This window comes from Salmo salar, chromosome ssa27 (genome assembly GCF_905237065.1).
Source record: "Salmo salar chromosome ssa27, Ssal_v3.1, whole genome shotgun sequence".
Classification (NCBI taxonomy): Eukaryota; Metazoa; Chordata; class Actinopteri; order Salmoniformes; family Salmonidae; genus Salmo; species Salmo salar.
Window position 1 is genome coordinate 28,890,400 of NC_059468.1, and position 71,721 is coordinate 28,962,120.

The 71,721-nt window shown below is 43.7% G+C and overlaps 3 protein-coding genes across 8 annotated transcripts in view; 2 read left to right on the forward strand and 1 right to left on the reverse strand.

Moving 5' to 3' along the window:
• The first annotated feature begins 447 nt into the window (after positions 1-447).
• Positions 448-6,488, forward strand: tra2a (transformer 2 alpha homolog). The gene is made up of 9 exons (XM_014178374.2): positions 448-638; positions 2,264-2,391; positions 2,549-2,693; positions 3,181-3,240; positions 3,502-3,690; positions 4,948-5,063; positions 5,352-5,534; positions 5,700-5,770; positions 5,901-6,488. The coding sequence occupies exons 1-9, from the start codon at positions 603-605 to the stop codon at positions 5,909-5,911; spliced, it is 939 nt and encodes a 312-aa protein (XP_014033849.1). The 5' UTR covers positions 448-602; the 3' UTR covers positions 5,912-6,488.
• Positions 6,489-13,955: 7,467 nt separating this feature from the next.
• On the forward strand, positions 13,956-55,009 carry igf2bp3 (insulin-like growth factor 2 mRNA binding protein 3). 4 transcript variants are annotated; one of them, XM_045709240.1, is made up of 17 exons: positions 13,956-14,722; positions 15,674-15,734; positions 22,033-22,081; positions 24,528-24,602; positions 26,454-26,505; positions 26,709-26,772; positions 27,336-27,617; positions 28,381-28,515; positions 43,268-43,390; positions 46,077-46,212; positions 46,550-46,684; positions 48,531-48,656; positions 48,753-48,791; positions 49,024-49,098; positions 49,390-49,521; positions 49,794-49,907; positions 50,638-55,009. In XM_045709240.1, exons 1-17 carry the CDS (start codon positions 14,548-14,550, stop codon positions 50,746-50,748), a joined length of 1,884 nt encoding a protein of 627 aa, XP_045565196.1. In that variant the 5' UTR covers positions 13,956-14,547; the 3' UTR covers positions 50,749-55,009. The 4 variants fall into 4 exon arrangements, with proteins under 4 accessions (XP_045565196.1, XP_014033850.1, XP_045565197.1 ...); XM_014178375.2 differs by lacking the exon at positions 24,528-24,602 and having other exon boundaries at positions 13,957-14,722; XM_045709241.1 differs by lacking the exons at positions 13,956-14,722; positions 15,674-15,734 and adding an exon at positions 19,535-19,575.
• A 6,813-nt stretch (positions 55,010-61,822) lies between these two features.
• Positions 61,823-71,721, reverse strand: part of gpnmb (glycoprotein (transmembrane) nmb) — a 15,683-nt gene continuing 5,784 nt past the window's right edge. Inside the window, exons 6-12 of one of the 3 annotated variants that reach the window (XM_014178381.2) lie at positions 70,068-70,379; positions 69,766-69,831; positions 69,395-69,637; positions 69,111-69,210; positions 68,732-68,955; positions 62,549-62,639; positions 61,823-62,405 (exon numbers count right to left, since the gene is read on the reverse strand). In XM_014178381.2, coding sequence (XP_014033856.1) covers positions 62,252-62,405; positions 62,549-62,639; positions 68,732-68,955; positions 69,111-69,210; positions 69,395-69,637; positions 69,766-69,831; positions 70,068-70,379 — 1,190 coding nt within the window. In that variant the 3' untranslated portion in view covers positions 61,823-62,251. Of the gene's footprint in view, positions 62,406-62,548; positions 62,643-68,731; positions 68,956-69,110; positions 69,211-69,394; positions 69,638-69,765; positions 69,832-70,067; positions 70,380-71,721 lie in introns of all 3 variants that reach the window. The other 2 variants (XM_045709474.1, XM_014178380.2) reach the window with 2 other exon arrangements.

A 71,721-nucleotide genomic window follows, 5' to 3' on the forward strand; every position in this document is an offset into this window, starting at 1 on the left:
ATGGTGGAACAAGCTCCCTCACGACGCCAGGACAGCGGAGTCAATCACCACCTTCCAGAGACACCTGAAACCCCACCTCTTTAAGGAATACCTAGGATAGGATAAAGTAATCCTTCTAACCCCCCCCCCCCCAAAAAAAAAAAGATATAGATGTACTATTGTAAAGTGGTTGTTCCACTGGATATCATAAGGTGAATGCACCAATTTGTAAGTCGCTCTGGATAAGAGCGTCTGCTAAATGACTTAAATGTAAATGTACACATGTTTGGGTCATACAGAAATGGCCAGGAACACTATTGTAATACCATAGCAACATCTGGTCAAGAATCTTAGTTTGTTATTCAGACATAGGCCTACAAGATCTGCATTTGAATTGAATCAATAAATGGATGGACTATGGAACCGTAGTATAAAGCAGGCGTGGCAGGAATCAGGATGACGTCGGCACAAAATCTGCAGTTGATAAACAAACTCAAAACTGCCGTCCTCCTCCGCCATCTTCCACCACCACGAGAAAGAGCAGAGAAGCGCAAAGGAGGACACTGTATTTTGTCTGCAAACGTTAGCTAGCTCACTAGCTATATCGTTAATCTCTTTGCAAAATGAGTGACATTGAGGATGGAAACTTTGATGGACGAGTAAGTATTAGCGTTGCAACGGAAACCAAAACAATGTCCTATCTTTCCTCCCTTGCTGACATACAGTACAGTAGCTAGCTAGCTAACTAACAGGGTAAGTTAATAACTGTAGCTATCTTTGTTAGCAACGTTGTGGCAAGCTAGCTTAGCAGGCTAATTAGCGGTTTGAGCAGCTAACGTTAGTTAACGCAACCAAATTCGTAATTTTAAAAAGGTAGCAAGATAGAATCAAAACGATCTGCACACTATTGTACGCTTACGAGGATACGCTGGTTAGTTACTGTTAGCTAGTATAGTAGTAGCTACGTAACGTTACATTTCGCTAGTTACTTGCCGAACAATACAATAATAACTACGTCGCAAGCTAACTAGGCGACGTTCACTTTTATAGCTAGCTAACTGGCTAATGTTATCGTACATGATGCTACCCGTAGCATAAACGTACTTTATGCACATGACACAGAAACGAGTGAGTTCGCTATTCGATAGCTCTCAGGTAAGTTTGGTGCCTTTGTCGTACCAGTTGCAGTCAGGCAATCTGAGCTTCAAGCCACTCTTCCTTTCCTGTTTACAACAATCTTTCATTATAATCCTGTAGCTAAATAAATTCGCGTTCAAAGTAATGTAACATCCCACATCGTAGCTAATGGTGAGAGTGAAACCGTTCTCTAAAGTCCTCTCACAATGTTCACTTACATTGTTGCAGCATAACACTAAGTATTACAATGTTGCTCTATTGAAAAGTTGTACTCATCACTAAACCCTTCTGAGATGAAGGGTAATAACTAAACCATTTTTGTAAGTATAGTTTGTCCTGCTATACTAGAGATACTGTAGACATTCATTATTTCACGAAATATTTTTTTTAAATTTTCTCTAAATTCATGATCTTTAATTGTATTGAATGTTCTTTTTTCATTAAGGTTATTGATCGTGAAGGATTTGAAGAGTTTTATCCAAGAATGTGGAAGAAAATATCCAAGAATAAACGAAGGCTTTTTTGAAAAACAGTTACAGAGCAGAACATAGAAGTGGGAAGGGGAAAATGAATGAAACTGGAAGATTGGTGGTCAGATATAAAAGCGCTTGCAGTGTGTATGGCTAAAGGTGAAAATGGTTTCTATTTGGGGAAGAGAGAACCCGGAATCAGAAAATGAAAATGGAAAAAAGAAGAACGACGAAGAACAGTAGAATTCCTGACAGAAGGAAGTAGAGTATATAAAGAATCTGGAAGAAAGAATGAATGTATCCCTAGGTTAAGTAAATGTACAGTATATGTTCCAAGTGTCTTTACACTACTATGCTCCATTTCTATAGTTTAAAAATGCATGATGACTTTAGTTTGACCCAGGTAGAAGAAATGAGACATGGGATATGTTAACATTATGACAGGGTTCTAGCATATTATTAATCCAAGTGAAGGAGTTTTTTTTTTTTTTGTGTGTGTTAATTTTCTCTATCATATGTAATAGACATGGTGGAGCGCTAACCCTTTCCTCCACAGTGTATGAACTCTAGTGGTTTATGTCTGGCTTTGAAAAGTTGCTTGTGTGTGTTCCTTCTGAGTAATGTGTGTTTTAAGTATAAGAGGGGACCTCTTTAACACGTGGCTACTGTAACATTAGGACTCTCGCTCCCCATCCAAATCGGACCGTGGAAGTCCTGTCCGGGTCAAGTCGGAGAGCAGATCCGGCTCCCCGAGCCCATCCAGGGCCGCCAAACACTCAGAGTCTCGGTCCCGCTCTAAGTCCAGGTGAGTCTGTCCTGTTATTTCTCTTAGAATGGAAATCAATGAGTTATTTATGAAGAGTGATGTCTCAATGTGCTGTGGGTTAAGTTGCCAATTCTCTTGCTCTCCCCTTTCCCTCATTCCTTCCTATGGCCCTCTCTCTCCTCCAACCTCTCTCCAGGTCTCACTCGCGGAGGCACTCCAACCGCAGGTACAGCCGCTCTCGCTCCCCCTCCAACCGGAAGAAGTCCCGTTCCTACAGCCCGGAATACCGGAAGAAGAAGAGCCAGAGCGAGTCACCTAACCGCCGCCATACCAGCAGCAGAGTGAGTGTCACATTGCTGACAGGTCAAAGGTCAGGGTCTGACTGCTGATGGAGTAGAGAAGTACTTTCCAACCCTCTCCTTGGTAACCACCAGACGTTTCACATTTATTGTAATCCTAAATTGGCACATCTGGTTCAACTAGTCATAGGCTTGATTATTAGTTAACTAGTTAAAGCAGGTGTTCCAGTTTTTAGTATGTGAAACGTGATGGTTACCAAGAAGAGGGTTGGGAAACCCTATGGTGGAGGAACATCTCAGTATGGAATAGAAAATGCCTAATTGTCACATTTGTTAAGGGATTGCAGCTGCTTGATGTAATTGTGGAACTTTTTTAGGATGTGTGTACATAGTTAATTGTAGATGGTGTTAATTTACAGCTCATTATGGTATAGAAAATACCAAAGCTGTATTGTCTGTTACAGGGAACAGGATGCTTTGACTTATTTAATAACCCTTTAATTAACCCTCCCTCTCTTTATGTCAATAGAGCCATGACTTCAGAAAGGAGACATTCGGTCAGGGAGCAGGAGGTGATGAGGATGCTAGGGTATGTAGACATTCTTACCTTTTATCTTCTACATTAGAAGAGCACTGGAGTATTTTAATGTGAAGGGGGGCCTCAACATGCAAATCCTGTAACGCTCATGAATACTGTCACGTATGACTCTCAGATCGGGGGTTGTGTGTAAGTGAGCGAGAGGGACTGAGACGATGAGTGATTTACAGGTAACTTGCATGCTACTCCTAGTGGCTGTTAATCTACTTGTTCCTATCAGCTGCTGTGAAATCTGACCCCTTTGACCTCCAGGCGAACCCTGACCCCAACCAGTGCCTGGGGGTGTTTGGGCTGAGCCTGTACACCACGGAGAAGGACCTGAGGGAAGTGTTTGGCCGGTATGGCCCGCTGGCCGGGGTTAACGTGGTGTATGACCAGCGCACCGGGCGCTCCCGCGGCTTTGCCTTCGTCTACTTCGAGAGGATCGACGACTCCAAGGAGGTATGGAACAAACGTAGTCTGGGCCTCTTTCGCAATTTGTCTTTCCTCGATTATTGCATCCTCTCCTTGCTCCTCAACCTATTTTTAAAATGTTTTTAATTAACCTTTATTTAACTAGGCAAGTCAGTTAAGAACAAATTCTTATTTACAATGACGTCCTAGGAACTGCCTTGTTCAGGTGCAGAAAAACTGATTTTTACCTTGTCAGGTCGGCGATTCGATCTAGCAACCTTTCGCTTACTGGCCCAACACTCTAACCACTAGGCTACCTGCCGCCCCTATTGGAGTAGAGAGGTCTAAGTCCCTGCCCTCAAACCTTCTTGTCCAATGGGTTTTGATAAGGATGAGAGGAAAGGGGAATCTAGGAAAGATTCATTGAGAGAGAGTTTGGGGAAGAAGGTGATGTCTTATTCAGAACCAATTTTATCGTCATAAGAAGTGCTGTTGATCATTGGGTAATACAGTAATACCTAAGAATCGACGGTAACTTTGCTTGTGGTGTCAAATGCCTTATTCCTCAATCCTTGAATATCTAAAAGGTTCAACATCCTGTTCATTTGCTAATTCATCTTGAACAATTGATATTGTACACTGACTAGTCTATGCTTTAGCTTTCATATTGTATCTGTGTTAAGTGTGACTACTCATAAGCACCACCAGGTGTCAGGCTTGCCACTCAAAGTTCGCTGTGGTACCAGTCACACGGAACTCTTCACTGTATTGAAGGTTCTAAACCCAGAGGCCCAACATCGCAAGACTTTGAGGACTGCTTGCGAAGCAGACGGGGTTTGCGGTTTGAGAAGTCATTCTTCCTTCATTTTCTTGAAATCTAAAGGCACAGCTTGGATTTGCGCCAATGTCTTAAGTAACTGAACATGTTACTCCAACCTCGTGACAGTGACAACTTTATATCGAGGAATGCCTTTGATTTAAAGGGCTGCGCAGTTCGGTGTGATACGTTAGACCCGATGATGTGTTTCTACATATGAGCTTAGCTAGCCAACATCACCATGACATCGTCTACAAGCGTGATCTGGGATTTCTATCGGAGAAGCCGTTTCAACGGCTGTGTTGGGTCAATGGGACAGTGCAAGCTGTGCTCAGTATGCACACGCATTAAACCGTGTCTTTGCCGTTCACCCCAAAACTATCCCTGTGCAAGTAGAACCCAGAGTTGAGATGGAGAGAAGCTCATTTTCAGAGTAACTGATTTTAAACTCCTATCATTTGGTTCTTCGTCTCTTTTTTTCCCCCTAGGCGATGGAGCGTGCCAACGGTATGGAGCTGGACGGGAGACGTATCAGAGTGGACTTTTCCATCACCAAGAGGGCCCACACCCCTACGCCTGGCATCTACATGGGCCGACCCACACAGTAAGTATAGGATGGTTAATCTCTGCTCATTGTGTGATTTCTACAGATGTCTTGCTGCCAGTGTTCTGTCTACCGTGGGTATTGTCTGTTTTTTCTTTCTTGGATGTTGTTGTGTGAAGTAGTGATACTGGGGGATAGTATTACTTAGCTTATTGGTAGTTATGGGCTGTGTCTGAAATGGCACCCTGTCCCCTATATAGGGAACCTGGTGCCATATCGGATGCAGCCAGGGATTGTTTTAGGGAATCTTGTAACTCTCAGTAAACATGAACTTGTCCCTTTCCTCAGTAATGGTGGTGGTGGAGGAGAGCGAAATGGTGGCGGTGGAGGGAGGAGGGGTCGGGACTCGTATGACCGATACGACGATCGACGGGGCGGCGGCTACGACCGTGGATATGACCGTGGATACGATCGGGGATACGATCGGGGAGACCGGGGATATGACAGATATGACGAGTACGACAAGTACAGGTGAGTTATACTCAGGATGTTGACTTTATTCAATAGATTCACATTGGAGATAACCTCAAGTAGCTACGAATATATTTGGAATACTTTTTTCCCCAATGCTGGCTGATAGTGAGTTAATCCTTCTTACGCTAGTGTACATCTTTTTGTTCTCTTTCCCTCTTACAGTCGCAGGCGTTCTCCCTCTCCCTACTACAGTCGATACAGGTCACGCTCCAGGTCTCGCTCATACAGCCCACGTAAGAACACACACGTGCACTGTTCACACACAAACACCTCAACAGCTTTTGTAAAAATGTTAACCCATACTCTGGTGTTGGATGTCTGAGAGAGCCTTAGACACTAACATGCATCATTATCTCTTTGCAGGACGATACTAACAAACTTCCATCAAGATGAAGTTTTCCTTTTCTTCGTGACCCACATTGGAACGTAGCCGTTTGGGAGCGTTGTCAAGCTAACTAAAGTGTTTATCAACAGACAAAAGCTCCTCTGACTTAGCACGAAAGTCAGAGTTCGGAAGGAGAGTCAGTCGTTTGTTTACGTGCTCTAGATGTCTTAGTTTTTTAGACTTTTCGATGCATCCATGTAGCGTTTGCTAAAGACCCAGAGGGTGGTAATGAAACTCATTGAGCCTGTTTTGAGTATCTTTAAAACGTACCCTTCTCCATCACTGATCTGTAAGTGACTGTATAAGTGGAAGCATGGTATACATTTTATTGCTTTCACCAATCCAGCCTTGACAGATCAGTGATTACCTCAAGGGAAGAAAGGATGTATTTAATATTCAAAGTATTCAAACAGGCTCTTTGGTTTTAGTAGGAGGAAATGTATCAGTGGATTGAGAAGGGTCTTCGTTTTTGTGTTGGATGTTTATTGTCGGGATACCTCCGGAGATTTTTATTTTGATGTATGATTATTTTTTTTCTTTTTATGGAAATAAAAACCCAAATCTTGGATGTGTGATGGTGATTGAGCTTGATTCTGATATGAAAGTGAAGCCGTGGGGGTACCACTAAAAATGTCTCAGATATGCATTAGTCATTACAGATGTTTTGTTTATATTGATATTAAGAAATTTTAGACCACAGTGCACATCCTAATCAACATGCATACAAATTCAAATATCTTCTGTGGAGAAATACCAAAACCCACACAAGATTTGTGATAAAATGCAAAAGAAATGCTCATAAGAATGGTACACACACTTGTGCTGCTCATGATTAATAAATGTGGCCATTGCTTTTCAGACATTTATCAGACATTTACCTCTTTCCTGTTTTTCATTGTATTCAGCCCATCTCTGATCAAACAAGTGAAAATTCACGCTTCCTATTTGCACCTCTGTTTTACTATGTAATGATGCACTAGTCCAACTCCTTTTATAGGGTGTGTTCAGCACTGTGAAGCGTTCACAACACTGCAGATAGCAATACACTATAGAGATAGAGGACACAGCATTGTTTGTGCCCCATTATGGTGCCATTGAGGCCATCTCCATTTTGAAGTAGTCAAGTTTCTTCTATTCTGAGTTGGAAAACAAAGGGTGCATACTGCCACCTGGAGTGCGTTTGAATAGGTGAAGGTTGGCGATTTACTGCTACCTGCAGTTATGGAATGTTGCCTCATGAGTATAATTCATTGGCTGATACCTACTGATGACCTGGATGGAATTATGTGATCCTTCCTTAACCCATAGCAAGACTCCCCAGTTGATTACTTCAAATTTGTGAAAGTTCTCAATGGCGCTGCTCATTTTAAAACTGTTTTTTTGGGCACTAGAGTCTGCTCTATCTCTATGCAATACACTCCACAGAAATAACCTGTTGTCCACATAAAATGGAAATTACTGTTCTATTTTCAGTTTTCTATCTTCAATCCTCAAGAGGGCACAACTAAAGGAAGTTCAGATTGAAATGTGTGGTGTGAAACAGATCATTTCTCTGTCATGTAGAATAGACCACAGGGATTGTGTTTCAGCTCAGCTCTATGAATTGCATTTCTATCTGCCACGCTGAATAATCTAATCAGACAGAGAGTGACACACCTTGGCTGAGAAAATGCTCAACAGAATGGGTGTGATCCACACAGTCAATTGTGTGATCAGTTGGGGGGACCATCAATCCAATTAACACATATTGGTATGGAGAGGAGGTGGGGTAAAGAAGAAGTGCAAATGAAGAGCATTGTGATTCAGGCAGGCTAGTTGACTGATCAGAGGCAGTGATAGAGGGGTGGGGTGGAAACTACAACGTTTATCTGGAGTATCGGGAGACCTTGAAACTAATGATACCGGAGCCCACTGAAGTGGGTAATGGCTACCATCATACCACTGACGACACTGTGGTTACTATAGGGTCAGGAACATAAACATTAGAAAATAATGCTATAGTTTGTTTTAAGAGCAAATTATTTTTAATCCAAGATACAGTTACAAGGAAAATATAAATAAGTAGACCAGCCCTACTAGTTTATGTTGACCAATAGAGTTTCATCTTCCCCTTGCAAGGGGAATGGCTACGGGGAATGAGGTAATATTTTGATGCTATCTTCGAAAATAAATGGTTGAATTAGAGTAGAGTTGCACATGTTTGAAAGAGGGTAAACATGTCATAAGACCACTTTCACCTTTCTTTGACCGCCTTTATCAGCACCACCATCTGCTGGTGAATAGTAATGCAAACATGGTTGAAAATTCATTATAGGGGACAAATGCAGACAGAAGAGTAAGTTTTACCTGCAGGATGGTGAGGCTTTTCACTGGATGAGACGGAGGAAACATCATAGCCAATTAAATCATATCCAAACACTTGTGAATCAAACATACTGAGCTTAAACCAATAAAACAAAGTTGTTTAAGGAAATGTAAAAGTTACTTTAACATGAGCGGAAACCAAATGAGTGGCCCTTGAGGTTGAACCCCAACAACTGCACGGCTATCTGTGCTATATGTCTGCAAGGAGAAACAGTGGAGCAAGGATAACCTCTGCCAGAGACGGAAGATGAAAGTCAATGAAGTAGACCAGACCCAGCTGCTATTGCATTGGTGTCTATGGGAGACACCCAGTTAAGTAGACTGGAACTGACCATTTTTCCCCCAATGGCAAACGGCCTGAGTGAACTATCTATATTTATCCACCATATTTGCCTCTGCCTCCCAGTCAAGATGAGTTGATAGGCTAGTCCCTGACCTCATGGTCAGAGGCATAATGTGTGTCTCAAAGAGGAGCCATAATCACTATATAGTGCATTCCTAATGAGTAGTTCCGACCGTTTTCAGATTTGAAAGGACCAGATAGGTGTAAGCAACATGGTGAGAGCAATCTAATGTATTCTCTGCCATATTGCTTAAACCTATCTGTATCTTTCAGATCTGTAAACACCAAAGTAGGTACTTTTACTCAGTTATTATTCAGTATGATTATTTAGTACCTAAATTAATCATACAATATCCATTTTCCATTTACCAAAGGCCAATTCAAGATTTTCCTCTTGTAGGACAATAAACGTGATTCTGATTCTGAGTGCAAATTTCACACCATGTCAGTTGAAAACATGATGTACATTCTAGAATATAGAACAGACATGATTCACTATCATGCAATACGTAAGTTATTACACTCTATTCATCACACTTCTATCTGCAACATTCTGAAAGTTGCACTCTGCTAAATGTCCACTTATTGTTAATTTGAAAAATATACCAGCTTGCAGGCCAGGATTGGTTTTATTGGTGAGATGTTTGCTTTTCAAACTTAGCATGCAGAGGATTGGTCTGAACTTCAGAAAACTATCTCTCTGAAGTATTTTTTGTTATCTTCTTATAAATTAATGTGTGTGTTATATAGTACATTTTACAAGAGGCACTAGGTACAGTTGTTTAATTAATACAACACCAATAAATAACTGTTTCAAAATACACCAAAAATCAAGCATTGATCACGAATGAATTATATGTCAATTCCAAAATTAATTGGAAATGAGTGAATAAATTAACATAGCCTATTGTAATATATAAGTAATGTATGCTTGGAAGTGTTAAGTGACTTGAAGTGTAGTTTGAATCAGAGCTTAGGTCAGTTCCATGTCACCTTAAGTCCACTCAGGAACTAATTTGATATAATTTAATTAATAAACAATATTTAGATTAATTTTCAACTCGTGAGGTTACTTGAACAGAAATTAAATGAATATGCATAATATTCTCTAAGGGTTTCGTTCGTAAATGTGTTGTCTGTATTGAATTGGAGTAAAAAAAATCTACCATGAAATGACGATATACTGCAACTTGATACTAGAGATAATTTCTATCAAGAAAATTAGCTGACATATAAATAAAATCAGCTAATTTATTGTTTCATGTAATAATGTAGTGTCATAAATACTGTTTTCTGGACAGGTTTCTAACAACAAGTTAACTCCTGTTATCAAACAAATATTTAATTCTTATAACATTCCTAAAAGTCACATTTCCTAAGATATTTGTAAGTTTATGACAATAAACATTGGTGAACATGTTCACCAGCTATACTATGCTTCACTAATTGAAAAGATCACACTTACATTCACATAAAATAGGCCTAGATGCAGAGACTGGCAAAAAGGGTCTTGAACAACAATTTGAATGGATAGAATCCAAAGCAAAAATGTCTTCAACATAAAACGTTTGATAAAGAACTATATAAAGGATACAAACAGTGTTCTGAACTTAAATGTTCGTTTATTTCATTTTGTCATTCACTTAGAACCTTTCATTATCAATAATATATATTGTTTTTTGAATGATTATTGAAGTAGACCTAGGCAGAACACCGCCATTTTCTGTGCAGAGGATATTAGTGAAAGTCTATAGGGTGACCTCACAGGGGAAAAGACCAATCTATTTCGAAAAAACGTTAAAATGTAAGGCACATTTAATGCAATTTAAGAGTAATCTATGACTGCTGGTCGCAATAAGTTATTTATCCGTATTATATCGATTATATAAATCGTTGGAGAAAAGTTCTCACACACGTTTTTTCAATACTCACTACAACATGGCGTTCACGACAAGAATGCACCATACATTCTAGCTTAAGCAGTCAGGCAATGGAATGCATTGAGACTAACAAGAGATGATTCGAGATATTCGACTGAAGTATAAATAAATAGATAAGGGGATTTCACTCAAAACGGTTCCCCTGTTTCACTAAACGACGGGAACGAATGAGACATTGTTCCTCCATATCACGACACAGAAATACATAGTCTATTGATTAAACTTAAACATTGCGTCATTATGGAATGAAATATAATTGTATTTGGTCTTAAAATCTCACCGATGTTCCCCGTGTGCTTTCCATTCATAAAAATCTCAAATCATTCCATGCAAGACGCAGTCTTTGGTATATGAATCTTTCTTTATTTAAGCCTGTTTAGCCCTAAGGAATAAAGTTTTCCTCCAAAGAATGGGGGCGGGGACTTTTTCTGTACATTCTTCACCGATATATTCACCACTTTGCAATTACTGAGAGCATTGTACAAGCCTGGAATGGTAGCGAAGAGAAGGACTGCGTACATTGGTTGGATGTAAATAAAGCGTAGAATCTAAGTCACATTGATAGTCCAATATTTTATCTATATGAACACATAGTATATTTCACATTTCCAGAAAAGTGTCTTATATAAACGTTGTGTTATTCCCCAACAGACGGAATTAGAGTTGGGCTCATTGAATAAATCGACTCAATTGTGCGGGTTTATTGAACGAATAGGCTAGACTATTGAACTAAACGAATTAATTACACGATTGTTTGTTGAAAGGCAAGTAGACTTTTATGGTGAGGAAAATATGACACATCCTTATTTTCACCATTTAATACATTACAGGTGAATTTGCGAAGCAGACGAACACGTAGGCCTAATAGAGGTGTTTGAAACCATCTAATTTACCTCGTAATCAATTTTTTTGAATTTATAAGATAATTTCCATCTCCAACTTTCTCATTGACCAACACAAATAATGGGACTGTTCTTGTGGAGTAGCCTAACATGTATCTAGTCGCATTTGAATTATTTCGTTAGATTAGGAACGTGGATTACCTTTTTATATAAACAGTGAAAAAAAAAGGGGTTTTCGCGCGCTGATTCATATAGAACAGCCGTACAAAAGAGCCAATGAATGAACACGCTGAGCTCGAGCCAGCGAGAGTAGTGGGGAGCGAGAGTGAGCTCTCTAATTGGTCAGTCTTTCCAACCAATAGGAGCGCACTCTATGTTTGGCCAGCATAGAGTATGTCAATTTAAAGTGCTGCCAGTGCCAACGCAGAGGGCCTACCGTTGTAGGCTTTGGCAATTCCCAGTTTACTTCTTTTTGCCTAACATGAACATGTCCATGAAACTCAATTGTTCTTATGTTGTCTAGAAACGAGTAAGTAACTTTTCCTGCAGTTATACATTTGAAGAAGGTATTTTAGCAGTATGCCATGACGTGTTGCCAATGCCTACACACGATTTAAAAGTTGAATAAACTATATGCATGCACAAATGGTATAGATACTGACTAAATGATGGGCTATCCTGCTCTGGTATGTGTGTGTAAGACCCTATTCAACAGTGGCCATCCATGCGTTTCGAATTAAATTGAATGGATTACACTTTCATTCTATTATTATTCCAGCCAAATTTCTTCATACCTTTTTTATTTTCACCATAAAAGGAATGCTTTTGATGAATGTTCACACTAATTGAATCTAGAACACAATTGGAGAATAAACTTGTTTCAGAACGTTTTTAGGAATGAAGGAAGAGAAGTCTATCCATTGTAGCGCCATTCAGAGCAACGAGGCGCACAGGCAGTGGTCGCACATTGTAGGCTTGTGTGTAACATGGATCACTTCAATTCAATTCACTTTACTAAATAACTGTTGTATTGCTACTTTTGTTGGCGCCTTTGAACTCTCCGGGGACCAATGAAGTAACAAATTAGCAATGGAAGTATGGCTATCAGAATGGATAAGGGGCTGAGATCATCACTAGGCTATGCTAAATGTAGCATACTAATTTAATAAAACTCATTGGGAATGAGTCCATGTTTGAACTTGTGTTGTGAATTTCATCTACCCGAAACTACAATAATTTTACACAATACATATTGACAAGTTTAATTGTCTGAAGACGTGCTAAGCCCAGCCAGGCTGCATTTGAATGAAACTTGCTTGCTTGTTACATTTGTCGCCAGTTCGGTAGGATCTGTATGAAAAGACCCCTCCCTCTCTGTACGTAGCCTATATCAGAGAGGAAGAGGCGAAGCGAGAGGATTTACTCCTCCTAAAATCTGTCCACATGAGATAAGTCCCTTTTTTGTTTGGAGGTCTATGAGAGTGACAGTGTCGAATTACGTAAAGCTTATTTGATCAAATTGAAGTTTCGTAATGTTTAGTCTGTTAAAAATGTACTGATATAAGTGGACGCACGTGGCATTCTGTCAGCTTTAAGAAAAACAACTTAGTTGTGCCTTTTGTTCACACCTGTATATGCCCTCTTATTGGCTAGAATGGTCCCACCTGATCTCGCCTACTTTCAATTATTGAGCACATGTATTTCCATTGTTAGAGTTGTCACTCTACTATCTTGTCAACATATAATAGGTAATCGTTGCCTATATACCCACGCCATAAATGTAATATCAGGTTCACCATATGCAGTTATAGCAGAGACGGAAGCGAGACACCCACTCGCTGTTTTTTTCTGGTTCAATGAAAGTCAATTAACTAAGTAGACCAGACCCAGCTGCTATTGCATTGGTGTCCATGGGAGACACCCGGTCAAGTAGACTGGAACGGACCGTTTCTTTTCTATGGTAAAAAGCTTGAGTGAACTATCTTCATTTATTCACCATCTTGGTAGTAGCAAGCTCAATATATTTCTGGTTCTTCTATAGGTTTCTTCTCCAGATAAGTGTTTTAGAAAACAAGCAATCTTGCCCCAGACACTTTATTCCCCTCTCTGCCATTTCGTGTGGACATGGACAGATCTGGCATGTCACTGTATTGTAGAGCAGTGAACCACTTCAATCTACGTAGAGAAGATGGATGCCGTCATGTGGATGGTAGGAAACGTGTCATTCCCATGTTGACCGGGCCATGGGCCTAGTAGTGGTGGACGCATTCTAGACTTTCATTGATTCAATCCAATGTGTTTCACATGCATACATTGTAACAACATCGTACGATATAATTTATGAATGGCACCTCCCCCAAGATACTTGTTCCATAGAGTAGGCCTACACCCACCGCAGGCTCACATGGGTGCGCGCAAGCCCCCGCAACACTGCTGTCCCCCTGCTATGGGCGTGCGTGAGCCCACTGCCGTTTTACTATTTCGACCAGCGACCAATGGGAAGCCAGGGTTTGCAGAGAAAGGCACACAAATGTGATTCTAGTAAAAGATACACTGGGTTCTCACGGAATCCCTTAACGCACGTAGCTCGCCAGGTTTTCCCCCAACACCAATCCACTCTTACCCTCTCCATGGTCCCCACCCCGGATTCCCGTGACATTTTTCCAATACAACACTTAATTGAGCAACTGAGATTCTTCACGTGCGTGGTTGATTTGTAGTTTGAACACGTGGCTCATTCAAATTAGCCGGAATATCCGTTTTTTTTTTCTTACCTCTTCTCTTTCTTGGTTTTATTCAGAGGCGGGTGCGAACCTTAACGTGTGACATTCTCTAGGCCAAGGGGTTTTGATGAAGACAAAAAAGTAGTTTCTTCCTTTTCACCCAGCCCGCCATCGTTTTGGAGAGAAGGAATAAATAATTAAGAATATTTTTGTGCGCAATAGAGGGGCGAGGAAGCGCAAACACTGACGAGGTAGCCCGTCAAATATATCTGTGGCTCGAACGACCGGGGGAAGCACGCCACCGCCACTCCGTTTAGTAGTAAGGCGATTTTGGCGACTCCAAACACTACACACCCGAGATATTAAATAACGGTTAACCTTCTGCGTAAAGGTTGTCCATTTCAGCGCAGAACATGAATAAGCTGTACATTGGAAACGTGAGTGAAGAGGCGAGTGCGGAGGACTTGGAAACTATATTTGAGCAGTGGAAGATTCCGCACAGTGGTCCGTTTCTCGTCAAAACTGGTTATGCGTTCGTGGATTGCCCCGATGAAAAGATTGCAATGAAGGCCATCGACATTCTTTCAGGTGAGACATTTTAAAAAGGCGTTCGAGCGGTGCGTAAAGGGTGCTTTAATTGTGGAAATTGCTACGGGTTTACTTTAACCTCTTTAGATGGATGCATGGAGCCCAATTGGACGGGGGTGTATCCGGGCTGGTCTTGCCTCTCACTTGGCACCTGACACCGTATAAGGAAAGTCCATGTCTTTGATTAATTCAGTGTTACCACTAATTTACTCTAGTACAAAAACGGTGAAGAAAGTTGTTAAAGAACGAACAAACGAAGGAAGAGAACGCCTATCCATTGTAGCGCCATTCAGAGCAATGGGGCGCACAGGCAGTAGCCGCTCAATGTAGGCTTGTGTGTAACATGGATCACTTAGATTAAATTAACTAATTATAACTGTTGTATTGCTACTTTTGTTGCCGCCTTTGAACTTGCACGTTCTCCGATGACCAACCAAGTAACAAAGTTGCAATGGAAGTATGGCTTAACTTGTTAAATTGTAGCACACAACACAGTGCATTTGCTTCTACTGACACACCAGGTGGCTTCATTGTGTATTGGTAAAATGTAGGCCAACGAAATGTAAGACCATTGCCAAACTACGTTATATGTAACATTTAGAAACTACAACTGTACAAAATGTGGTATTCTGCAGGCCACAATCTATAAATAAATCTAACATTTTACGAAATGTTATCGTATTTAGCTCAGGTGTCGTGGACTTGTCACAGTTACCATATTTAACCTTTTAAAATTGGCATTCACGTTGGCTGATATTAACTTAGTGAACATTTGTAATTTTTATGGTCATACAATTGTGCCACTGAGTTTCATTTTAAATACATTTTGTGCAAGGACTTTTTGGACCAAAATCTAGGGTAGTTGAGGCCTACTTTTGGCTGCCTGTGAGAACAGTTGGAGAGCAATTAAATAATTGTGAACTAAAATTGCTTTTATTCTTCTCACTATAGGTAAAGTTGACCTACATGGAAAACTCCTAGAGGTGGAGCACTCTGTCCCCAAACGTCAAAGGTAAATTCTGATTATAATCTCCTAATGTCCAAATTGTTAATTTATGCTGCTGCTGTCCTCCAAATTGTACATGTATCCATGACCCTTTTATGGAAACTTGTTAACGTTATTTGATTGAAGTCGTCTGATTGTGTCTTGTGATTGTGTAGTCAGTGGGTTTGGAGCATCAGCAGGAAGTGAAGGGGCGGAATGTCTGTTCTTTTGTGGAAAATGCAGAAATTAATAGGCTGAGTGTGTAGGGGTTGAGTTATAAGGGCATGAGGGATGTCACCTCATCACGCCTATGGCAACCTAAAATGATGCCACTTAAAAATTATATTTTACACACCATACCCATCTGTGGAAGAGGTTAGGCTGTTTAGTGCAAATCTCCAGTGTTGTAGGGCTATTTATGCAGCAATGGCCTACTGGGCCTCCTTAGGTGTGGATGTGTGTGTGCTGAGGGGTAGGCACTCTGAAGTCGTCCATTTGAGAAGGATCTGCCCGTCATTCTCTCTGCCTGCCCCACGCTTCCGCCCTCCTTCGCTCGTATATTGAGGTTGTGCACGAGATGGACTCCCAAATGCGATAGGAATGGGCGGTTTGGGTCCTAGTCACGGAAAAAAACCCGGTCTGATAAAAAAAACGTGTAGCTCCATGTACACAGTCAAACGGATTATACTGTGCTGATTTACGTGGAAGCGGGACAAGAAATGCAACAATTCGGCATGGCGTGTAGGATTTCGCCACTTTACACATTTTGGCCATTTATTAAACTTCTTTGATTTTAATTGCAATCATTTGAAATTAGTAATTAAATTAGTGTAATGATTTGGAGGAAGAGGATTTGGCGCCAAATTGCACTTTAATGAGTTATAAATGAATATGCTTTTTAATGAGTTCGTGGGCTATATGCAGTGCATAATGGCTACTGCTAGGTTGGTATGGAATTAGAATGAAGCATGTGATAACCACGTTTCAAAATGAATAATGGAAGTGACGATTGAGTGAATTGATTTTTATAATTGCCAATATGACCATTTAGGCCTGCTAAATCAATTCATCGGTTTTATTGACGTTCTGCACAAAATGGCTGAACATATTGGACATTCTCTAATTTATTATAGTGGACATATTTATTTGCATGGTTTGAAATGACCATGCATTGAATTGTCGAGGTTAGGCCTATTGATGTTCGACAAGGGCCTTCACCTGAATGCATTGAATGCCTTTAGCATGCTCGTTATTGGCATGGAATCATCATGAAGGTATTTAAAAAATGTCAAATTACTCTGGTCAATTTGCTGACCTTTCTCCTCCCAAAGTGGTACTAGTTGTTTTTTACTAAATTATTAGTCTTTGGCATGTAGGTTTACACACACTGGCGATTTTTAGTAGAAGGTCTTACATTTCACTATAAGTCGCCACCTACAAAAAACAGTGAGTGGGGGGGGGTGGCATAAAGGTGATGTCCCCCTTTTGCAACAGGAAAGGTTATAGGCGCAACTGGGAACAGTATCCTGCCCATTACACACACTGGGGTGTCCACTGGGGCCCGTCTTTGCATTCCAGCCTGCTGAGTATCAGCTGGAGGCTCGGCCATCACCACGACTTAACCTTTGAACTGGCGGGGGAAGTGTGAGCAGGGAGGCAGAGGCTCCCAGAGTCCTCCACAGGGTTCCAGGGTGGGAGGAGAGAGCGTGGGGGTGGGGTGCAGATGGTGGGAGAGGGCTAGGCTTTGGTGCAAGTGTGCCATTTGCGTTATAGTCCTACTTCTGCATTCATCTTTGGCCTACTTATTGTAGAAACTGTAGCTTGATCATGAGGAGTTGAAAAGGGAGTAATTATTGTCGGGCCTGCGACATGTAGGGTATAGGTATATTTTGGCTATTTATAATTGGCGCACTAATTGCTTTTATTTACTGAATCTTCATGTTTAAGTCTTAGCTGCACTAGTGAGTGTTTGTAGGACACCCATAGACCTCTGATTTTTAAAGCTATAAGTCATATTGAGTTCATTGGAAATAAACTCCCCCATCTGTATAAAATATGGTTTGAGAGGTGGTCCAAGTGTGCCAATCGGTGTAATTTTGTATGTAAGCACTCTAAAGGGGTGTGTGTAGCGGTCAAAGTTTGTGCTTGAACTCTGGTGTGTGTGTGGGGGATGGGGCAGCAATCAGGCAGGTCGAGGGCCCGAGTAGTAAGCTGCTGTAAGTGTGCTTGATGCATCAGGGTTTTACATTTGAACTCAGTCTGGCTTTTGAAGATGGTTCAACTTGAACCTAGTTTACTATTAGTCTTGGGACCTTTTATATATATTTTTACACCAGACAAAAAAAATCTGAAGTTACTTGCACAATCCTTTTTACACGTTCTAAAATTGCGATATTCTCCTCACCAAACGGGGAGGGGGTAGGTCAAGAAATCCTAAACATTGTCATTTAAACTAAAAAATACACCCATTGTGCTTTTCCTTTAACAGCCCAAAAAACTCGTAGTTGTAAAAGCAAAGCTTGCTTCCGTGGCCATTCTAACCCATAACTGTGGCTTTGTGTAGAGAAGTACCTCCCAGCTCTTATTAAAGAATTTGGGGTCAGGGGGTCATTGTGGGGCCTGACCTGTAAAGAAGGGATTTTGGATGGAAGCACGGGGTTGCCTGAAATTCTCAAAGTGGCCCCCCATCTAGCTTGCAATACTAGATGTCTCAACTCGCTCATTCTTATCACGGAGTGAGAAACACTGATAGTGTGGACTTATTTTGCTGGAGAACCATTGGATAGCATGCTGTAGGGAGATTAAGCTGTTAGCTTTTTTACGTGTGTAAGACTTCACAGATTTACATTTTTAAATGTCTTGAGTGAACCAATTTTGTGTATTTTTAGCTATAAAACTATACATTTGAGCAATTTTTGCTGCAAAATGGACTGCTATGTGAGGGTCTATAAGAGTGCAGCGGAAAGTGAGTAGTTTTGAGTTGAGTCATTCAGAACCGCTGCATACAGAATAGTCAATGTGTGTGTATGGATGGGTGTTGAACACAGACCTGGGAGTGTGTGTGCTGACATGGATGGGTTTTTAGTCTGGATGTCAATGTTTCTGAGTATTGTATGATGATAAGATGGGTTCTGGGGGGGGGTGACGTGGATGAGCATGGATGTGGTGCAGTCTCATGTTGCTCGACATGGGATTCCTCCTATGGGCGTTACACACACACACACACACTCTACGGTGGTGCAGAGGCCCATAGATCTCAGCTGGGATGTGATCATTCGGAAGGGGACGGAGCCGTTGAATGTGTAGAATGTTAGTTGAATTTAAAAGTAAATAAGGAACCTTGGCCTCTGTCACATGACAAGCCAACCCAGCCCTCATGGTCCCCCTCCCTTATCCCCTCCCCCCTACATATTTCTGTCAGTGGACTTTGTGTCCATGGCAACGGGAGCCCCACCCCCACAGGGCAGAGAGGGCCCTTGTTACCCTTCCCTGTAAACAGGGCTACTTCCCCTACAACCCCCCCACCCCATCTCCTCCCTCTTCTCTTCCCCATACCCTGGCTGACTTCCTCCATGTGTGGAGCTATAGGTTAATCCGTCTGGAAGTGCTTGGTGCATTTGCACATTTTGCACAGTGTTCCCGCTGCATTGCAGAGCGAAACACACAGGGAGAAAGGGGGCCGGATCAGCCAGGAATGGCACAGTAGACCGGAAAGAGCTGGAATTCCTCTCGGAAGCTCTTTGGGATTGTTTTTTTATTTTATTCACCATTTTAGAATGTATTAATATCTTTATGGTCCAAATATATTAATACAATTAATTTGAGGCCGGGATGTCGTGACCATGTTGAAAGGTCCTCCAGATCGAGTGTAGGTGTTAAAGAATGTGTAAATGTCATTGAACTTTCCCCTACTATGTGTTTTCACTGCAGACTAGTGCTGCATGCATGGAAGCTCTCACACCTAACCTGCAGATGTTTGTTGAGGTATCAGACAGTTTTTAAAATATGCTCCAATGTTAAACGTGCTTTCTCTCTGGGTCATGTGTGCGTTGCAGGTCTTGGTGTGAGCTGGGCCGTGTCTGCGTGTGGGTGGTGGGCTGAGAAAATGATTTAAGGATGCTCTCTGGGACCTGAGACCAACCAGCCTGTTCAAAACGCAGACACTTGTCTCACTGATTGGCCTTTCCTAATTTGGAAAAAAGTCTGTCTTCCTCCATGACCCGGAAACAGATAAGTGGTCGAGGAGAGTGTCAATTCGTTAGTAGGCAAACAGAAGACGGTCCTCCCATCTATAGCCTCCTTTAGGCTAGAAAGCAGAAGTGTATCTTACATGAGTCCTTCATGGCAGAGTTTTATCTGCTACACCCTCTTTTTAATCAGATGTTTCATCGAAGGAGAAAAGCAATGAAACTTAAAAGGATAGTAGCATATTGTTTTTTATCTATAAAATGTCTTGCATATCTAGCAAATTCTTTTTTTATCACTTTATACATTTATTTTGGGATTCCACCCTGTAAACGTCCTTTGCCTGGTGAGGTGTGATTTGGAGGAGTAATTTCGCACAAGTGCATTTTTGTCCACTTTCCCTCTCCTCAACAGGCCAGAGGACGCAGAAGTTGAGTGAGTCTAATGGAGGAAAAAGGCCATTGACTTGCACAGCTTAAATGGCTGCCAGTTAATTTTCAACTCTTGAAGTTGAAGAGTGTTAAATTTGAATGTAAATGTATTGTATTTCGCAAGTATAGTCTATTTAACAGGAAGGTTGATGGGCCGCAAGGCTTTAGTCGTGACCCCAAAAACACAACGTTTCCACTTCAACAGAAGTCTTCGTCAGGTGACCACAAGTAAAAAGGTTTCTAACATTTCCTGTTAAATCATCCCACATCTTAATTTCCTGGTCAAAATGATGCTTTTACTTACTGACTGATCCTAGTGGAAGGGGTTAGTTGTGTTTTGTGGTGTAGATTATCTCTTGCGTAGATGTTTGTGGGAGAAGTTTCCGGTAAGGGTTAGGTTTATGTTCGGAGTGCGTTTTGGTATACGCTGTGTGTGTGTATAGGGGTCATAGTTTGCACTGGAACTCCCAGCTGCATGTACAGTGTGTGTGTGTGTGTGTGTGTAAATAGGCAGTGGACTTTGGAGCAGCCTGGCCACTTCCCACATTGATATAATCTCCCAGGTCTAAACCAACACCTTAATGGAACATGTCACAAGTACACCAAATTAGTCTTGAAGTGTGTATGTCCACAGACTAGTTACAGTGTGTGTTACGATTCACAAGTCCAACCAAGCATCTGAATGAGCTCTTAAAATATTTGGGTCCTTGGTATTCACAATGTTTCATTGTGGAACTGAAAGTATTCAAAATGTGAAAACAATTGGCTGGATGGAGTTTGAATCCCATGGCATTCTGGATGCCATGCCTTTGACCAGACTGATCCCTGGAAAAGGGACACCAAATTAGAACGGATTAATTTTGGTCCGTGCGTGTGCTCCTCTTTTCCATCAGCCCGTCAAAAGTTAAACTCGTCTGAGTTTAACTTGTGCGTGGATGAAAATTGTATGGATATGGACCGTCAATGTATGACTCCCATTGAGAAGGTATAGGAAATACGGAAACAATCAACAGGCCAGTTTGGCTGCGCCCTTAACCAGAGTTCTACAGTGCAGTAATTGGTAGCAGAGAGTCTGTGCTGCTGTTGCCTGCGACGTCAGCGCTCCTTCCACTCTGAATCCCCGTCATCTGTTCTCTCTGCTAAGATACCACTAGTGGAGGTTCCCTCTTCCCTGGGCATGGCATCCCTCCCTTTTCTGCACTCCCTCCCTCGCTCACTCTAACTTTATGCTCTCCTCTGCCTTTCACCTTCTCCCTCTCCTCGCTCTCGGTCCTTCTATCTCCTTTCCTTTCTGTTCCTCGCTCTTCCCCCTCCCTTTTCTCACCCCCTTCCTGTCTCTTCCTTTACCTTCCTCCCTACTTCTCCTTGCCATGCGCTCCCTCTGTCCCAATCCGTCTCATATATTTACATTTTCAAACAAGATCGTACCATTTTCTCCACATCGAGCCACCCGTCCAACAATGCAACTGCTTCCCTCCCTTGTATTCTCCTTCCATCCCTCCCTCTGGTGCACACCTGCTGGTTTTGGGAGTGGTATTAAACATTAGTCATGCCCACAGCTTGTATACCTCTCCTCTCAGAGCACAGGGTGATGGAAGGAGGCACCTACTAGCCTGCTGGCTTTTTACAATGTGACACCTTGTCCTTTAGCCCAACCAACTGATGCTAACTGTCTTGTTTTATCTCCCTCTTTCTCTCCCTTCATATAGGAGCTGTAAGCTGCAGATCAGGAACATCCCGCCTCATATGCAGTGGGAGGTAAGTGTTAATTGGTCAGTTGGTAAAGCTTTGGCTGTCTCACTATACTGGGTCCTGTTCAATAGGAACAAACGTTAAAAAATGCTTTGAAACACGAAGTGCAAGTAAGCCTTTTTACTGGGTGTAAACACGTCCACTGAACAGGTTATTTGCTATCTTTGGGTCCTTTTTTTTAGTTTTGTATCCACAAGTTAGTTCTTAAGAACAGAGGCTGATATTGCAGGTCTCCGTTTTCTCCTGGCTGTCTCATGGTACTTTAGTTAGGGTGCGCCCCAAATGGCCCTTTTATAGTGCACTACTTTTGAACAGGTTCCATACGGTGCCATTTAGGACACATAATTATACTGAACAAAAATATAATCGTAACATGTAAAGTGTTGGTTTCATGAGTTGAATAAAAGATCCCAGAAATGTTCCATACGCACAAAGCTTATTTCTCTCAAATTTTGTGAGAAATCCCTGTTAGGGAGCATTTCTCCTTTGCCAAGATAATCTATTCACCTGACAGGTGTGACATATCAAGAAACTATTTAAACAGCATGATCATTACACAGGTGCACCTTGTGCTGGGGACAATAAAAGGCCACTCTAAAATGTGCAGTTTTGTCACAACACAATGCCACAGCTGTCTGAAGTTTTGAGGGAGCGCGCAATTGACATGCTGACTGCAGGAATGTCCAACAGAGCTGTTAATAGAATTGAATGTTCATTGCTCTGCCATAAGCTGCCGCCAACATCATTTTAGAGAATTTGGCAGTACGTCCTGCTGGCTTCACAACCACAGACCACGTGTAACCACGCCAGCCCAGGACCTCCACATCTGGCTTCACCTGCGGGATGGTCTGCTTGGCTGGGCCTGGCTCCCCAGTGGGTGGGCCTATGCCCAGTCATGTGAAATACATAGATTAGGGCCTAACTTTTATTTCAATTGACTGATTTCCTTACATGAACTAACTCAGTAAAATCTTCGAAGTTGTTGCATTTAGCAGTCGATTTTTAAGGGGACTATTTCGGTCAGAACAACTCATTAAGGGAGTGAGTGAGTACCAGCATAAAGCAAACAGGACAGGCTTGAAAGCTGAAATCTGTTTCATTGCTAGAGACTTGTTTGTTGTCATGCCGTGTATGTATGTAATCAATGGAGCTGTGATAGTCGGTGTTACTCCAGAGGATTGCCTTTTAGGCCAGTGACCTACTAGTGAACTGCAGCCCATGACATACCTGATAATGACAGGAGAAACGTCCATACAGATGCTGTGCTGCCCTTTATATGCCATCTTCTTTTGAAAGGGACATGAATAGCCATGCTAGACATGTACAGTAACTAGCAAGCATGTACAGCATTCACAAATTGACAGATAAAATGTTCATGACTAAAATGCTTGAATATCCCAAAAGTATTGGTGGGAGACTATTATAAAAGCACTGTCAGTGAATATAAACTCATTGTTTTAACACATAGGATTGATTATGATTTTCATGGACAATTTTACGGTACCTCTTTCACATGGGTACACTAGACAGGGTAGAGGAACGGAGGGCAGGGGATGTTTGAGGGGGAATGCAAAGTAGATGGAAGTCTGCGACATTAAAGGGCACTTACAACAACAAAAGGAATGTACTCTGCCGGACATGGGAACTATACAGATTTGGCGTACTTGTATTACATGGACACCACTTACACCCCATTCATTTTCAATATGTCGATTGCATAATATAAGATGACCTGCAATAGTGCCATTTAGAATGGGATTTATACTAGCGTTCAATTGTCTTGTTTGGAGAGCACCAAAAAAATAATCTGACAAGCCGGCACATTCATAGTGAGTCATATCAGTTATTGACCTCTTAATCCTTGATCCTTTCTGCTTGCAATCTAAATAAGAGAAAGTGAAAGGAAAAGGGGGATGCCTAGTCAGTTCTACAACTGAAATGTCTTCCGCATTTAACCCAACCCCTCTATGGAGTGGGTCTGTGTCACAGGCAAAATCTACTTTAGCAAAGGGCTGTTTCATGTCTCAATTTGACCAATTGGAATACAGATAGATGGACAAGGGCTATTCTAACTTTCAAAACTCAGTGTATAGGCTAAAGTATGACTGATTTCAAGCCTCTACCCTTTTGAGTGTTCTGTTCTAAATTGACTGAACCTTTTGTGGTTGGTAGCATGTATATAGCATGTTGGCTAGCCGATGGCTTTTGGACCAGAGGGGTTTATGGTGAAGGTTAGCTTTTTCTGTCATGAATCTTGTTCTGGAGGGAGATCTGTATATAGTGGTCACTAGCTGAGACAGCCACAAAGTCAATCAGATTTTAACCTCACTGCTAACCTAACCTTTAAATTAAGACCAAAAAGCTAATTGTACTTCACACATTTTTACAATCTAGACAATTTTGACTTCGCAGCTGGCCTTTCTAAGGGGAAATTTCTCCGTTCTGCCTCCAGGACAAGAATCATGACAATGAACGTCAACCTGCGGTTGTGGTAGGAGTGGAGGGGCGACACCGAACAGTCTTTGATGTAAGGGAGACGACGTATCTTATTAGGGAGATAACGTGTGCCTCAGCACAAAGCCATGCAGGCAGAGAACAATGGTAGCATGTTTGCTAGGCTAGCTCTAGCTTGCTTTGGGTGGGTGGGCCTGCTCTGTTTCGCCTACATGTGCCTCAGACACACTCACAGAATGTGTAGCATTACTCCTGTTTCGCCCCTCCCCCCAATCCAACCACCGCTTCCTGCAGGAATGCACTCCACCCTTTCCTGAATGGCCTGGATTCTCATTGGCTGGACCCTGGAGATGGACAGACGTGGCAGCCAGTGAGCATGGAGGTGCTACTCCCCACTGGGAATGTTGTATCAGTGCTGGGAACAGCCAATGGAAGGACTTTGAGATGGCTCAGGGGTGGGTGGGAAGGGGATATGTGGGTTGGGAGAGAAAGAGGACCAAGAGGGAAGCTGATTGGTTAGAAAGGGGGGTTGAGCTCTTGTGGGTGTGGCTTCCAGTAAGCCTGGGCATGATTGGATGTCCTCAGCCTGTACGCTGCGTTGGGATGCCTCGCCCTCTCGTTCCCTCCCTCACGACTGCACTGGGAAGAGGAGAATATTTTATCTCGTTGTAGAATTCAAATCCTGTGCTTGCCAGATTTGGGCAGGTTGCCAGATTGGTTTGGCTCTGACATTGATTTTGGCCCTGTAATAAAAAGCAAATCAATTCCCCCCCAAACTTTCTCTATGGACTCACAAGTGAATAAAGATCAGTTGTTCAGCTTGATAATGTGGGGAAATCAAACTTCATGAACACAATTTAGGATGTTCTTTCTCCTGTTTGAGATTGTAATTGAATGGTGTGATTCACCAAAGTAGGAAGACCTTGCATCTGAGGAAGTAGTGCTGTTCTAGGATCAGGTACCTCCTGTCCATGTAATCGTATTCATTGTGATCTAAAGGTTACACTGATCCTAAATCAGCACTCCTAGATCCTTGATGCATACGGCCCCAGGTCTCTGGTTGATGAGTGTTCTTGATGGGCCAGTTAGTTGAATCACAGGTCCAATGACACCAGGTGTTGAACAGTTTAGTTGCAAAGTTTGGTAACAGAATGACACCAACTGCCATTCTGTTAACCAACTTTGCATCTGCACTCTAAGTAAATGTTTTTGTAAAATGCTCTGTGGAATTTGTTAAAGGTAGTCCTTGGTTGTATGGTATGTTTACCTTTGCAATTGTTTTTGTTTGACACTCTTTATTCTCTGCATCAATCTGTTAGTGTGAAATTGCCCTTAACTGTAAGTTGCTTTAGGTCCATGAACATTTAAGAGGGTTTAACCAATGTGCTCTTTATTGGGATGTGGTGTGTTGGAGTGAAATTGTCCCTAGACACCGATATTGGGTCACTTTGTTATTTCCCCCCACTAATGGTTAAGATTAGGATTGGGGAATCGGATCCTAGATCTGTACCTATGGAAAAGTTCACCCCAGGGCGTGTTGGTCAACACCCAGCAGGTGATCACTAACGGTGGTAATTCAACATGTAGAAGTTAACTGAAATTGACGGCCGACGTTCTGGTCGGAGGTGATAGGACGGCCGTCCATCGCTTTGCTGTTTCCTGGCCACTTGTACATCAAGTTGCCTCACGCTACAGAAACAGGAGAGAGGCTCCTGCCCTATTGGCTGTTCTGGCACCGTACTACTTTGGCTGACACTGTAAAACAACACATTTCACTGACACCGGATAGGTGATGTGACTATCTTTTATTTACTTACTGAACTGTACTCACCAGAAAGCCAGTTTGGGCCTCCATGATGGTGTGAAAGACACTAACAAAACTCTGCTCTGGTTCTAATCACTGTTTCCTGTGGTTCTGGATCAGGTTCTGGATGGCATGTTGGCCCAATATGGCACAGTGGAGAACTGCGAGCAAGGTACGAGCACATGTAAATGTGCACACAACATGTACGTGCTTACGCACACACATACACACACTCCTTAGCATGTCTGTTTGTCTTCTCGCTGCGGTGTGTGTGTGAGCATGTGACTAGTAGGTGTTCAAGTCGGATTGTTTAGTGTATAAAGTTGTATCGCCTTGTGTTTTTGGGTGTTGAGTCTGTGCTCTCTCTCCTTACAGTAAATACAGACACAGACACTGCAGTGGTCAACGTCAGATATGGTGCGAAGGACCAGGCTAGACAGTAAGCACACCTACTTACCTACCCTCCTTTTCTTTGTCATTCTGCAAGACCAGTCAAACTAAATTTGTCTGATTGCTTCACACTATTTCCCCACACTGCGTTTGTATTGAATCGATTTGAATTGATTACCCTTTTGTTAGTTCACCTGACTCCTCACCCTCTAAAGCAGTCACGTCTAATTAGTTGCTGCTATAGGAGTAACGTGCTGGCTGAGAGATGCTAGCTCACTGCTGCCCTCTGGTGTGTGTGTGGAATGCTGGCCTTTCCTGAAAGTGGGCTTGGCCGGTGTATGGAAATGAATGCGACCCTTCAGAGCAGTTCACAGAACAGTCAGTCCTGGCCTTGTAGAGCAAGTTTTGTTCCAGCCCAGCAATGATACACCTGATTCTTGTAATGCCTTAATCAAGATCTTGTTTCAGTAGTGGGATAGAGAGAAAATAAAATCTTCAACTTGCGTCAGTATCTACAGGGTTCAAGCAAGTTTCTCCTTCTCTGTGACGGAAAGCTTTCTATTATCAATGCTGTGACAGTGACTGACTGCTGCTTCTTTGTGTGATTGCCAGGGCGATGGAGAAGCTGAATGGCTTCCTGATGGAGAACTTTGCCCTGAAGGTGTCGTACATCCCCGACGAGATGGCCACCGCTGACGTCCCACCTCTGGGAGGGGGTAGGAGGGGCTTTGTCCCCCGTGGCCCGCCCCGCTCAGGTTCTCCGGGCCTGGGGGCGCGCCCCAAACTGCAGTCGGAAGTCCCCTTGCGCATACTCGTTCCCACGCAGTTCGTAGGAGCCATCATCGGCAAGGAGGGAGCCACCATTCGCAACATCACCAAACAGACACACTCAAAGTAGGACTACGTCCCTGATCATGTACACAGTATACACCCAACAGTTTGCTGGGGTGCGTTCCGCAGGACACAATGTTGTGCAACGATTAGATAGAAATACAGCATGTAGGTCAAACACCCTTCTTTTACATGTAGAATTAGGAATTACATTGGCACTATTCAATATGTCCCTATCTGCAACTTTCCACAACATTTCTCTACTGAACTTGGCCCTGATTTATGACCATATGTAAATACATTTTATGATCCACTTCTTGGCTTGGTAACATAAAGCTCACTCCCACAGAAATAATCATACTCTATTGATTTAGGCTCAGTCTACCAATTGACGTGACCCTCTTAAGGCATCTCAAGTTGAAAAAGATGGGCTTTAACAGTTTCACCCATCTTCAGTGATTCTGTGGGATTAAGCCAGTAGGAAGGGTGGACGCTGGGATTGAACCCTGATCTCTGGTAGGGAATAGTATGAGACCAGCTGGTATCGTATCCGGCAGACGGGCTGTGCACACAAAAACAATGCCTTTCTTCCCTTCTAAACTTGGGCTCCTGAGTGACGCAGCAGTCTAAGGCACTGCATGTCAGTGCAACAGGTGTCACTACAGTCCCTGGTTCGAATCCAGGCTGTATCACATCCGGCCGTGATTGGGAGTCCCATCTGGGTTTGGCCGGGGTAGGCCGTCATTGTAAATAAGAATTTGTTCTTAACTGACTTGCCTAGTTAATTTTTTTTATTTAACTTCATCTTTCTCTTGCACCTCACCAGGATCGACATCCACAGGAAGGAGAATGCGGGAGCGGCAGAGAAGCCCATCACGGTCCACTCCACCCCAGAGGGCTGCTCCAACGCCTGCAGAACCATCATGGAGATCATGCAGAAGGAGGCCCTTGACACCAAGTTGTGAGTTCACACATGCATAGACCGCCGATGACCTTTTAATTATTTTGCGATATGAAACAATCATAATTCAGTGCATTCGGAAAGTATTCAGACCCCTTAAATGTGGATAGTTTTTCTTTACAGCCTTATTCTAAAACAGATTTTTTTTTAAATTATTTTTTTAAAATTACTTATTCTACACACTACCCCATATTGACAAAGCGAAAACGGGTATTCAGACCCTTTTCTATGTGACTTGACTTTTTTGGTATTTTATTAGGATCCCCATTAGCTGTTGCAAAGGCAGCCGCTACTCCTGGGGTTCACATGAAACATGACATTATACAGAACATTAATAGACAAGAACAGCTTGAGGACAGAATTGCATCTGTTTTTTAAAGGCACATGTAGCCTACATATCAACACCTACACACAAACTATTTAGGTCAAATAGGGGAGACGCATTGTGACATGAGGTGGTGCTTTATCTGGGGTTTAAAAAAAATAAGTTTTTATTTGAGCTATGAAATGGAACAGAGTTCCATGCAATAATGGCTCTATATAATACTGTATGCTTTTAAAAAAAAAAAATCTGGATTTGGGGACTGAAAAGACCCCTGGTGGCATATCTGGTGGGGTAAGTGTGTGTGTGTGTCAGAGCTGTGTGCAAGATGACAATGCAAACAATTTGGGATTTATAAAAAGTGATGCAGTCAGGCTCTCAACTCTTAGCCAAGAGAGACTGGCATGCATTGTATTTATCAGCCGCCTTATTACAATGAAGAGCAAGACGTGTCGCTCTGTTCTGGGCCAGCTGCAGTGTAACTAGATCTTTCCTTGCAGCACTCTACCACACGACTGGTCAATAATCAAGATAATACAAAACTAGAGCTTTCGGAGCTTCTTGAAGTGTGGTGTCAAAAAAGCAGAGCAATTGAATCTACGTGTTTTGACCATGACAGTTTACAATCTAAGGTAACGCCAAGTAATTTAGTCTCAACTTGTTCAACAGCCACACCATTCATTACCAGATTCAGCTGAGGTCTAGAACTTAAAGAATGACTTGTACCAAATCCAATGTTCTTAGTTTTAGAGATGTTCAGGACCAGTTTATTACTGGCCACCCATTTCAAAACAGACCAACTCTTGTGGTTGCTGATGCGTATATGGTTGAAGCACACATGGACACACATGCTTTGTTTAATGCCAGTGGCAGGTCAATGGTAAAAATAGGAAAGAGTAGAGGGCCTAGAGAGCTGCCCGGCGGTGCGGTTGTGGAATATTCTAATCAATATTATCAAAGGCTGCACTAAAATTTAACAGTACAGCTCCCACAATCTTCATATTATCAATTTCTTTCAACCAATCATCAGTCATTTGTCAGTGCGGTACATGTTGAGTTCTCTTCATAAGCATGCTGAAAGTCTGTTCATTTGTTTACAGAGAAATAGCATTGTAAACTAAGCAAAAAAGAAACGTCCTCTCACTGTCAACTGCGTTTTATTTTCAGCGAACTTAACATGTTTAAATATTTGTGTGAACATAAGATTCAACAACAGACATAAACTGAACAAGTTCCACAGACGTGTGACTGTTCCATTTCTGTTAATGTGTCCCTGAACAAAGGGGGAATCAAAAGTAACAGTCAGTATCTGGTGTGGCCACCAGCTGCATTAAGTACTGCAGTGCATCTCCTCCTCATGGACTGCACCAGATTTTCCAGTTCTTGCTGTGAGATGTTACCCCACTCTTCCACCAAGGAACCTGCAAGTTCTCTGACATTTCTGGGGGGGATGGCCCTAGCCCTCACCCTCCGATCCAACAGGTCCCAGATGTGCTCAATAGGATTAAGATCTGGGCTCTTCGCTGGCCATGGCAGAACACTGACATTCCTGTCTTGCAGGAAATCACGCACAGAACGAGCAGTATGGCTGGTGGCATTGTCATGCTGGAGGGTCATGTCAGGATGAGCCTGCAGGAGGGGTACCACATGAGGGAGGAGGATGTCTTCCCTGTAACGCACAGTGTTGATTGCCTGCAATGACAACAAGCTCAGTCCGATGATGCTGTGACACACCGCCCCAGACCATGACGGACCCTCCACCTCCAAATCGATCCCGCTCCAGAGTACAGGCCTCGATGGAACTCTCATTCCTTTGACGATAAACGCGAATCCGACCATCACCCCTGGTGAGACAAAACCGTGACTCGTCAGTGAAGAGCATGTTTTGCCAGTCCTGTCTGGTCCAGCAACGGTGGGTTTGTGCCCATAGGCGACGTGATGTCTGGTGAGGACCTGCCTTACAACAGGCCTACAAGCCTTCAGTCCAGCCTCTCTCAGCCTTTTGCAGACAGTCTGAGCACTGATTGAGGGATTGTGCGTTCATGGTGTAACTTGTTGCCATCCTGTACCTGTCCCGCAGGTGTGATGTTCGGATGTACCGATCCTGTGCAGGTGTTACACGTGGTCTGCCACTGCGAGGACGATCAGCTGTCTGTCCTTTCTCCCTGTAGTGCTGTCTTAGGCGTTTCACAGGACAGACATGGCGATTTATATCCCTGGCCACATCTGCTGTCCTCATGCCTCCTTGCAGCATGCCTAAGGCACATTCATGCAGATGAGCAGAGACACTGGGCATCTTTCTTTTGGTGTTTTTCAGAGACAGTAGAAAGGCCTCTTTAGTGTAGTAAGTTTTTGTAACTGTGACCTTAATTGTCTACCGTCTGTAAGCTGTTAGTGTCTTAACGACCGTTCTACAGGTGCATGTTCATCAATTGTTTATGGTTAATTGAACAAGCGTGGGAAACAGTGTTTAAACCTTTTATAATAAAGCTCTGAAGTTATTTTGGTTTTTACGAATTCTTTGGAAGACAGAGTCCTGAAAAAGAGACGTTTCTTTTTTGCCGAGTTTATTTGGTCCAAAACCATTTTTTTCTAACAACTTGCTAAGAGCTAGCAGCAAGCTTTATAGGTATGCTGTTAGAACAAGTTAAGGCCGCTTTACCACTCTAGGATAACTGGATTTACTTTAGCTTCCCTCCAGGCCTGAGGACAAAGACTTTCCTCTAGGCTCAGATTAAAGATATGACCGGAGTGGCTATAGTCAGCTATAGTCAGCTTTCGATCTCAGTTGTCAATGCCAGGAGGTTTGTTGTTATTATTGATAATTTTTCCAACTCTCCCACACTAACTTTACGAAATTCTAACTTGCTATGATTTTCTTTCATTATTTTTTTAATGCATGAATACGGTGGCTCACTGTTCGCTGTTGGCATTCCCTGCCTACATTTGCCCACTTTGCCAATGAAGTAATCATTAAAATAATTGGCAACATCTAATGGTTTTGTAATGAATAATCCATCTGATTCGATGAAAGATGGAGTTGAATTAGTCTTTTTGCCCATAATTTCATTTAAAGTAGGCAAGTTTTTCACCCCATTCTTTATATCATTGATCTTGGCTTCATATTTCCTTTTTGTTTTGTTTGTTTACACCTCTCAATTTACAGCCAGTCAGATGTGCAGCCAGACTTATTAGCCACTCCCTTTTCCCCTTCTCTTTCAACCATAGTTTTTCAATTCCTAGTCAATCCATGGAGCCTTATTGAGCTCAGGTGCGTCCTGTTTCCATAGATCATCCCTGATGTTTCTACAACTTGGAGTCCACCTGTGGTAAATTCAATTGATTGGACATGATTTGGAAAGGTACACACCTGTCTATATAAGGTCCCGTAGTTGGCCGTGCACATCAGAGCAAAAACCAAGCCATGACGTTGAAGGAATTGTACGTAGAGCTCGACACAGGATTGTGTCGAAGCACAGATCTGGGAAGGGTACCAAAAAATGTCTGCAGCATTGAAGGTCCCCAAAAGCATAGTGGCCTTCATCATTCTTAAATGGATCACTCCACCAATCAGGCCTTTATGGTAGTGTGGCCAGACAGAAGCCACTCTTCAGTAAAAGGCACATGACAGCCTGCTAGGAGTTTGCCAAAAGGAACCTTAACTCTCGCTGGTCTGATGAAACCAAGATTGAAGTCTTTGGCCTGAATGCCAAGCTTCACATCTGGAGAAGCATGGTGGTGACAGCATGCTGTGGGGATGTTTTTCCAGCGGCAGGGACTGTGAGGCTAGTCAGGGCCGAGGGAAAGATGAACGGTGCAAAGTACAGAGACCCTTGACGAAAACCTGCTCCAGAGCTCTCAGGACCTCAGACTGGGGGATAAGTTCACCTTCCAATAGGACAAAACCCCATGCACACAGCCAAGACAACGCAGGAGTGGCTTCGGGACATGTCCTTGAGTGACCCAGCCAGAGCCCGGACTTGAACCGGATCGAACATCTCTGGAGAGACCTGAAAATAGCTGTGCAGCAACGCTCACATCCAACCTTACAGAGCATGATAGTCTCTGCAGAGAAGAATGGGAGAAACTCCCCAAATAGTTGTGCCAAGAAGACTCAAGAAGACTGTAATTGCTGCCAAAGGTGCTTCAATGAAGTACTGAGTAAAGGGTCTGAATACTTATGTAAATGCAACCAGAGGGAAAAGAACTCCCTTGGCCTCCATTTGGCAAATCAGACAATAATTCTATCCTCCTAATTCCTGCTTACAAGCAAAAATTAAAGCAGGAAGCACCAGTGACTATATCAATAAAAAAGTGGTCAGAAGAAGCAGATTCTAAGCTAAAAGGCTGTTTTTTGCTAGCACAGACTGGAATATGTTCCTCCAATGGCATTGAGGAGTACACCACATCAGTCATTGGCTTCATCAATAAGTGCATCGACGTCGTCCCCACAGTGACTGTACGTACATACCCCAACCAGAAACCATGGATTACAAGGCAGCATCCGTGCTGAGCTAAAGGCTAGAGCTACCACTTTCAAGGTGTGGGACTTTAAACCAGAAGCTTATAAGAAATCCCGCTATGCCCTCCGACCCATCAAACAGGCAAAGCGTCAATACAGAACTAAGATTGAGTCATACTACACCGGCTCTGACGCTCATCCGATGTGGCAGGGCCTGCAGACCATTAGACGACAAAGGGAAGCACAGCCAAGAGCTGCTCAGTGACATGAGCCTACCGGACGAGCTACACTACTTATATACTCGCTTTGAGGCAAATAACACAAACATGCATGCAAGCACAAGCCGTACCGGAAGACTGGGATCACGCTCTCCGCAGCTGATGTAAGACCTTTAAACAAGTCAACATTCACAGGGCCACAGGGCCAGACGGATTACCAGGACGTGTACTGCGAGCATGCACTGACCAACTAGCAAGTGTTCACTGACATTTTCAACCTCTCCCTGTCTGAGTCTGTAATACCAACATATTTTAAGCAGACCACCATAGTGCCTGTGCCCAAGAACACCAAGGTAACCTGCCTAAATTACTCCCGACCCGTAGCACTCACGTCTGTAGCCATGAAGTGCTTTGAAAGGCTGGTCATGGCTCACATCAACACCATCATGCCAGAAACCCTAGACCCACTCCAATTTGCATACCGCCCCAACAGTGCTACAGAGGATGCAATCTCTATTGCGCTCCACACTGCCCTTTCCCCCCTGGACAGAAGGAACACCTAATGTGAGAATGCTATTCATTAACTACCGCTCGGCATTCAACACCATAGTGCCCTCAAAGCTCATCAATAAGCTAAGGACCCTGGGTCTACACACCTCCCTCTGCAACTGGATCCTGGACTTCTTGACGGGCCGCCCCCAGGTGGTAAGGGTAGGTAACGCATCTGCCACGCTGATCCTCAACAGGGGCCCCTCGGGTGCGTGCTCAGCCCCCTCCTGTACTCCCTGTTCACTCATTACTGCACAGCCAGGCACAACTCCAACACCATTACATTTGCAGATGAGACAACAGTGGTAGGCCTGATCACCGACAACAACCTCTCCCTCAACGTGATCAAGACTAAGGAGATGATTGGGGACTACAGGAAGAGAAACTGAGCACGCCCCCATTCTCATCGACGGGGCTGCAGTGGAGCAGGTTGAGAGCTTCAAGTTCCTTGGTGTTCACATGACCAACAAACATGGTCCAAGCACACAAAGACAGTTGTGAAGCGGGCATGACAAAACTTATTCCCCCTCAGGAGACTGAAAAGATTTGGAATGGGTCCTCAGATCCTCAAGGTTCTACAGCTGCACCATTGAGAGCTTCCTGACTGGTTGCATCACTGGCTGATATGGCAACTGCTCGGCCTCCAACTACTCGGCACTACAGAGGGTAGTGCGACTGGCCCAGTACCTCACTGGGGCCAAGCTTCCTGCCATCCAGGACCTCTATACCAGGCGGTGTCAGAGGAAGGCCCTAAAAATTGTCAGACTCCAGCCACCTTAGTTATAGACTGTTCTCTGCTACCACATGGCAAGCAGTACCGAAGCGCCAATTCTAGGTCCCAAGAGGCTTCTAAACAGCTTCTACCCCCAAGCCATAAGACTCCTGAACATCTAATCAAATGGCTACCCAGACTATTCACCCCCCCCCCCACACCACTGCCACTCTCTGTTGTCATCTATGCATAGTCACTTTAATTAACTCTACCTACATGTACATACTACCTCGACTAACTGGTGCCCCTGCACATTGACTCTGTACCGGCACCCCCCCCGTATGTTATTTTTTTTACTGCTTCTCTTTAATTACTTGTTACTTATCTTTTATTCTTATCTGTATTTTTTTGGAACTGCACTGTCGGTTAAAGGCTCGCAAGTAAGCATTTCACTTCACTGTATTCGGCGCATGTGACTAATAAAATTTGATTTGAATGTGATATTTCAGTTTTTTTTAAAATAAACACCTGTTTTTAGCTTTGTCATTGTGGGGTATTGTGTGTAGATTGAGGGAATTTTAAACTTTTTTTTTTTTATTTTTAGATTAAAGCGATAATCTAACAATGTGGAGAAAGTCAAAGGTTCTGAATACTTTCTGTACTGTATGTCAAAGATATCAAATTCCAGTTGATGCTTCAAAACCTACTTCATAAGAAGTTTAAAAAATAATCATGCATTCTTGGTAGAACAGATGGATGCAGTTCAATACATGATTTAATATACAATACCAGTGAAAAGTTTGGGCACCTACTCATTCAAGGCTTTTTCTTTATTACTTATTTCTACATTATAGAAGACATCACAACTATGAAATAACACACATTGATTCACGTAGTACCCAAAAAAGTGTTAAATGAAAATATATTTGAGATTCTTCAAAGTAGCCACCCTTTGCCCCAATGACAGCTTTGCAAACTCTTGACATTCTCTTAACCAGCTTCACCTGGAAAGCTTTTCCAACAGTCTTGAAGGAGTTCCCACATATATTGAGCACTTGTTGGCTGATTTTCCTTCACTGCGGTCCAACTCATCCCAAACATCTCAATTGGGTTGAGGTCGGGTGAACTGATGCAGCACTCAATCACTCTCCTCCTTGGTCAAATAGCCCTTACACAGCCTGGAGGTCTGCTGGGTCATTGTCCTGTTTTAAAAACAAATGATAGTCCCACTATGTGCAAACCAGATGGGATGGCGTATCGCTGCAGAATGCTGTGGTAGCCATGCTGGTTAAGTGTGCCTTGAATATATCTATCTATCTCCTCCATGCTTCACTGTGGTAACCACACATGCAGAGATCATCCGTTCACCTACTCTGCGTCTCACAAAGACACGGCGGTTGGAAAATCTCATTCGGACTCAGACCAAAGGACAGATTTCCACCGGTCTAATGTCCATTGCGTTTTACTTGGCCCAAGCAAGTTTTATTTTATTTTTTATTGGTGTCCTTTAGTAGTGGTTTCATTGCAGCAATTTGACCATGAAGACCTGATTTCATACAGTTGATGTTGTCTGTTACTTGAACTCTGAAGCATTTATTTGGGCTTGTAACTCTAATGAACTTATCCTCTGCAGCAGAGGTAACTCGGTCTTCCTTTCCTGTGGCAGTCTTCCGGAGAACCAGTTTCATCATAGTGCTTGATGGTTTTTGCGACTGCACTTGAATAAACTTTAAAGGTTCTTGAAGTTTTCTGCATTGACTGACCATGTTTTAAAGTATTCAAATCAAAGTTTGTCACGTGCGCCGAATACAACAGTAGACCTTACAGTGAAATGCTTACTTACCTTTTTTGCACTATTGGTTAGAGCCTGTATTAGGTGAACAATGGGTAAGTAAAGAAATAAAAACAGTGAAAAACAGTAGCGAGGCTCCATAGACACCGGTTAGTCAGGTTGATTGAGGTAGTATGTACATGTAGACATGGTTAAAGTGACTATGCATATATTATGAACAGAGAGGAGGAGGGGGTGGCGGGACAATGCGGTTAGCCAATGTGCGGGAGCACTGGTTGGTCGGGCCAATTGAGGTGCAAATAGTCCAGGTAGCCATTTGATTACCTGTTCAGGAGTCTTATGGCTTGGGGGTAAAAACTGTTGAGAAGCCTTTTTGTCCTAGACTTGGTACTCCGGTACAGCTTGCCATGCGGTAGTAGAGAACCGTCTGACTGGGTTGGCTGGGGTCTTTGACAATTTCCTCTGACACTGCCTGGTGTAGAGGTCCTGGATGCCAGGAAGCTTATCCCCAGTGATGTACTGGGCCGTACGCACTACCCTCTGTAGTGCCTTGCGGTCGGAGGCCAAGCAATTACCGTACCAGGCAGGGATGCAACCAGTCAGGATGCTCTCCGTTGCAGCTGTAGAAACTTGATCTCAGGACCCATGCTAAATCTTTTTCGTTTCCTGAGGGGGGAATATGCTTTGTCGTGCCCTCTTCACGACTGTCTTGGTGTGTTTGGATCATTCTAGTTTGGTGATGTGGACCCCAAGGAACTTGAAGCGCTCAACCTGCTCTACTACAGCCCCGACGATGAGAATGGGGGCGTGCTCGGTCCTCCTTTTCCTGTAGTCCACAATCATCTCCTTAGTCTTGGTTACGTTGACGGAGATGTTGTTATTCTGGCACAACCCGGCCAGGTCTCTGACCTCCCTATAGGCTGTCTCGTCGTTGTCGGGGATCAGGCCTACCACTGTTGTCGTCTGCAAACTTAATGATGGTGTTGGAGTTGTGCCTGTCCATGCAGTCGTGGGTGAACGGGGAGTACGGGAGGGGACTGAGCATGCACCCCTGGGGGGCTCCAGTGTTGAGGATCAGCGTGGCAGATGTGTTGCTACCTACCCTCACCACCTGGGGGCGGCCCGTCAGGAAGTCCAGGATCCAGTTGCAGAGGGAGGTGTTCAGTCCCAGGATCCTTAGCTTAGTGATGAGCTTTGAGGGTACTATGGTGTTGAACACTGAGCTGTAGTCAATGAATAGCATTCTCACATAGGTGTTCCTTTTGTCCAGGTGGGAAAGGGCAGTGTGGAGTGCAATAGAGATTGCATCATCTGTGGATCTGTTTGGGCGGTATGCAAATTGGAGTGGGTCTAGGGTTTCTTTGATAATGGTGTTGATGTGCGCCATTACCAGCCTTTGAAATCACTTCATGGCTACTGACGTGAGTGCTACGGGTCTGTAGTCATTTAGGCAGGTTGCCCTTGTGTTCTTGGGCACATGGACTATGGTGGTTTGCTTGAAAAATGTTGGTATTAGACTCAATCAGGGACATGTTGAAAATGTCAATGAAGACACCTGCCAGTTTGTCAGCACATGCCGGAGCACACGTCCTGGTAATCCTTCTGGCCCCGCAGCCTTGTGTGTGTTGACCTGTTTAAAGGTCTTACGTTGGCTTACGGAGAGCGTGATCACACAGTCATCCGGAACAGCTGATGCACACATGCATGCCTCAGTGTTGCTTACCTCGAAGCGAGCATAGAAGTGATTTAGCTCATCTGTTAGGCTCGTGTCACTGGGCAGCTCGCGGCTGTGCTTCCCTGTGTAGTCTAATAGTTTGCAAGCCCTGCCACGTAAGACCAGTGTCGGAGCTGGTGTAGTATGATTCAATCTTAGCCCTGTATTGATGCTTTGTCTGTTTGATGGTTCATCACAGGGCATAGCAGGATTTCTTGTAAGCTTCCGGGTTAGTCCCACACCTTGAAAGCGGCAGCTCTACCCTTTAGCTCAGTGCGAATGTTGCCTGTAATCCATGGCTTCTGGTTGGGGTATGTACGTACAGTCACTGTGGGGATGACGTCCTCGATGCACTTATTTATAAAGCCAGTGACTGATGTGGTGTATTCAATGCCATCGGAAGAATCCCGGAAAATGTTCGTCTGTGATAGCAAAACAGTCCTGTAGTTTAGCATCTGCTTCATCTGACCACTTAAAAAAAAATAATTATAGACCGAGTCACTTGGTGGAATGTTGTTTCTCTTTGCTTATTTGAGCTGTTCTTGCCATATGGATTTAGCCCTATTTGGTAAAAGACCATCTTCTATATACCAACCCTACCATGTCACAACACAGCTGATTGGCTCAAACACAATTTATGGAGTTTCTTTCCATTTTAATACCATTTAACAAGGCACACCTCTTAATTGAAATGCATTCCAGGTGATTACCTCATGAAGCTGGTTGAGAGAATGCCACAAGTGTTAACTTGTCATCAAGGCAAAGAGTGGCTACTTTGAAGATTCACAAATGCAAAATATATTTTGGTTTACACGTTTTTGGTTACTACATGATTCCATATGTGTTATTTTATCGTTTTGATGTCTTCACTATTATAATACAACGAAAAAATCAACTGTGGAATGAGTGTTTCAACTTTTGACTGGTACTGTTATTCACCAATAAATGTTTTGGTAGTCAAATGTTTAGCTATCAGGTTGTAAATCAAAGCTGGCCTGGTACATTGTTTGCTTCCTCCATTCGGGATGCACTGTTTCAATGACTCAATATTTTGGACAAATCTGATGTCTGTAACTAACAGAGAACCCAAACCAGCTGCGCGTGCGCTATTGTGCATACATTTATTTTGTCCCCTTACACCAAACGCAATCAGACACGCAGGTCTTTACCAATAACATTAATTTGGGGACAGGTCGAAAATCATTAAACATGTATGGCTAGTTAGCTTGCACTTGCTAGCTAATTCGTCCTATTAAGCTAGCTTGCTGTTGCTAGCTAATTTGTCCTGGGATATAAACATTGAGTTGTTACCTGAAATGCACAAGGTCCTCTACTCTGACAATTAATCCACACATAAAACGGCCAACCGAATTGTTTCTTGTCATCTCTCCTCCTTCCTGGCTTTTTCATCTTTGAACTTATATGGTGATCGGCATCTACACTTTCGTAGTATTACCACAACCTGCAAAACAGTTCGTCTTTCAATCACCCACGTGGGTATAACCAATGAGTTGGCACGTGGGTACTTGCTTCTATAAACCAATGAGGAGATGGGAGAGGCAGGACTTGACGCACGATCTGCGTCAGAAATAGAAAGGCACGCGACGTGTCCGGTCAGCGTCGAAAAAATAAATTTAGAAATCCATTATTGCACCCACACTGTTCGCGCGCCAACGAGCGTCTGCGATACCAAGGGCTAAAATAGAACTCCTATTTCTGACGCAGATCGCGCTGCAAGTCCTGCCTCTCCCTCATTGGTTTATAGAAATTAATGTATGCACGATGGTGCATGCGCGCAGCCGGTTTGGGTTCCGTGTAATACAATCAAATACAATCCAGCTAACAAGGGCAACGATCACATGTCAGTCATTACATGGGTAATAGGCTAGCGCATGTGTCAACCAAGGCGTGACACATTTCTATCCAGCCCGGTGTTGTCCAGAAAATCAACCCCCTGACAGATTTGTCCCCCCTCTTTCACGTGAAAAGACTTGCTTGCTGGTTGATTTCAGATCGCGTTTTAATTACATTTTCTTATGTCTGTTTGATCATGGGGTAAGGCGCTAGCTAGTAAGGTCTGCAGTTTTCGGTTTGGCTATTTGTTTCAAGTGTCAGTCTAGAAATAAATCTCTTTGCCAAAATTCATCTCATGTCTTATTTGACTAGTAGTTCTGAAATGTTTGCCTACATTTTACTCCCTCTGTTTAATGGTACACGCACATTCATTTCAGTTGCCTGTCCTGACGTGAAGTTTGATCTATAGAAAGTATTTCACTCTTTGTGCTACAAAGTATTTGACTCTAGTCAGGAAATTAGAGGGGTATTTCGGCAAGGCCATTTTCTTGCCTGATAAAATCCCCCCCCCTTCTATGTCGGGACTGCAGGGCCTTGCACACTTCAGAATAATTTTGGTAGCTCATGTTGACCAGTACTGTGTGTGCCACAGAAAGTATGTGACTCTAGCCACAAAATGAAGGATATTAGAAGGGGGTGGAAGATTTTGGCAGGCAAGAAAAAAGCCTTGCCGAAATCCTATCCCCCTTGTAATTTCCTTAATTTTGTGGCTAGAGTCAAATACTTTCTGTGGCACACCGAGTCAAATACTTTCTATAGAACAGACTTCACGTCAGGATAGGCAACCCAAATGTATCATTAATGTGTTAAGCATAGAGGGAGTAAAATGTAGGCAAGAAATACATGTTTCAGAACAACTACTAGTTGACTAAGACATGGGAGAGATGACGAATTTTGGCAAAGAGATTTATTTATAGACGAATACACTTGAAACAAATAGCCAAACCAAAAACTGCAAACATTACTAGTGCCTCCCCCGCGGACAAATGGACCTAAGTTAAATGAAACGCAACTTAACGTGATCAGAAATCTCAACTAGCAAGTAAGTCGCAGCACTGAAGAATTGTGGATTTTGGTTAATTCATTTTGGCCCACAACCATACAGCCAACGTTGCACTGCACTACAAGTCACAGCAAAAACTGCCAACCTGCTGCACACCAACGGGCATTGCGTTGCCACACACACAACCCTCTTCCCAGACACACACGAGCCAGCCAGAGCACTAACCGACTCTTCTGCCGGAACAAATGTTTAAACGTGTTGTAGGCTAAATGTCCATGACGAGGTTCTGTGCCGAAGGGTCACTGCTGTAGCCTGCAGAAAATGCAGCCAGAACAATTTCATATTGGTTATTGAAACTTTGAAAGATAAAGGATTCAGATGCGGGTTTAAATTACTACTAAAGGACAATGGGACACACAAGCGAGTATAAATTAGTCAACAGTTGAGTCATATACTGATTCGCCTGATTGCGCTCGCATCGGTGAATTCAACTTCAATTGCGCTGCTTTCGTGTGTCCCGTTTCTAGCACGCGGCAAGGTGTACAGACATGCCACAGTCCTAGCTAGCCTATTAAAATGTTGCCGTCTGGCTTCAGTTTTTATAGCTTGAAGATGAATAAGCAAAGAACTAAACCTGCAACAAAACACCACGCAAAGGAGAAACATATTACAGCCACATTTGTTCAGTAGCCTAGGCTGGTTACTCAACTACAAGATATTGAGTGCACCATACAGCAATTCTGCATTCATTATTTATTTAGCAAGCTAAAAATACGGAGTGGGTGTGTGACCAACTTTCCCCCCTCATATCGCTTTTCGGTGGCTACAGGAAGGGATGCAGGTGTCAATTGGGTTGCTAGTAAAACATGTGAATCACTTTGCTAGCTACAGTAGCTATGCTGACCCTGAACGACTTATCCACAGTTAGCAGTGGTCAATCAAATGTATTGGCGTCGATCAAATGGGAGAGCTGGCAAGTTCCCATTCAGTTGTCAAACCGTGGGACAATTTGCATGCATTGCCAGGGAAGCTGCAGAAGGACGGGGAAGGTTAATGCCAGGACTACGTTTTTGGCTAGAAGGTCCAAGCTGCTTGATAAGGACTCCATGAGAGTGCTAGCTACTGCCTTCATTCAATGCCATTTTGACTACGCTAGTACTTCCTGGTTTGGTGGTTTATCTAAGCTTCTGAAGGGGAAGCTCCAGATACAGGAGCTGCTTTTAGGAACTCAACTGGCTGCTTGTTGAGACTAGGGTGTCCCAGATTAGACTGGGTTTGGTTTACAGAATTATTTATGGTTCTGCGCCCAGATATCTGATTACTTCCCCATGTTAGGGATGCACACAATCACAGCACCAGATCAGGTGTTGCTAATGTGTGCTTATACAGGTTCAGGAGTAATGCTGGGAAAGGTACTTTCTTGTATACTGGAGCCTCAGAGTGGAACGAGTTGCCTCTGCCCATAAAAATGATGTCCTCTTCTGGGCAGCTTTAAAAATAAAGTAAAAAGAAAACTGTTCTGTTCTGAGGGATAGACTACCTTTTCATTATTGTTTGATCAATAGGACTGTGAAGTTCCGAAATGTAAGAGGACTCGTGATATTTTAAGAAATCCATTCAGTGTAATTTGTGGCTTTTGGCGAATGTGTTCTAATCTAAAGTCACGCTGTTGCTACTGCCTGTAAACACACAGTCCAGTTTAAAGTGAATGATGGCAGGCCCGTGTTGCAAAAGCTTATTTGCATATAGGCCTACTGTGGCTCGGATTGGCTGTGGCCTACCAGTCTGAGTAGACTCCGGTCCTGGACAAGACGGATGGTTTTATTTACTGCAGTGTCTATTAATTGTTCAACCGTAGGGCTGCTTTCCCTCTGTATTGCTATTGAATTTTCACATGCCTTGCTCTGTCATTCCCAAACATTCTATGAATTTATGAAAACGTGAAAATGACGACTTGCTCACTTGTCAATGTTAACCAAGTATATGATCAGATTTTAATAAGATTTCATGTTGCTAAAACGTCAGTTCCACTTTTAATTATTCTTCGACTTGAACAATTAACTCCTGTTGTCTTTCTCTCGCTCTTTCACACTTTCTCTCGCTCTGCCTCTCCTCTCTATCAACAGTACTGAGGAGATTCCACTCAAGATTCTGGCTCACAACAACTTTGTGGGCCGACTGATCGGGAAGGAAGGACGGAACCTAAAAAAGATTGAAGTGGACACAGAGACCAAGATCACCATCTCCCCGTAAGATGACCACACGCGTCCCAAAGTCAGAACTTCTAATTTCTCTGACTACTGAAATTATAAAGTCGATTTTTAGCATGTAAATCTTGGTGCGGCAAACTCAACCAATTTTGGTTGTTGATGCATGCCAGCGAATCCACAACACTAAACAATCCATTAATTGTACTATAACATGACAAACGGTGCCCACAAACTGTTAGGGCCAACATAAAGCTGTCCCAACAGCAGAGCTTTCCTTTCAGCACCATGGAGTGAATCCTTAACATTGCTACACTTGGGTATCAGTGGAGCCTTGTCTGGCAGCAAAGCAGTTCATTCAGCCTCATATACAGCCTTTTTTTAATAACCATAGCTGATATGGCAGACTTGATTAAATAATTATGGTTTCTGCTGACTCCTTGTGGAGTTATGTAACTCCATAAAACTGCGTTCTCCTTTAATAACGAATGCTGACATGAGCTGACTTTTGAACCATACACAAACATTACATTTGTGTTCAGTTTATTCTTATCATTAACACTTATCTTTAAGTAGGCTATAAGCAAGTGCAAGCAAACGAGCTGCGACGAGGGAGGTCTTCCTTCAGCACTTTCAAAATGGACACAGACAGAAATTCAGGTGTTTGTTCAGATAAGGCCTCCATCTTGGTGAATTTAACTTTACTCTAATTCACGGGAGGTGGTTAGCTTACTGCTTCAAGTATTTTATTAGGCCTATGTGGTCTAAAAAGGACAATGCAATCACAAGGATCCACTTTTATAGACAGCACGTTGTACAAACCAAATAACCCTCGCAATATCAACTGGAATTACATGGGTCTATTACTGAACTCACTGGCAAACATGGTTACAGACCCAAAGACATAGTATTCCCCCCCTCATTTAGAAAAGCACATGAGCTTTTTATAATACACAAAGAATTGTATAATTCCAACATTGACAAAAATAAATCAGATACTAATGAGACCTATATAACAATTGTGATAGACAAAGTATGGCATTAGGGGACGATGAGTGGATAAGAGGCAAGTTGTTATTTTGACACTATGAGCAAGCTAAGGACTACAATAGGCCTATGCCTATTTTGTTCAGCACCTTTTGAAATGGACAGCGACATAATTCAGAACATGGGGTGTTCTTACAATATTCTCCCTGTACAAAGTCAGAAAATAATAAATAACGGGGGTATGTAAGTAGATAAAGCTTTTACAATTGTAAACTAAGACATTTCTGTAAAACTGGCCAAGGCTATATGTGCACCACCAAGTCAAAACCGTGTAGGCTAAGTTCTGAGGTGGAGAGGGACCAAATTCTTAGGGTGAGACACATGGGCTACTAACAGCTTACTACACACCATACTTAATATTACTTTCTTAGCTATAGTATACGCATCTCCCTGGCATTACGTCATTTATGCGGCAACATACAAGACAACTTTTTGGACTCACCTTTGTGCAGTGCGCAGCTGTCCTTGTGGGCAAACCTTGTCATCAGTGGTGGCATTCTCTGTATATATGGTGTTTTCAAGACAACTGGGAACTTGGGGGATTGAATCATGATGTCAGTGTTCTTCAGGTTGGAAAGTTGGACCTCTAGAAAGAGACCCGAGTACCGACTTGGAATTCTGAGTTCGATGACCGTTCAAAATGTATTTTCCCAGTCGGAGCTAGTCCCCCAAGAGTTCCCAGTTGTCTTGAACACACAGTCTGAGATTTCTGAGTTCCCAGTTTTGAACCCAGCAGAAGCCAATCAGGATTGATAGCATGGCTAATATATTCAACCTTTTCTGGTCCATGGTGTTGCATGTGAATGTTTATCCTTTTAAACTTGGAGAAGAGACCCTTTCGGACAGTTTTTAAAATCCTTAGACATAGCAGGCAAGGGAAGCAAAATAGTGATTGCTTTGTGACGCTGGCAGTTAGCCGCTGATTCCTTCCAAACCATTCATTGTTGAATTTGTGATTTCTGACTCGCTGTGTAATGTTTATGGCCAATGAGCACCGATTTTTATAATTTCTCTTCATTTGAAAAGGATTCATGATGATGACTGCTTGGCTAGCTAAGATTTTGAAAGTATGATGTTGACATGATCAGTCCAATCAAAGCTATGGTAGCTATAACATGATTTCATGTTATTTTATCTGTGACCAATGGCCTTGAGCCTTCTTGGATGGCCACTTCTAATGCAAGTCTAGGGCTGCACCCAAGGGGGCTTAAACTGCGTAGATTCTGCGGTGCGTAGTATCCCCGTGAGTGACACAACACTGAGCCAATCACAGAGCAATGAGAGAACATTACCAACGCCTCCGCACTATTTCCGGTGGCTGCCCCTCCACCACAGAAAGCATTGAGCTAGGCATTTTGGCGCTGCCTTAAGAGACCATGTTTGTATGCGGATTGATTAACTCAAGGATCAATCTTTTCTTTTTTACATTGTTTGCAAACTGTGACCCACCTGCCCTGAATGACAGGTCGCCATTGTACACCCTTAACTGATGAACACAAGCCATTGTTATCAAAATGACTGGATGCCACACGCGTACATTTTAGTCTTGTCAAATTCACCTCTAAAATAATCCCAAAACACACCAATGACAAAATCCTCATGTCTTTAGGGTATAACGAACACAAGGTCAGTCTCCCATCACAATACACACAAGGTGGTAATGGATGTCCTTCTCCTCCAGTCTCCAGGACCTGACCCTGTACAACCCTGAGAGGACCATCACAGTGAAGGGTTCTATCGAGGCCTGCTCCCGCGCCGAGGAGGAAGTCATGAAGAAGGTCAGGGAGTCGTATGAGAACGACGTGGCTGCTATGAATGTAGGTCCTTGTTCTCACACGCTGGGCACGGCACACTGGGTTGGTAGAACCAAAGAATCCAGAGTAGTGTCCCTACAGTGTTCTACTTTTGTGTGCTATATAGGGCGCCATTTGGAACGACACCTGGGAGATATTTTTCTTATCACTGAAATAACAGTGAAGGTATAGAAACGTGATGTTTAACTACTTGCTACGGACCTGCGTGTGCCGTCTCTCAGCCTTTCATTGTATTCGACTGGTTTCCCTGAGATAGTTTTTTTTCTTTTTCTAGTAACTTTTATCTGGTAGTAATTCTATTTTCCTCTGTCCATCTCTCTCTCGCTCTGTCTATCCCCAGCTCCAGTCTAACCTGATTCCAGGACTCAACCTGAATGCTTTGGGTTTGTTCCCTGGTGGTGCTCCAGGTATGGGCCCCTCCATGGGACACAACGCCCCACCTCCCGGTGCCCAGGGTGGCTACTCCTCATTCGGGGTGAGTGTCTGGACCTTTCCCCACCCCGCCTACCTCCCTGGGTCTACTCCACAGGGCCTCTTGGTGACGCTTAAGGATGGCCCCCTCCTTACTGAATTTCTGCAAGAAGAAACCTAAAACAGACCAACCTCTGACTGAAGCCATTTTGGATCTTTCAGTGACCCTGTCTGTGTTCCTCTCTCCTTAGTGCAGCCATTTGGGGGCACGACAGTGACTTGGTTTTGTGTTATTCTCTCCTATAGAGCAGTTCCTTCGGGGGTGAAGGGCCTTTTTGGGCATCTGTGCTATCAGCGAGCAGCCAGCCTGTCTCTGTAAGTCTCCCTTCCCACAGTGCTTTGCACGGCTTCTGGCTGCTCGCTGCCGGATAGGGTAACAAGGTAGGGCTCGCAGTAACATTTGACCCCTAGGGAGGGCACAACACGTTTAAGTTCATTACTCTGAAACCTGCTGGGAAGGGGCCCCTAGTCCCAGAGGGCCCCAGTGTCTGCTGGGTTTAGTTGGGCCCTCAAGTCTTCAGCTGACAAAAGAGCAGCTATTGAACACCTTTGTGTGTTTAGAAGGTTACAAATGGGGGCAAATGTTTTCAAGTGGACACCTGTCTATTGAACAGTTTAATCTGGAACCGCCTCCTTAAACGTTTGTTCCCATCTGGAGGCTTCTGAATGTGACCCAGGATTTGGATGACTGAAGTGTAATGATTTGATGACATCCTCTAGATTAAAACTAGCAGTCCCAGCAGCTCTGTCCCACATGTCACCTTATTCCCTATATAGTGCACTACTTTCAACCAGAGCCATATGTGTGCACTAAATGTATAATATTAATACCTCCTGCCCCCTCATCTAAAAGATCTCACCCACTTTTCTCTAACACCAGCCATGTGCAGTGAGCGGACACAGTTTTCTACAGGTCATCGTCAATACAATCTGTTCTACAGTGTCTGTGGAAGCGCTGAGGAGTGACTGAGCAGGGCCAAGCATTCTGACTTCCATCTGAAAGGAATTATCAGAGTGGTGCATCCATATACTGTGTGGATTAGTTAGATATGCTCAGTTGCTGCAGAGAAACGGAGAACCCTCGGGATGCTGTGTTTACCTGAACTAGGCACTGGATGCTACAGATTTGCGCATCTTTCTAGAGTCGGTGGTTCTCTTATGCCCTGGGTGCGTCCCAATCTGTCATTCCTCCTGAAATGTGCATTCGATCACTACTTCCCACAAATTTAAAAGCATTGGATTTGTATTGTCATGGGTAGGAGGGAATTTCCATATCAGTCTTTTTCTTTCTAATCCATAACAGGAAGTGAACAAGTTCTCACTTGGTGAGAAAGGAGAGATAATTGGGACACAGTCCACATTGGAAGTTGCGATCTGTTTAGTTGTGTTCAACCTCTTCAATACTGTGTGTTCAGTTCTTTCAGGTTATGCAGTGCTATTGTGATTCTATATGCTACTGAGGGGATTTGAATTGGCCTAGATTTGACTGGTAAATATGAGTTACAACTTTGTTAATAAAGCCCTTAGGAAACTTCCCATCAGCTCTGCTTCCAGTCTCCCTGGCTGTCTCAAATGGCACCCTATTCCATGTATAGTGCACTACTTTTGACCAGGGCTTATATGGCTATAGTCAAAAGTAGTGCACTAAATAAGGAATAGGGTTCCATTTGTGATGCGAGCCCCTGTGAGGATCCTTCTTCCTGTGTCGCTGCATCTGTTGCTTGGTCACTTTCATCTGGGCTGCTATCGTGGTTTGCCAGGCCTGATTGTGGTCTCCTTGCGGTCAGAATTGCTCTGTTGTGGTCTCACTGGGATCTCATTACTGTCTTGTGGCCTCTACTGTTCCACAGGGCCAGGGGCAGCCGGAGTCGGAGACGGTCCATCTGTTCATCCCGGCGCTGGCGGTCGGAGCGATCATTGGAAAACAGGGTCAACACATCAAGCAGCTGTCCCGCTACGCCGGAGCCTCCATCAAGGTGAGGGACTTAACTCACAGGGGGGTTTGAGCTGCGTGTCAACTTAAAGTAGCTTCTCGTCTTATTTGTTCTCCTTCACCATCCCCTCCATTTCAGATCAGTGCAGAGGAAGTCAGTGTCGTAGATGCAAACCAGGTATTTTCATTTTTGCTTCAAACATTCAGATGAATTTGTTTGTTGCTTATACCCATCAATCATCTCAGAAGTGCAAATTGGGTTAGGGTTCAGATTGGGATTGGGTGGCGCCTCCTTCAGGCTGTTCTGACGCGTCCCTGATGGGGTAAAGGGAAGCAGTGGGCAGTAATTGGAGCAAGTAAAGTGTGTGTGTGTGCAGATGTGTTAACACGTGTCATTTTCCTCCTGTCAGGTAGCCCCTCCAGAAGGTATGGACACCAAGCAGAGGATGGTGATCATTGCTGGACCACCAGAGGCCCAGTTCAAGGTAGGAGCCCTCAGGACCGTGCTCTCCAGCCATGCTATTTCTGTCCAATGCCCACCGCACCAGAGAAAAAGTGTTGTCCTTTTTCCCATAAACACGGTAGTCTATACAATTGAAAATTAGCTAGCTGGCTAATTCTGGTACAGTTACAGAAATGTTGATTGATGTCCATCGTCCCTGTCAAGTAAATGACCTCAAATAAAGCAGGTATTTACAGTTCGATAAAGATGCTTCTGCAGCTTCAATCAAGGGTTGTCATTTCCTGACTCCAGTGTGATGTCTGCCCTGTTCCAGGCTCAGGGTCGTATCTTTGGGAAGCTAAAGGAGGAGAACTTCTTTGGGCCGAAGGAGGAGGTGAAGCTAGAGGCTCACATCAAGGTGCCCTCTTTCGCCGCTGGACGCGTCATTGGCAAGGGAGGCAAAACGGTACGCAGAGGCCGGTCTGTGTGTGTGATCACTGCAATTTACTGTTGCAAAATGTATAAGTTCTGCAGAATAATTGAATACACCACTTATTACTTTGGCCATAATATAAAATACTTATTAATTTGGTAATTTCTCGCTTGCTCTGTCTCTCGCTTGCCCTGTCTCTCGCTTGCCCTGTCTCTCGCTTGCCCTGTCTCTCGCTTGCCCTGTCTCTCGCTTGCTCTGTCTCTCGCTTGCTCTGTCTCTCGCTTTCCTTCGGCCCCCCCCCTCAGGTGAATGAGTTGCAGAACTTGACCAGTGCTGAGGTGGTGGTCCCCAGAGACCAGACACCTGACGAGAACGACCAGGTCATTGTCAAAATCACTGGACACTTCTATGCAAGCCAGGTATGTTACACTAATGAAACTTTAAAGTGCAATTAAATTTCAACTCACTTTACAGTAAAACAATAACAAATTAAGTAGATCAAAAACAAGCATGAGGAAATAAAGTAAAGGAGCGTAAAACTAATTAAAATGTATGTCTGAAATCATTTCACTACAGTACTAATACTGTTGCCCAATTCCAAATCTACCCCTCTGCACGTCATGTGGTTCTGAAGGGATCAGATGGGAGGAGCTATGATAACAGGATGTTCCTCCACCCCGTCACTGGGCAAGGCAGTGTCTTCTGACGGGGAGAGAGAATGAGTCCATATTCATCCCAGTCAGCTCTGATTAGTGAGCTAAAAGGCTGGTTCATGCTATGTGCACAGTATGAATGAAGCTGAGTGTAAGGTTGTGGACTGTAGGGTGAATGGGGGTGTAAAATGTATACAATGTCTGCTTGTTATGTAAGGATTGTCCACCATACTGTTTCACTTCTTTGTAGCATTAATCAATGGCTGCATCTGAAGGGGCACCCAATTCCTTATATAGGGCACTACTTAAGGAAGGAAGGAATAGGGTGCCATTCTGTAATAAAGGGATGCTATTGGGGTGCTATTTCAGTTGCAGCCGTCGTTAACCTTGCTGCTTGATGAATTCTTAATTCTACTCATCACCTTAGACGCAATGGATGTGTGCATGTCATTGTCAGATGACGTGTCCTGACCTCTGCCCTCTTACCCCTCCCCAGCTGGCCCAGAGGAAGATCCAGGAGATATTGTCCCAGGTGAGACGACAACAGCAGCCCAAACCCTCACCCCGCGGGGAGGGACCCCCCCTCCCCCGCCCCTCCCGGAAGTAGATGGGGGGTGTCCGGTTGGCCCAGGGGGGGCCAGTGACAGAACCGCCCCCAAAGACAGACCAGAGCAGAGACCAGAGGGGAAACACAGGCAGGGACAACGCGCTCATCTCAGGGGTTAAGGGTCATGGGTACCCAACTGTACACCCCCACTCTCGGCGACCTCCTCGACCTTACACACCCACCCCCACTTTCAACGACCTCCTCGACCTTACACACCCACCCCCCCCTCTCGACGAGCTCCTTGACCGACACTACCCCCACCCCCCCCCTCGACGAGCTCCTTGACCGACACTACCCCCACCCCCCCCTCTCGACGAGGTCCTTGACCGACACTACCCCCTTCTCGACGAGCTCCTTGACCGACACTACCCCCTTCTCGACGAGCTCCTTGACCAACACTACCCCCTTCTCGACGAGCTCCTTGACCGACACTACCCCCTTCTCGACGAGCTCCTTGACCGACACTACCCCCTTCTCGACGAGCTCCTTGACCGACACTACCCCCTTCTCGACGAGCTCCTTGACCGACACTACCCCCTTCTCGACGAGCTCCTTGACCGACACTACCCCCTTCTCGACGAGCTCCTTGACCGACACTACCCCCCCTCTCGACGAGCTCCTTGACCGACACTACCCCCCCTCTCGACGAGCTCCTTGACCGACACTACCCCCCCTCTCGACGAGCTCCTTGACCGACACTACCCCCCCTCTCGACGAGCTCCTTGACCGACACTACCCCCCCTCTCGACGAGCTCCTTGACCGACACTACCCCCCTCTCGACGAGCTCCTTGACCGACACTACCCCCTTCTCGACGAGCTCCTTGACCGACACTACCCCCTTCTCGACGAGCTCCTTGACCGACACTACCCCCTTCTCGACGAGCTCCTTGACCGACACTACCCCCTTCTCGACGAGCTCCTTGACCGACACTACCCCCTTCTCGACGAGCTCCTTGACCGACACTACCCCCACCCCCCCTCTCGACGAGCTCCTTGACCGACACTACCCCCACCCCCCCTCTCGACGAGCTCCTTGACCGACACTACCCCCACCCCCCCTCTCGACGAGGTCCTTGACCGACACTACCCCCCTTCTCGACGAGCTCCTTGACCGACACTACCCCCTTCTCGACGAGCTCCTTGACCGACACTACCCCCTTCTCGACGAGCTCCTTGACCGACACTACCCCCTTCTCGACGAGCTCCTTGACCGACACTACCCCCTTCTCGACGAGCTCCTTGACCGACACTACCCCCTTCTCGACGAGCTCCTTGACCGACACTACCCCTTCTCGACGAGCTCCTTGACCGACACTACCCCCTTCTCGACGAGCTCCTTGACCGACACTACCCCCTTCTCGACGAGCTCCTTGACCGACACTACCCCCTTCTCGACGAGCTCCTTGACCGACACTACCCCCTTCTCGACGAGCTCCTTGACCGACACTACCCCCCCCAGGCCGACACCACAGCTTGGATAAGAGACCTTACCCCCCAACCCATCGCCACACCTGTCTGCATCTCTGTGAGAATGTACTTGAGGGTTCCAACGTTGTCACCCACCCTCACCCCCTGCTCACCCTCGCCTCGGTCCTGATTGGTTCCTTAATTGTTTTAATGTTTTTTTTGTTTTTGTACACTAGAAAACACAAAGAAGAAATAATAATGAACTCCCTCCTGTCACCTCCCTGGTGTGGTAACACACTCAACCACCTCACATGTTGATGATGGCTGTTAATTTTGACTTTTGTTTTTACCTTTTTATTTTAACTTTAGTTTTTTTTGACCTGGATGAAGTGTTTGTTTAGTTGGTTGAAACTTTCTCTCCCGAGTTTTCTTTGGAAAGAAAAAGGCATTGCTCTGAGTCCTTGTAGGATGGAGAAAGGTTGGGGGGAGGGGTTTTGATGGGGCGGGGCTCGGGGTAATACTCTGGTGTTTGATTGGACAGGGGCCCCGGTGGTGGTCTAACAGGGCACCCCTGTCCTGCTATTGATAGTGGCATTTTATAAATTCGGATGCATTTTATAGATATATAAAATATATTTAGAGGCGAGGATAACACTGTCATTAACACTTAAGGGACGTGTTGAACGGTGTTGGCCAGGAGAACCAATTTAATATGCATTGTACTGAACTACCTCAGGATCTCTAGTACCTCAAGAAGATGAAGAGAAAAAGAAAATAATTATATATATGAAAAAAATGTTCCTTTCTTTTTTATTTTGCTTTGTGGTATTTTGTATACTTTATAAAGCTAATAGTTATTGAACATTTTTATTTTTTTAAGAAAATTTAAAATTTGGTCAGCTGCCAACTGACCTTGCCTTCAACTCTAGCGCTCTCCGGCGGCGGCCACGTGTACAATGTCTGTCGACGGTGGCCCTGTTCATAGAGTCTCTGTACATAGAGCCCAGGGCAGAGTTGGCACCAAACTGTTGGCTGCTGACGGGAGTATCGAGAGAAGAAATTGCCTCAGTTTTCCTGAGGTGTATCCACCATCTAATGAAAACTACAAACAATGAATATATTAGAGTAATGCTGAATAATGCCAACCGTACATACTGCAGCAATGCCGTTTAGTTTTGGGATTCTGACATTCTATTTGTTGACGGTACGTTACATTTTTCACACAATGATTTTTCCTTTTGCCTTCCTGGAAGTGCAATGGGTAGCACACAAATGGAGGGGACTGAACACTGAGTTCTCTCTCTGTAGCCTCCATAGAAATGGACATGTTAGAGCAGTACTGTCTGTTGTCAGTTGTATTTCTGTTACCTGCTTAGGCCTTACCTGCTTTATTACATCATCCTAGTCTCAAATAGCACCCCATTTCCCTTATAGTGCTCCAAGTTGTACACAACATGGAAAATAGGGTGCCATTTGGAAGTCATCCCAGGTTTGTGACAGGCTGAAGTGCAGTCCACAGCCTGACTAGGGTTTTTTCAGAGGGAGCTTGGCCATGTGCGGTGGCCCCAGTAGCCGCAGTCGGTCTACGTTAGTGTCATTCACTGCATGGTGAAAGTAAGGGGAGTCACACTGACGGATGCTTATTTTGCTATAGAAACTACGTTAACTGAAGGTTGCGTTTGTTTAACCAGCAGCTGCAATCTTGATTGAAGTGAGAGAAGTTTCAATTGTTATTCATCATAAAAATCCAAGATGCACACAAGAAAATGTACTAAATTTACCTTGATTGGGATGGGAAAGATAAGTAAAAAAAAAGTTAAAAAAACACGATAACGAAATACTATACCAAGTTTTTCCTTTCTTTTTGATTTCATGCAGAATGTAAATATGTTTTGATTGTGGTAAAAGTGCTCGTGTGTATCCATGCTTCCACAGTAGAACGCTGTCTACCTCAGCTGAGGGGGGTTTGTGGTGGCACCGCCCTCACCCCGCCTAGCGCCCACGCGCTCGCTGCGATACCTCAGTCCCCCCAGGAACACTTCTCTGCATGGGCTCGTGCGTGCTCACGCGGTTCAACCTCGCGCTGATGTCCACGAGGGGCACAAGTGACGTTTATTATTTCCCCCTCCCTTTCTCCACCTGTTTTTTTTTATCTACCTCTTTAGATACATTTGAATTAGAGACAAACTTCTATTTGTTAGATTTAGGGTTATTCTCCCACTGTCCCCCTTCTGATTTCCCAGATATTAATGAAAATAAATAAATCATGTACTCTTTAGAATTTGAACGAATAATGGAAAAGTTCAGATATTTCCTTTGCCAGTGTTTATATATATTTATAATACTCTTAGCTTAATTGATTGTAAATCCTCAAGATTTTGCTTTTCTTTCTGCTTTTCTTTTTGATGGTGTGGCTTCCATGTATTGAACTTTCTTGCCTGGGTTTTTCGTGAAAAAAAGGTCAAATTCACCGGTTTAAGTTTTTGGATTCAATGACTGGACGATAAGTAACAAACAAATGTTTAAAAAAAGGACCTGCCTTTTTGTTTCTGGTTTGAGACTAAAAATAAATACTAAGCCAGTCTTCTTTCTTACCTTTTTATGTCTTTACGGATGCTACATTGGCCTGCTGATTTGATAACAATTTGTTCGGTTAGCATTTCCTGGATGTGTAATGTGGAAAATCATGTTTGTGTGGGAAAGAGGGACTGGGTTTGGGAATCAGTTTTTGGAAAAGTATTCTGGTTTAAGCATGATACCCCCCCCTCCCTGCGACCATGCTTTTGCCCCTTCACCCCCCTCACAGCTCAACTTGTCAAATGCCTCTGAATAAATAAAAAAAATGAAATTGGCTCCCACGTCTTTCACTCGCCTTTTTTTTTTCTCATGTTTTTTCAATTTACTGTAAGATGCTATAAAATGTAACTTAACATTTGTTAAAGGGGAAGTTCAGGATTCTACAACTTGATGCTAGTTGGTTCCTCGGCCTGAAATAACACTATATATACAAAACTTAAATTAGTGGGGTCGGCTATTTCGGCCACACCAAACTTGGCAGAATAGCCCATACTGAAGAGCTCAGGCACTTTCAACGTGGCACCGTCATTGGATGCCACCTTTCCAACAAGTCAGTTCTTCACATTTCTGCCCTGCTAGACCTGACCCGGTCAGCTGTAAGTGCTTTTATTGTATAGTGGAAACCTCTTGGAGCAACAACGGCTCAGCTGCAAAGTGGTAGTCCACACAAGCTCACAAAAAAAAAATCGTATTTCTGCTGCAACACTCACTACAGCGTTCCAAACTGCCTCTGGAAGCAACATCAGCACAATAACTTCGTCAGGAGCTTCATGAAATGGGTTTTCACGGCCGAGCCGCCACACACAAGCCATAAAATCCCTATGCGCAATGCCAAGCGTAGACTGGAGGGGTGTAAAGTTCACCGCCATTGGACTCTGAAGCAGTAGAAAAGCCTTCTCTGGAGTGATGAATCCCATTTCACCATCTCTCAGTCCAATGGACGAATCGGGGTTTGGCGGATGCCAGGAGTAAGCATGACAACACCCCTGTGAACAAAGCGAGGTCCATACAAAAAATAGTTTGAGTTCGGAGTGGAAGAACTTGACTAGTCTGCACAGAGCCCTGACCTCAATCCCATCGAACACCTTTGGGATGAATTGGAATGCTGACTGAGCCAGGCCTAATCGCCCAACATCAGTCACCAACCTCACTACTGCTCTTGTGGCTGGATGGAAGCAAGTCCCTGTAGCAATGTTCCAACATCTAGTAGAAAGCCTTCACAGAAGAGTGGAGGCTGTTATAGCAGCAAAGGAGGGACCAACTCTATAAAGGCCCGTGATTTTGGAATGAGATGTTCGATGAGCAGGTGTCCACATGTAGTGTAGCTCCTCCCCCCCCCCTAAAAGTGTACGTGGCGAAAAGGGTGACATTTGGGAAGCAACCATAGTCTGTCTCTTACACATCAGCCGGTCCTTCCTCAGAGGGACGCAGAAGTACAGAAGAGAATGTATAGCTGAACGGATGCATCATGTCTGAGTGTTTCTCATTAACCCTTACCAGTGGCTCTGCCCCAACGGTTTAACAAATAAACAGAAGTTGGCCTGTTTTGCACGTTATTTTGCCATTAATACATGTCACATCAGTTTGCAAACAATGTAAAAAACAATTATCTTTTGAGTTAATAAAGCGGCATACAAACATTCTCTTTTGCTTTCTGGAGTAAGGCAGCTCCAAAATGCAAGTGTTTCAGCCTAGCTCAGTGGTTTCTGTGGTGGTGGGGCAGCCAGTGGAAAATACGGAGGGTAGGGGTTAATGTACTCTGGTTGCACCGTGATTGGCGCAGTGTTCTGTCACTCATGGGGACAATTGCCGCAAAATCTATGGGGACAGCTCGAAAATTCAAGCCCCTTCGGGGCTGCAATAGATGTCCATTAAAGTGCCCATCCAAGAAGACTCAAGGTCATTGGTCACAGATAAAATGTCAAATCACATATCTACCATAGCTTTGATTGGACTGATGTCAACATACTTTCAAAATCTTAGCTAGCAGTCATCATGAATCAAGTCGACAATCTACTGGCAAATCCTTTTCAATCCTTGTCATATGAAGAGAAATTATAGATAAAACGTATCGGTGGTCATCGGCCATTGGACATAAACATTACACAAGTGGAAAATCGCAAAATCAACCATGAGTGGTTTGGAAGGAGTAGGTGTCGAAGTGCAAGCATGGAAAAGCAATCACTAGACTGCTATTCAGTGGAGTGGGTGTGTGAAGTCTGGGTTTAAGGGTCTCTTTTCCAAGATTAAAAGGATAAACATTGAATCCAGGTTACGTTCAAAACAACTGGGAAAATACGTTTTAAATGATCATCCAATTCGGGAACTCTGAAGAAACCTGATGATCTCTGACGTCATGATTAGACCTTGTTTTTTTCGGAGTTCCCAGTTGTCTTGAAAGCACCATAAATCCAGAGAATGCCAGACTTTGATGACGAAGTTTGATGACAAAATTTGCCCATGAAGGATGGCCGCACCACCTACCTGTTCAAGTGAGCACAACAAAACAAGGTGAGTCCAAAAATGTCTTGTATTCTGCTGCAGAAATTACGTAATATAACAGGAAGATATGTTTACTGTTGCTAAGAAAGTAATACTAAGTGTATGTTTTGTAAGTTGTTAGTAGCCCATGTGCCTCACTCTAATAATTTGGTCCCATAACTTAGCCTAATGTTCTGACTTGGTGGTGCACATTTAGCCTATAAAGCCTGTTTTAGAGACATGTCATTGAATATTGTAAGAGCTTTCATTGTCTGCTTATATGCCCCCTTCATTTATCCTACGGTCCTGACTTGGTGTACAGGGAGAATACAGTAAGAACAGCCCATGTTCTGAATTCCCTCACTGTACATTTCAAAAGTGATGAAGAAATAGTTATATTGACTACGTCCGTCCGAGCTCGCTCATTAATGTCTTGATCGAAATTGCAGATTGCCTCTTACCCGCTCGTCGTCCCCTTATGCCATAGTTTGTACATTTCAATTGTCAGTAGAAACCACATTTGTTTAAGCTAGTCAGCCATATCAGCTATGTTTTTTTAAAAGGCACTAAATGAGGCTGAATGAACTGTTTCCCTGCCAGACAATGCTCCGCTGATAGCCAGGTGTAGCAGTGGTAAGGTGTTGGAACTGCAATTAGGACTCTGCTGTTGGGACAGCTTTATGTAGGCCCTAACAGTTTGTGGACACCGTTTGTCACCGTTATAGTGCAATGAATGTATTGTTTAGTGTAGTGGCTTTGCTGGCATGCATAAAACATTTTTTGGGGAGTATGCCCCACCAACAGTTACATGCTAAAATCACCACTGACCCTTACCCCTTCAGTGGCGGTGAATATTTCCCAGAAGGCAGCAGCCAACCTGTCGGAAAGTGTGTTTGTGCATGGCGAGGACATGAACAGTTACATGCTAAAATCACCACTGACCCTTACCCCTTCAGTGGCGGTGAATATTTCCCAGAAGGCAGCAGCCAACCTGTCGGAAAGTGTGTTTGTGCATGGCGAGGACATGGTGTTCAGTGTCTGTTCACGAACCCAGTAAATACCTGAAGACTGCCAATGCTGTCGACTACATCTGGGACTTCATGGACGGCAACCAGCTGGTCACCCATAGCAACGTGGCTACGCACGCCTACAGCGCGGTCGGCGAAGTTAACTTGAAGCTGGCCTTGGAGGCGGCAATCAAGATCCCGTGCCCCCCGCCAACACCGATGAGTGTTACTTCGCCGCAAACTACAGGTACACACTCGAGTCACACACTTCACTTCAGAGGATACTACAGGTACAGAAATCTAGAATGTGTTAGGGTTTGACCAACTATTTGTGTGCATATCCTATATAATATAAACATTTGTTTGCATAACCTATATAATATAACACAGATGCTATAATGATAAGTTTATTAACTATAAGATAATTGAGTACTGCTATATGTTAAGAGGAAGTGGCTCATGTGATGGTGGGTCATGTGGAAAGAATGCTGATGCTGTAGAAACAGGATTGTCTGTAGAATAATAGCAATAACAGGATATGGGTGAAAGGTATATGCGGGGGGGGGTGTAAGGGTTTTAGAGAACTGTGCATTGTGCAGTCACAAGTTGAGACATCCGCCAGGAAGCTGGAGTGCGTCTAGAGGTTGGGACCAACCGGCACGCCAACGATAGGCTGGAATAAGTCTAAACCATATTCTAGCCTCTACTATGACAGGCCCTCATGGAGAGGGAACTAAGTCTGTCCAGTATTTAAGGAAGAACTTGTGATGTCATACCAGTTCTCTGTCTGCCCTGCGTGGTGTTACAGAGATCCCGTATATACGAGCCACATATTTACCATTCAAGTGTTTGCATTAATTAAAGTACAAAGAAATCAGAAGTTACTATGTGCTGACTATTTTGTTCTGATACCAGATTCGAATTGACGTGACCTAACAAAGGTATGTACATAGTACACACAATAATGAGCTTCACCTGCACCGTACTACTGCCACACATGCCTGGAATAAGGTATGCACCGTTGGGGAATGGAGCATGGTTTTTGGACTGATTGAGCAGCAGCCTCATGTCCATCTTTGGAGTGTTGTATCATATCTGGTGTCCACATACTTTTGGTCATGTATCTATGGAGCATGATGAACTGGAATCTATAGTTCGGTTCTCTAAAGCCAGTACAAACTTCAGCTAACTTTAGCCCCAGTGCAACTGTGTTCGGTGGTCAGTTATTGCAACAGTGTAGTAGTGTCATAAGTCCCAACTTGAAATTATATTTAAATCCGGTTACTTGTTTCATCACTTGTAACCCCCCCACCTACTCCCAAGACACATGCAGATTGGTAGGCTACAGACATTACCAGTACATTCACAAACTGAGTGGTTAGTTCACAATCTTTATTTTAATCTTTTCAGAACAGAATTACATTTTTAGATTGGTTTGAAACGAATGATTTTATAGTAACTAAATAACTACAATTCAGTACATTCGTGCAACAAATGTAAATGACATGCACATTAGAGAATGGGCAGTGGGATGTACAGTTAAACACTGATAAATCTAATATTTGAACATTTTCTAAAAGTAACACATTGTTAGGCTTGTGAGACTGCAAAGATATTTAGTAAATTTTATTTACAAAATAATTAGCTCCGATTATCCGTCAAAGCTGTTCCACTTGGCCCAGTTCCATTTTAGTTCCTAGCCTAATTTCCCTTTTCCCTAATTTCCCTAATTTCCCTCACAGATCTGAAAAGACTTGGGGAAGAAGCTAGGGATTGAAATGGGAAAGGGCCTTACTATCACGCTCACACCAGGGGTGTATTCATTACAGAAACTGTTTACAGTTTAAGAACCAAATGGAAGCAAACAGAGCAAAACGAGTGTCTATTGGACAAATTCAGGTAGGTCCTGCCCATGTTTCGTTCTGTTTAAGAAACATTTTGCAACAGAATCGGTGGAATGAATACACCCCAGCACTGTCTTAAACACTGCCCTGCCCCAACTTCAAAACACTGAGCTTTATTGCAAACTTTTCTTAATTCTTGCTATTTGCCACATACTTAAACTTCTCATAATTCTTGCCATTTGCCACATACTTGTGCTTTTCTACTACAAAGTGAACTAAACAGAAAAGATAACTATTTTCATATTTTTCAGCACAGGTGAAATGTACCTCTTGCCTATTAACAGTGCTACTTTAACACACACTAAAATGTGAAGAAGTTCTCTTGGTTATTGGTATATATATATATATATATATATATATATATATATATATATATATATATATATATACTGCTCAAAAAAATAAAGGGAACACTTAAACAACACAATGTAACTCCAAGTCAATCACACTTCTGTGAAATCAAACTGTCCACTTAGGAAGCAACACTGATTGACAATAAATTTCACATGCTGTTGTGCAAATGGAATAGACAACAGGTGGAAATTATAGGCAATTGGCAAGACACCCCCAATAAAGGAGTGGTTCTGCAGGTGGGGACCACAGACCACTTCTCAGTTCCTATGCTTCCTGGCTGATGTTTTGGTCACTTTTGAATGCTGGCGGTGCTTTCACTCTAGTGGTAGCATGAGACGGAGTCTACAACCCACACAAGTGGCTCAGGTAGTGCAGCTCATCCAGGATGGTACATCAATGCGAGCTGTGGCAAGAAGGTTTGCTGTGTCTGTCAGCGTAGTGTCCAGAGCATGGAGGCGCTACCAGGAGACAGGCCAGTACATCAGGAGACGTGGAGGAGGCCATAGGAGGGCAACAACCCAGCAGCAGGACCACTACCTCCGCCTTTGTGCAAGGAGGAGCAGGAGGAGCACTGCCAGAGCCCTGCAAAATTACCTCCAGCAGGCCACAAATGTGCATGTGTCTGCTCAAACGGTCAGAAACTGACTCCATGAGGGTGGTATGAGGGCCCGACGTCCACAGGTGGGGGTTGTGCTTACAGCCCAACACCGTGCAGGACGTTTGGCATTTGCCAGAGAACACCAAGATTGGCAAATTCGCCACTGGCGCCCTGTGCTCTTCACAGATGAAAGCAGGTTCACACTGAGCACGTGACAGAGTCTGGAGACGCCGTGGAGAACGTTCTGCTGCCTGCAACATCCTCCAGCATGACCGGTTTGGCGGTGGGTCAGTCATGGTGTGGGGTGGCATTTCTTTGGGGGGCCGCACAGCCCTCCATGTGCTCGCCAGAGGTAGCCTGACTCCCATTAGGTACCGAGATGAGATCCTCAGACCCCTTGTGAGACCATATGCTGGTGTGGTTGGCCCAGGGTTCCTCCTAATGCAAGACAATGCTAGACTTCATGTGGCTGGAGTGTGTCAGCATTTCCTGCAAGAGGAAGGCATTGATGCTATGGACTGGCCCGCCCGTTCCCCAGACCTGAATCCAATTGAGCACATCTGGGACATCATGTCTCGCTCCATCCACCAACGCCACGTTGCACCACAGACTGTCCAGGAGCTGCCCAGGCGTTGTAGGGAGGTCATACAGGCACGTGGAGGCCACACACACTACTGAGCCTCATTTTGACTTGTTTTAAGGACATTACATCAAAGTTGGATCAGCCTGTAGTGTGGTTTTCCACTTTAATTTTGAGTGTGACTCCAAATCCAGACCTCCATGGGTTGATGAATTGGATTTCCATTGATTATTTTTGTGTGATTTTGTTGTCAGCACATTCAACTATGTAAAGAAAAAAGTATTTAATAAGATTATTTCTTTCATTCAGATCTAGGATGTGTTGTTTAAGTGTTCCCTTTATTTTTTTGAGCAATATATATATATATATATATCTCTTTGTGATGCATTTATAAATGTGCTAAATGTATAATTTGTTACTAAAGAACCTCTAAGTAAAAACGTTAGCGCCTGTTCAGGATTATATAACGTTACAGAACATTCAGATAGAAATGTATGGTGTAGAACAGATACTCAATATCCTAACTGACAGACTAGTGTAAGTTCTATTCATTTTATTTCGCTCTGCTTCCCTTCTGTAGTACCGACGGTGGGTCTACACGGGGCGTCTGTCCGTCAGCAGGCGACTCCTCTCCTCGTTGGTGGGGAATATGATCTCCCTCAGCCGGCCCATACGACCCCCGATCTCAACATGGACGCTGGCATCCTCCACCAGGGACTTCCTCACAGGTCTGTAGACCTTATAGCGCCTAGGGGAGAGAGAGAGATGGAGGGGATGGGGGGAAAGAGGGAAAGAGGACAGAGAAATGGCATAGAGAGGGAGGAGAGAGATCATGAGTAAGGGAAGCTTGGTGATAGACGTGAGTGTGTGGAACACTGTGGCTTGACTTACTTGTAGACTATGAAGGCGATGAAGGCAAAGATGGCTACCAGGATAGCACTGGAGGAGAGGACAACCTCTGCAGCATGAGGAGCTTTAGACACTACTAAGAAAAAAAGAGGGAAATGGACAGAGTGATAGAGTTGGATCGAGGAGAGGAAGGGAAAGAAGTAGAAAGAAGTGCAAAGAAGAGATGTAGGTATGAGACCAGGAGAGAAGGAAAGTACTTTAGTATCAGGTGCAAACTTAGCACAAGCACTATTAAATAAAACCTAGACAGACACCTTTGGGTTGAAATGCCCCAAAGGAGACTGTTTTACCTATTTTTATCATGGAGAGAGAAATCCTGACAAAGGAGCAGGATATAGCCAACCCCATAAGGAGGAGGAGCTCTACCACGGTCTCATACAGGAAATTCATCCAAACCACTTGAGGTCAGTACAGAGAGTATGTGCACTCTGGCGTATATATATTCTCAGTAAGGAAGCAAGATCAACGTTTTGATCAGAGGAATAACAGTCAGAGGAAAACATGTTGTGTTCAAAGAGAATAATTAGTTAAGTTTGAAGTCACGCATGGCTGACCAGAACTCCATTCAAGTTAACATTAAAGAACTACCTGAATCAGCAGATGATAGTGTTGTGACTGAGTTCCTGGCTAAAGCTAGATGTAAGGTGATGGGGAGAGTGATGAGGCGCATGATAAGATACAAGGGTCAATTTACAAACTGCTCCAATGGAGATCGTTTTGTATATGTTGAAGCAGCACCCATCATTCCTATAACACGGTCTGAAAGGATGGGCCCTCACTAAATCTTTTATGATGAACAAGGTCCTGTGCGTAGACAGGACTGGCTGACACAATCCCACACTAGAGGGGGTCAGGAGATGGTGGAGTACAGTCCTACTACACTGGACAACATAAGGTGCATAAAGGAAACGTTTTCACACTGTGCAGGACAACAATCCTGTCCCCATGAGTAGGGCAGACGTATCATATATCTCAGCTGAAATGACTGAACGTGAGACTGAGGTTGAAGACGGTAATTCTTCGGCTCCCGAGAACAAAGACAGAGTGAATGAAACATTGGAGTTGGTACCTGGTGAGCTAGAGTCTGCAACAGTGACCTCTTATTCTTTTTCTTGGAATGAGAGGAAAAATGCTAAAAATGAAGCTGGGAAAGTGGCTACTCCCCTCATATATCTCTCATCATAACCCAATAGAAAACCTGGAGGTTAATAAGGGACCCTGAAGGTGGTGCAACTCTCTGGGGAATACAAAAGAAGGCAGCCAAACATCAATGCCGGCCTTCATTCAAACAAACCGGAATTAACATACACCAAAGCGGCCCAGGGTACCAAGCTCCCAATCAGTGTCTGGAGTTAGGTCACCTGCAGAAAAAAGGCTGATATGGAGGATGTAATTCTGGAAGAAGTGGAGAAAAGTCCCCCTAATTGATCATTGATGAAGGATTGAAATAATCTATATTTGAGTAACCTATATTATCTGGGACAGAGAAGGTTATTCTGTGTGTGAGCATAACTTCTGTCGCTACATGGCTTTTCAAGAGAATGAGCAATCTGCTGATCATTTCATTTTAATGCCAACTCTTGATACATGTCCCAAACAAAGCCCACCTTCGAGTCAGAAGCTCAGTTCCCTTAAACAGGTATTAGAAAACATTGTACCATGAAACTTTTTCAAACTGTTAATCAGGCTAACATTCTCTGGGACCCTGGTTCCAAGCCTAGAGGAATATTGGGAGGTCATCTGAATATTCCTAGCATTATTTCTAAGAGTGAACAGGTAGAACATTTATTGAACGACTCCAAACTAGGTTTTTTCTGTTTCTCTGAGACATGGCTGAAAAAATCTTCTATTTCTGCCTTTAATGTCCTTGGATATTCCATATTCAGGAGGGACAGGGGAGAGGTCAGAGGGGGTGGATTGCTTATGTACATGGAAGATAACTTTAAATGCAATCGTATGTGTGAATGTCATCCTCTCCCCCTCATATATCTCTCACTATTATTGGATCATATCGACCACCAACATCTGATATCTTGTTTAATGACCATCTAAATGCCATGCTTAAAGAATGTGATCATAAGAAGGAGATCATCTTCATGGGCGATTTCAATATAAACTGGGAAAACAAAACTTGCAGGAAAAAACTCAGATCAGATTATTTCAACCTGACTCAATCAAATAATACAAGGTCCAACCAGAGTGACACAGTCATCCCAGACTCAAATTTATCTGGTGTTTACTAACAGAACTGATCAAATAATTAAGTCCAGTAACTTACTAACTGGCATATCTGACCACAATGTTACATTGATGGTTAGAAAGCTCACTAAAAAGAGATTTAAGAACCATATTGCACTACACTTAGACTAGGTAACACTGTCACCACCGATAAATCCACGATAATCGAGAATTTCAATAAGCATTTCTCTACGGCTGGCCATGCTTTCCTCCTGGCTACCCCAACCAACAGCTCCGCACCCCCCGCAGCTACTTGCCCAAGCCTCCCCAGCTTCTCCTTCACCCAAATCCAGATAGCAGATGTTCAGAAAGAGCTGCAAAACCTGGACCCGTACAAATCAGCTGGGCTAGACAATCTGGACCCTCTCTTTCTAAAATAATCCGCTGCCGTTGTTGCAACCCCTATTACCAGTCTGTTCAACCTCTTTCGTATCGTCAGATCCCTAAAGATTGAAAAGCTGCCGCGGTCATCCCCCTCTTCAAAGGGGGTGACACTCTAGACCCAAACTGTTATAGACCTATATCCATCCTGCCCTGCCATTGAGGTTTTTGGATATAAAGAGGGAATTTATCGAACAAAACAAACATGTATTGTGTAACATGGAGTCTTGGGAGTGCTACCATATGAAGATCATCAATGGTAAGTGATACATTTTATCGCTATTTCTGACTTTTGTTACTCCTCTTCTTGGCTGCTAACTGTTTGTAATGATTCGTCTGCTGGGCGCTGTTCTCAGATAATCGCATGGTTTGCTTTCACCGTAAAGCCTTTATGAAATCTGACACAGCGGTTGGATTAACAAGAAGTTTATCTTTAAGCTGGTGTATAACATTTGTATCTTATGTATGTTTATTATGAGAATTTCTGTTTTGTTGAGTTTCACGCTCTGCAATTTCACCGGATGTTGTTAAAGACAGTGGATTACTGAACAAAACGTGCTAACATAACGGAGGTTTTTGGATATAAAGAGGGACTTGATCGAACAAAACGAACATTTATTGGGTAACTGGGAGACTTGTGAGTGTAACCATATGAAGATCATCAAAGGTAAGTGATTCATTTTATTGCTATTTCTGACTTTTGTTACTTGTCTACTTGGCTGGTTACTGTTGGTAATGATTTGTCTGCTGGGCGCTGTTCTCAGATAATCGCATGGTTTGCTTTCGCCGTAAAGTCTTTTTGAAATCTGACACCGTTGTTGGATTAACAAGAAGTTAATCTTTAAACCGATATAACACTTATATGTTTCATGAATTTTTATAATGAGTATTTCTGTTTTTGAATTTGGCGCTCTGCAATTTTACTGGATGTTGGCCAGGTGGGACGGTAGCGTCCCACACCTCCTAGAGAGGTTAACACAGTGTCCAAAGAAGGGACAATCTCTTCAGAAAGACAGGGTACTACAACGTACCCGTTCTACCACACGACGACGGTACTACAACGTATCCGTTCTACCACAAGACATATTCTTCAAAGGACAAGAGAGATCTCTGCTGGGCAACACGGCCTTCCATCTACGACCAATCTATTGAAGCATAGCTCAGAGTAAATATTTCTTGCATTTTCCTTTTCCAAATGGGCGGTTATTTAGAATGCATAAGATTCTGTATTTACGATAGCATAGCTTCATAAGGTCCGATAGAGACCCAATCCTTTTGTTCCTCAGTCTTCCCGCACTTTCATTCAAACCCAACCCCCTTTCTTTGTGTAACCAGCCATCATATCGGTTTCGTCTGCTAGGGACGTTTTCTTTTATGACATAATTACTAATCAATGTATGATCCATCCTGTGTATATGTAATTCTGTGATTATTTAGGTATTTAGTAAATAAATTATTAAACCGAATTTTGTATTGTTGATTCAACTTGTTAGCCAGGGTTTGTGAAGATAACCAAGAATTTTACGACGTTCAGATGAGACTGAATAAGGTGACGATTAATAATTGACTGCTATTGATATAAAAGATTACCAGGTCTTTAAGAGTTTATTCAGAAGACAACAGCTCTATAAACATTCTTCTGTTAGTTTAATCAGGTAATATTAATTACAGAGAAATTATTTTAGAAAATAGCATGTCATATCACTTAATCCGGCATAGCAATGACACGACACCTGTTTTAAAATCTGGTGACCCAACACTCGTGGAAAATTACCGACCTATAAGCATGCTTCCAGTGCTATCAGAAGTAGCTGAAAGATGGATGGCTGATCATCTGACTGTGATCACCTCATTCAGGGCAACTCCATACATCAAATGCAATTTGGATTCAGAACTAACCATTCTACCGAAACAGCCAATTGCTATTTTCTGGAGTGCATTAAATCTAAACTGGACATAGGTGGTGATGTCAGTCTTTTTGGATCTTAAAAAGGCCTTTGATACTGTGAATCATGAGGTCCTCCTATCCAAACTATCCTCCCTTAATGTGTCCACTGAAGTTATTAGTTGTATTCCTATCTGACAAACAGAAGTCAAAGGGTTCGTCTGGGGGACACTCAGTCGACTCTCTTTACTATAACACTGGGGCCCCAGAAGTGTCAATATTAGCCCCCCTTCTGGTTACCTTCTATAGAAATGATCTCCCACTTGCTTGCCTACAAGTTAACATGCAGATGTATGCAGACGATACAGTTCTGTATGTACACTCCAAAAAAATAGACAACTGGTTGTTAACAAGTTAAATTTAGCTATGGTACATGTTTCTAAATGGATGACTAATTCTTGCCTGCATTTAAATATCGACAAGACTGTTTGTATGTACTTCTCTAAGAAATCCATTGATTCTTCCCGACCAGCTGTTCTTGTTAATGGGGAGAATCTGAAAGTTGTGTCTAACTTCAGGTATCTTGATGTCATTTTGGACTCCAACTCTACATTTAAGAAACATGTGAAGGAGGTGGTTAACAAGGTGAAGTTTGGATTATCCAACATTAGGTTGATAAGACCTTTCCTTCCTCTGGAGGCCACCAAACTATATAGGCTATGATCTTCTCACATCTGAGATGTTGCCTCACATGCTGGTCACAAGCAGGAACTACTATTCTGAAAACAATTGAATCACTCTACAAACACTTTAAGATTTATGATAACAAACCAAACAGTTACCACCATTGTCATTTACAAACATAATTTATTTCGTCTGGATAGCTTTAAGCAGCATGTAGATGCAAGCCTTGTCTTTAAGATCCTGCATGGTCTTTCCCCTCCACTCCTATGCCGTCATGCTCAAGGAAAGCACCTCCAGGATAACAAGGGCAGTAACTAGAGGGGATTGCATTGTCCCTTTTCGACACAGTAAAATCAGTCAATCGGCCTTCTCTGTTAGAGCTACAGTATACTGGAATACAATGCCCATGGACTTGAGAAGCAGCACTGATTATTGTACTTTTACATTTGAATTGAAAACATGGCTCAGATCTATCCAAACCTGTACGCATGAGTTATCTATGCTTCCTCATATGTGAGATGACAGTTGATAATGTTGTTGTCGTTAGAATGATATTATTGGATGTAATGTATTGGTATTTTGTATTGTTTTAGTGAGTATGTGCATTGTGGCTGTATAATTGCCCTTAGCTGCCCTGAGACTACGGGTGCAAATTAGCTTTTGACTAAGCCCAGCACATTTACATGGATGTTGCATTATTGTAATATTGATGTTGATTATTGCACATTGTCCCCTATAAAATTATTTATTTATTTTATTTAAAAAAATTAAAACCTCCAACTACGACTTGGACTTATCCACATGTTCACAACATTGCAGCAGACATTGCACAGTCGGGCATCAGATTGCTGTATCAGATGTGGTTAGCTAATTATGCTAAACACCTATCCAGACATTGTGAGATCTGGCAGACGTGTGTAAAGTAGTCCGCCTGCAACGCTGCCAATAGTACCTCAGGGTTTTTCCCTGTGACCTACCGGGTGTGTCAGGGTCAGTGTTGCTGATGGTGATGGTGGTGGTGGCGAGGGCCATACTGCTGGCATCCTCCAGGGTGATGTTGACACAGTAGATCCCCGGCTCCAGGAAGGTCCTCCGCAGGCGCACCTCGCAACCCAAAGACGGGGGCACGTCGTCACACACGATGTTCCTGACCTGGCGGCAGGAAGGGTCCGACACGATGGTGCAGGCTGAGGTGGGAGTGCTACGGGGGGAGAGGAGAAGTAGAGGTAGTTATGGTAGATGGATGGGGAAACTATGGAGTGGTTTGTGTGCTAATATTCACAAATTACATTTTTCACTAGTGCCAAAAACATTTCTGTGGGTTGCCTTAGCAATGTTTAACTGTATTCCACTCACCTGCCCAGGCACTTGACCAGGAAGCTGATGTCAGTGTTGGTCACCTTGGCAGCAGACACATCCACGATTCGATTGGCTGGCTGGCTGTTGATTAGGTGCTCTGTGATAGGGTAAAGCCCAAGTGATGTCATTTTCGAGTGTGCGTAAACTCATCAGCCAAATCTGTAATGTACAAACTTTATATATTTGTATAGACTGATAAGTGATTAACTGAGGGGCTAACTGACTGACTATCTGACTTCACTGATTGTCATCAGTTTGACATCCCATTGTCATGCACCCACCAATGATGGTGATGTTGGTCTGGAAAGTTCCGTAGAGGTAGCGGAAGCAGTCGGTGGACGCCAGGTGTCTGTGACGGAGCTGGGCCATAGGGGTGGGGACAGCTGGCAGCAGCGAGGTCGGGTTGAACCCCTGGGTCACATCAGCCACCGTCGGGGGGAGGGGCTCTGTCGTCGGGAAGCCCGTTGTCCCGGGAACAGGTGTGTTGGGGCCCTTGGAGGTGGGTGTGGCAATGGTGACTGGCACTGGAAACGAGACAGTTGAATTTGGACAGTTTGTCAGCTGAATAGAACTAAACTCACAAGAGAAAACATTTCCTCATACACTCTGGCAGACACTTCTATTCAATACACATTGAAGAGTTAACTCTTACCATATCCATGGGTTGTTTCCATTTTGCTAGTGATGGAGTGAGTGCCAGGGGGAGGTGTGGGGGCTGCTGAAGGAGAGAAAAATATATATGATACAACACTCCAAAGATGGACATGAGGCTGCTGCTCAATCAGTCCAAAAACCATGCTCCATTCCCCAACGGTGCATACCTTATTCCAGGCATGTGTGGCTGTAGTACGGTGCAGGTGAAGCTCATTATTGTGTGTACTATGTACATACCTTCTTCTAGATTTCTGTACCTGTAGTATCCTCTGAAATGAAGTGTGTGACTCGAGTGTGTACCTGTAGTTTGCGGCGAAGTAACACTCATCGGTGTTGGCGGGGGGCACGGGATCTTGATCGCTGCCTCCACCGTCAGCTTCACGTTAACTTTGCCGACCGCGCTGTAGGCATGCGTGGCCACGTTGCTATGGGTGACCAGCTGGTTGCCGTCCTTGAAGTCCCAGATGTAGTCGACGGCATCGGCAGTCTTCAGGTATTTACTGGGGTCGTGAACAGACACACTGAACACCACATCCTCGCCACGCACAAACACGCTCGCCGACAGGTTGGATGCTGCCTTCTGGGAAATACTCACCGACACTGGGATCTTGTCTGTGAAGGGGTAAGGGTTAATGAGAAACACTCAGACATGATGCATCCGTTAAGCTATACATTCTCTTCTGTACTTCTGCGTCCCTCTGAGGAAGGACCGGCTGATGTGTACGAGACAGACTATGGTTGCTTCCCAAATGTCACCCTTTTCGCTACGTACACTTTTAGGGGGGGGGAGCTACACTACATGTGGACACCTGCTCATCGAACTTCTCATTCCAAAATCACGGACCTTTATAGAGTTGGTCCCTCCTTTGCTGCTATAACAGCCTCCACTCTTCTGGGAAGGCTTTCTACTAGATGTTGGAACATTGCTACAGGGACTTGCTTCCATCCAGCCACAAGAGCATTAGTGAGGTTGGGCACTGATGTTGGACGATTAGGCCTGGCTCGCAGTCGGCGGTCCAATTCAACCCAAAGGTGTTCGATGGGGTTGAGATCAGGGCTCTGTGCAGGACAGTCAAGTTCTTCCACACTAATCTCAACAAACCATTTCTGTATGGCCCTCGCTTTGTGCATTGTCAGAAGTGTCATGCTGAAACAGGAAAGCGCTTTCCCCAAACTGTTGCCACAAAGTTGGAAGAACAGAATTGCCTAGAATGTAATTGTATGCTGTAGTAGCGTTAAGATTTCCCTTCATTGGAAGTAAGGTGCCTACCCCGAACCATGAAAAACAGCCCCAGACCATTATTCCTCCTCCACCAAACTTTACAGTTGGCACTTTGCATTGGAGCAGGTAGCGTTCTCCTGGCATCTGCCAAACCCAGATTTGTTTGTTGGACTGCCATATGGTGAAGCGTGATTCATCACTCAAGAGAACGTGTTTCCACTGCTAGGGCTGTGGTGGTCACAAAATTTTGTCAGTCGGTGATTGTCAAGCAAATAACTGTTGGTATCACTGTAATTGACCGTTAATTAACATAAACTCATTTAGCATCTCAACTCATAGCTTACAAGTCACTGATGCAGAACTTTGGAACATCTACATTAAAAAGTCTAATAAATCCATGTAATATAGCCTACAACTTTACAATAAATCCATGATTTATTTTTGACAGGTCTAAAGAAGCATGATATGAAGAAAATGTAGTCTATTTCAGAAGAACAGAATAGCATACTCTGAGTTGTCCTTATGTTAGGTCCTGATCTGGCTATGCCAAATGCCTGTGGGCTACACTAGTTCATTTAGCAGACAAGATTTGCTTAGAATTCTGTGGAATTATTTTATAGTATGAATACAATTGAACAAAGCTGAATAAAACAGAAAGGACATTTTCTCCAAACGATTTGAGGGAGTGTGCACATATTGCTATTCTGTGTTGAGCGGTTAATTTACAGTTAT

Excerpts from the sequence above, each read along its gene's own strand:
- tra2a (XM_014178374.2), top strand. The coding sequence starts at position 603 with ATGAGTGACATTGAGGATGGAAACTTTGATGGACGA. Across the intron at positions 2,392-2,548 it reads CGGTCCCGCTCTAAGTCCAG|GTCTCACTCGCGGAGGCACT; the intron begins GTGAGTCTGTCC and ends ACCTCTCTCCAG. Across the intron at positions 5,535-5,699 it reads GACGAGTACGACAAGTACAG|TCGCAGGCGTTCTCCCTCTC; the intron begins GTGAGTTATACT and ends TCCCTCTTACAG.
- igf2bp3 (XM_045709240.1), top strand. The coding sequence starts at position 14,548 with ATGAATAAGCTGTACATTGGAAACGTGAGTGAAGAGGCGAGTGCGGAG. Across the intron at positions 43,391-46,076 it reads ACCAAGATCACCATCTCCCC|TCTCCAGGACCTGACCCTGT; the intron begins GTAAGATGACCA and ends CTTCTCCTCCAG. Across the intron at positions 49,522-49,793 it reads TTGGCAAGGGAGGCAAAACG|GTGAATGAGTTGCAGAACTT; the intron begins GTACGCAGAGGC and ends CCCCCCCCTCAG.